This window comes from Gossypium hirsutum, chromosome A02 (assembly GCF_007990345.1).
Source record: "Gossypium hirsutum isolate 1008001.06 chromosome A02, Gossypium_hirsutum_v2.1, whole genome shotgun sequence".
Lineage (NCBI taxonomy): Eukaryota > Viridiplantae > Streptophyta > Magnoliopsida > Malvales > Malvaceae > Gossypium > Gossypium hirsutum.
In genome coordinates, this window is record NC_053425.1 from 38800874 (window position 1) to 38872962 (window position 72089).

At 36.2% G+C, this 72089-nt stretch overlaps 2 protein-coding genes and 1 non-coding gene across 3 annotated transcripts; 1 reads left to right on the forward strand and 2 right to left on the reverse strand.

The window, feature by feature from the left end:
* Positions 1-7717: 7717 nt before the first annotated feature.
* Positions 7718-40280, reverse strand: LOC121211199 (uncharacterized). Its single transcript, XM_041083709.1, has 6 exons — positions 40146-40280; positions 40051-40069; positions 38846-39132; positions 38570-38695; positions 8134-8356; positions 7718-8025 (listed from the first exon to the last, which is right to left on the reverse strand). Exons 1-6 carry the CDS (start codon positions 40278-40280, stop codon positions 7718-7720), a joined length of 1098 nt encoding a protein of 365 aa, XP_040939643.1.
* Positions 40281-52097: 11817 nt separating this feature from the next.
* Positions 52098-52460, forward strand: LOC107941734 (verprolin). Its single transcript, XM_016875326.1, has one exon. The coding sequence runs from the start codon at positions 52098-52100 to the stop codon at positions 52458-52460; it is 363 nt and encodes a 120-aa protein (XP_016730815.1).
* An 18525-nt stretch (positions 52461-70985) lies between these two features.
* LOC121217562 (small nucleolar RNA R71) lies at positions 70986-71092 on the reverse strand. Its single transcript, XR_005913669.1, has one exon. It is a non-coding gene; the product is annotated as a small nucleolar RNA R71 (small nucleolar RNA).
* Positions 71093-72089: the final 997 nt, after the last annotated feature.

Consider the following 72089-nt stretch of genomic DNA (forward strand, 5'->3'; position numbering starts at 1 on the left):
AGTTACGATGTCTGAAAGTCCCGTATGAACCTTAGGAATAGTTAGGATACGTATGTCATGACATAGGATTCCGATATATGTGTGCAAGTAAGACCATGGCATCGATATGTGACTTCGATATATGTTTACGAGTAAGACCCTGTCTGGGACAGCAGCATCGTTTTGTGGCTATATGTAAGACCACGTCTGGGACGTTTGCATTGTACGACTTATGTGATTATCCAAGTGTCCTATCCAATTCTAAATGGTTCATCGGGCAAAGATAAGTCGGGTCTGAGTATGTAAATCAAGCTAAATGGCCAGTTATGAGTTAGTTCGATATTTATTAAAAACAAGGTAAGTGTATTCAGCCTATTGCACTTTATTGTATGAGTTTTAATTTTATATGTGTGTGCTTATGAGTATTCAGTCAAATGGTTAATAAATGTACATGAGATTATATTTCGAACTATGAGTTTGTATATTTATGAGTATGTGAGCTTGGTGCCTAATGAATGTTCGGCCTTGAAGGTTAAATAATGACTTGATAATGTTGGCTATATAAGCATGTGGATAAAGTGATAATATAATTGTTTACAAGTGCATATGATTATATGTATGTAACATGAATACACAAATGTTTGGATTTAAATGTGAACTGATGTAATAATCTTGTCTAATATAGTTAAGTTGAATAAGTTATTGAGCTGTTTATTTGCTTATGACTTACTAAGCTTTGATAGCTTACTCTCTATGTTATGTTTACTTTGTTTTATAGATTTTGAAGTCAAGCTACAAGCTCGGGAACTGTCAACCAAGCTCATCACACTATCTACCGTTTTGGTACCTTATTTGCTAAACTTAAATTATGGCATTTATAGGTTGGTTATGTTTTGAAAGGTTGGATTCATTTTGGTTGTGTATAAAGCCATGCGAAAATGGCTAAATCCTTGTGTTTGAAGTTAGTTATATTGCCTATGGTTTGTGTGAGTTTTAGTTAGAATGTTGTGTGCCTAAAATGCATGGTATTGTGGTAGCATCATATACTTTAAATGATGATGAATATAAATATCTTTAAGTAGGTTTGGATATGGTATAAATATAATGACCGTACATATATATATATAGACAAATTCAATGGTTTTGATTATGATTTGTATACTTTAAGTCATGTAAAAATGGCTTTATCTCTAAGCTTGAGCTTAGTCACGCTTGGACATGATTTAATCTATTTTTATTAAAATGTTATACGTTTAAAATTATAAGCTATATGTGCTGAATAATATAAGTTTGATTCGGTTGGTTGGTGTTGAAAATTGAAATGTGTAGTAGGTTTTGTAACAAGCATTACTTGGAGATTATGTTCTCTGACTGTGTATGCGTGTGGTGTGTATGGATAGATAAATAGGTTCGAACATTTCTTTAGTTGGTGTACATGAACTTGTTGTTTTAACATGTGAATATTCGAATGATGCATATTACTATATTTCGGCTATAATATGAAAAGGTGAGAGTAGTTTATTCGATTGATAAGTAGGTCTAATGAGATATGGAATTTAGTTAATGTATATGTTGATTTATGATTTTAGCATTTACATTTATGTGACCATGTATATGATGTACCTCCTTTAATTTAAACGTGTAATTAAATTTTTAAAAGAAACCATTTGATAAATTAAGTTGATAGTAGAAACCATATCAAATTAATTTGGTTGCTTTTATGCAATTTGAGACATGATAATTATCATGAGAATTGAGGGTATATAAAATTGTTATTTATGTCTTGAATGACAAATATTTTCTTGTTAATAACTTGGATGTATTTATTTAGATATATGAGCTTAACATGATATGTTTAAGCAATAAGGATTCAGTAGTAAACCAAATATGATATAACTCTTTATGCTTAATGTGATTATGATTCATGAAATGTATATACATTCATATATAATCATTCGGTAAGTTTGCTTATGACATTTTTGTTAAAGATCGAATCACCATGTAAATTGTTTTTAATTAGTTGAAGTTGTACGTGTCTAATACTTTATTATTTATATGTTTTATTTATATTTATATGGTTAATATTTGAGCTATTATGAATATATTCAGAATTGTACTTTAGTTTAGTAATGCTCTACAACCCATTCCAACGACAGATACGGGTTAAGGGTGTTACATTTTATTAGTATTAGAGCTATGGTTTAGTCGGTTCTAAGACTACGTAGCGTGTGTGAGTTTAGCTATACATGCCAAAATTATATAATGTGATAGTGTGATGACTTCTGACATTTGAAATGTGTTTTCATATAGTAAATGGATCCCGACAGAGCTGTAGCTTATGATGTCAAGAGTATAGCGGCTACTTCTGCGCAAGGGACAGCGCAGGCTGATTCTCGACCGACTTCGAGTAATCTAGAAAGTGAGGCAAAACAAGCCTTCTACCAAACGATGAATGATTGGTTCACTCAATATATCCGGACTAATCTAGCTGCACAATAACCTCCACCCCCGATTAATCCATCTTCCGTGCCTGTTGTACCTCAAGTAAGTGATCTGTTGCGAATGAATAGACCATTGGTAAAATTAGAAAACATGGAGCTGAAGAGTTTAAAGCTACGGATGAGGATGATACTGAGCAGGCTGAGTTCTAGCTTGATAATACCATTCGTGTGTTTGATGAGCTATCCTGTACCCCAGATGAGTGTTTTAAATGTGCCATATCTTTACTTCAAGACACAGCATATCACTGGTGGAATACCCTAGTATCAGTAGTTTTGAGAGAGTAGGTGACATGGGAATTCTTTCAGACTGAGTTTCATAAGAAATATATCAGTAAAAGATTTATTGATTAGAAGCGTAAAGAATTTCTGGAGCTGAAACAAGGACGGATGATAGTGACGGAGTATGAGCGGAAATTCGTGAGACTCAGCCGGTATGCCCGAGAGTGTGTTTCTACTAAATCCATAATGTGTAAAAGATTTGAAGATGGGCTGAATGAAGATATCAAACTGTTAGTTGGCATACTTGAGATAAAAGAGTTTGTGGTACTTGTTGAGCGAGCCTGCAAAGCTAAAGAGCTCAAAAAAGAGAAAAGAAAAGCTGACTTTGAAGCTAAAGATGTATGCAAAAGAACATCCAGTAAGTCATTCCAGTCGGCATCAAAGAAGTTCTGAGAAGATTTTAGTCGTTCTAAAGCCACTTCAGGTTACTCCAGACAGGATCAGAATAGACCACCAGTAAGCTCGAGAGCTACCTCAGTAGCGAGTGTGGGTAATGTCAAATCAAATCAACCTGAGTGTAAGCACTGTGTTAAATGACATCCCGGTAGTTGTAGATTACATGATTGGGCTTGTTTTAAATATGGGTCGACAGATCATTATATTCGAGACTGCCCAATCTTAGCTGAGGAAAATCCAGTGCAGAATACGAGATCGGGTAACACTGCAGCTCGAGGTAGACCACCCAAAAATGCTAGAAATACGAGTGGCAGTCAGAGAGGGACTAAAGATACGATAATCAGATCTGAGCCTTGTGCACCTGCCAGAGCCTATGCTATACGTGCACGAGAGGAGGCTTCATTCCTAGATGTCATTACTAGTACATTCACTCTTTATGATACTAATGTAATTGCATTGATTGGTCCTAGTTCTACTCATTATTATGTATGTGAGATATTAATATTCAGTAAGACTCTGCCTGTTGAGTCTACTGAGTTTGTGATTAGAGTGTCAAACCCCTTGGGCCGGTGTGTTATGGTTGATAAGGTGTGTAAGAATTTTCCTTTAATGGTTCGAGATATGTGCTTTCTGGCTGATTTGATGTTGCTGCCATTTGATGAGTTCGACTTAATTTTGGGTATGGATTGGCTGACTTTGCATGATGCTGTTGTGAACTGCAAAAGAAAGACCATTGATCTGCGGAGCTAGAATGATGAAGTCATTCGGATTGAATCTAGTGATTTGTGTGGTTTACCAGTAGTGATTTCTTCGATGCTAGCTCAGAAATATGTGAGAAAAGGGTGTGAAGCTTACTTTGCCTATGTGCTCAACAGTAAAGCGACTGAAAGAAACATTGAAACAGTACAGCTGTGTACGAGTATCCAGATGTGTTTCTTGAAGAATTACCGAGTTTGCCACCTATTCAAGAAGTAGAGTTTGGTATTGAGTTAATGTCTGGGACAACTCTGATATCTATAGCACCGTACAGAATGGCACCTACAGAATTAAAAGAATTGAAAGCTCAATTGCAAGAATTGACAGATAGAGGTTTCGTGTGACCGAGTGTCTCTCCATGGGGTGCACCTGTGTTGTTTGTGTAAAAGAAAGATGGAACTATGAGAATGCGCATCAATTACAGATAGCTTAATAAGGTGACTATAAAGAATAAGTATCTGTTACCACGGATTGATGATCTATTTGATCAACTGAAAGGGGCTACAATATTTTTGAAGATAGATTTGAGATCAGGCTACTACTAGTTGTGAGTTAAAAATTCAGATGTGCCAAAGACTGCCTTCAGAACAAGGTACAGACACTATGAGTTTTTGGTTATGCCTTTCAGACTCACTAATGCACCTGCTGTTTTCATGGATTTGATGAATCGGATCTTCAGACCGTATCTGGACTGGTTTGTGGTTGTGTTTATAGATGACATTTTGATCTACACTCGTGATGAAGCTAAACATGCTGAACATTTGAGACTTGTGTTGCAAACCTTGAGAGATAAGCAGTTGTATGAAAAATTCAGTAAATGTGAGTTCTGGTTAAGTGAAGTCAGTTTTCTGGGTTATGTGGTATCAGCATCGGGTATTCGGGTTGATCCGAGCAAAATTTTAGCTATACTAGATTGGAAACCTCCGAAGAAAGTTTCTGAAGTCTAAAGCTTTCTAGGACTTGCTGGTTATTATAGACGGTTCGTGAAAGGTTTCTCTATGATTGCAGCCCCGATGACAAAGCTATTGCAAAAAGATGTCAAGTTTGAGTAGTCAGAGAAGTGCCAGAAAAGCTTCGATCAGTTGAAAGCCCTTTTGATAGAAGCTCTAGTGCTAGTTCAACCAGAATTGGGTAAAGAATTTGTTATTTATAGTGATGCATCAATAAATGGTTTGGGCTGTGTTCTGATGCAAGAAGGCAGAGTGATAGCTTATGCCTCGAGATAGTTGAAGTCACATGAAAAGAATTATCTGACACACGGTCTGGAATTGGAAGCCATTGTGTTTGAATTGAAAATTTGGCGTCACTATCTGTTTTGTGAGAAATGTCATGTTTATTCTGATCATAAAAGCCTGAAATACTTGATGACTCAGAAATATCTGAATTTGAGATAACGCCGATGGTTAGAATTGCTAAAAGACTACGAGCTTATGATTGACTATCACCTAGGAAAGGCTAGCGTTGTTGCCGATGCTTTAAGCCGGAAGTCATTGTTTGCTTTATGTGCAATGAATACGCATATGGCCATGTCTGAGGATGGTTCGATAGTAGCTGAATTGAAATTTAGACTGTTATTTGTTCAACAAATATGTGATGCCCAAAAGGTTGATAATGAATTGATTGCAAAACGAGGTCAATGTGAGACAGATGCTGATTCAGAATTCAGAGTTGATGCTGATGACTGTTTGAGATTCAGAGACCAAATATGTGTCCCGAGGAATTCAGAGTTGATTCAGATGATTTTGAATGAAGCTCATAGTAGTCGGTTATTTGTTCACCCAGGTAGTACAAAGATGTATAATGATCTGAAGCAACTTTACTGGGGGCATGGTATGAAACAAAACATCTCTGACTTTGTTGTAAGATGTTTAGTCTGTCAACAAGTAAAAGCTGAACATCGGGTGCCTTCAGGACTACTACAGCCTATCATGATACCTGAGTGGAAGTAGGATAGAGTCACGATGGATTTTGATGCGTCGTTGAGAGCACCAACAATATCCTATTCCCTGTAAAATAATAAAAATAACAGTAAAGGGGAAGTAGGGTCGAATCCTCAAGGATCAGATTGTATGAATGCTCGTTTCTTGAAATCCTGGACAATTTCTTGGCCAAGAAAACCTGCGTTCCTGAAAAATAAAAAAAAATAGAATTAGGAATCTGGAAAAATAAAAACAGAATTTAACGTGAATTGAAATTGAGGAATTAAATAAATTGCAAAAATTAAAATGAGGAGTATAAAAATAAATATAGTTGGGTAAAGAGAAAGTTTCTTATGTGGCAAGATTCCAGCCTCTGGTTGTCTCGTTCTGCCTTGGGTTCAATCCTTGGCTTTTAAGTAACCCTTCTCAACTCAAGTAAGCCAGTTATAGTGGAAGAGGACGCCTACGACCACCAGCTCCAAAGATTAGACTTACTATTTTTAGGGAACCTGACTCTAGCCAGTAATCTATGCTAGATCAACGCTTCTCAATGGCGAATCCAACGCCATTTTGTCTCTTTGGCTCGCCAACCTCTGACACAGTAAGTTAATGAACCGACTATGCAATCCTTCCAAAACATACAAAGCGGTCGCCTTTCATATGCTGAAAAGCTTACTTCTTAATGGCCATGGATAGAAGAGTCAGCCCGTAATGCGGAGAAATGATGAATTCTTGGCGAGAAGGCTAAGTACAGATTCTAGGCCTCAAGAACCTTTTTTGGGGAATATTGACAACTTTCGGTTAGATGGGTTTTAGTGGCTCATGATAATGGTGGAAAAGAAAATAAATATAAAAATGGAAAATGAAGTTTTATTGAAAAAAAATATGAAGAAACAAAAGCCTAGACTTTCAGGGGGAGAGTGTTTACAGAAAAAGATGAACCCCAAATAAAGTCACTTTACCCCCTATTTATAGTGCTAGGGAGATAGTCTAATTTAACTTAAATACAAAAAGATAGTCTAAAGAGATAAATACAAAAAGATAACTAAAATAAAATCCTAAAATTAAATAATCCTAATGATTATCTTAATATTAATTATCCTAATAAAATGGAGTCTTATAAAATAAAATCTTTTCTTTTTGCGTTTTTAGTCCTTGTGTCTTCTATGCTCGCACTTTTGGCACAATCTTTTTCCTGTGTCGCATATCAGCCCATTGTGTCTCCAAATTCGCACTTTTGTCCCTTAATTTTGCTTTTGCCTCCAAATCAGTCCCTAAAAGATAAAAATAAATAAATAGCTCAAATTAGTAGGATCAAGCGTAGAAAAAACACATGATTAATACATAAAAATATGTTATTCTAGAGCATTATCAAATTCCCCCTACTTAGCCCATGCTTGCCCTCAAGTATGGTTCCTGTCCATTGTGAAAATTAGATCCTGCCATGAAAGAAATACTACTCCACAGTTTTATAAAAATTAGTCAAAATGCATACGAAAAATAAAGAGAACCCTTAGCTTGATTTAAGTAAAATTTGAAAAAGTGTTCTAATTTTCACACAAAAATTAAAATCGATTTTGGATTATTTCATGAAAAATTAGGTAAATTACCAAACCTATCGAGACACCCTTTTTTTTCCTTTTAGTCCCCAAATTTTATTAATGCATCTTCTTTTTTTTAAATATAATGTAATTTCAATTTTTATTTATTTACTTTCACTTAGGAATATACTGTACCTTTTGACGCGAAGAGAGATGATAACCCAAGCACCCCACCCCGGTTACTCAGCCCAGCACATTCCTAATTTTTACTATTCCTAGGAACATATCGTCTTATTAACTGATCTGAACGGTGTTTCCACAAGTATGGGTCGTCCCAAATGTAATATCAAGCTTCTCGTCTAAGTTTGTCCTTCACAGAACGTGCTAACTCAGTGGGTAACGAATTTGTGGTTAAAAGGTTAACTATATCTGCATACCATGGATAGTGAGCCTCGGTCAAAAGTAAGCTTTCATCAGGGAACTCATCCTTGATAGGAACATCATCAAATGGAGTTTTTATTCTACCCAAGTGGTCAGCCACCAGGTTTTCACACCCCTTCTTGTCACAAATCTCGATGTCAAATTCTTGGAGCAGTAGAATCCATCTAATGAGCCTTGGTTTCGCATCCTTCTTTGCGATCAAGTACCTAAAAGCTGCATGGTCAGAAAAAATAATTACCGTAGATCCCAGTAAATATGATTGAAATTTATCTAAAGCAAATACAATAGCTAAAAGTTCTTTTTCTGTGGTGGTATAATTGCTTTGTGCAGCGTCTAAGGTTTTGGAGGCATAGTAGATGACATGAGGCTCTTTGGATATCTTTTGTCCTAGTACGGCTTCCACGCTCTGTTCGCTTGCATCGCACATAATTTCAAAGGGGTAGTTCCAATCTGGTGCTTGTACTACAGGAGCGGTTACCAACTTTTGCTTGAGTGTATAAAAACCCTCCTTGCATTGTGGGCTGAACTCAAATTTCTTATCTTTCTGCACCAATTCGCACAATGGTTCAGCTATTTTTGAGAAATTCTTTATAAAACACCTGTAAAATCTTACATGACCAAGAAAAGAACAAATTTTCCTTACAGTGGAGGGATATGGAAAAGAATTAATAATGTCAATTTTGGCCTTATCGACCTCAATTCCCTTGGCAGAAACTATATGACCTAGAATCAAACCTTTGTTTACCATAAAATGACATTTTTCATAGTTCAAGATAAGATTAAATTCTATGCACCTGTTCAAAATTATCGTGAGATTTTCAAGGCATTCAGTAAAATAGTTCCCATACATGGTAAAATCATCCATAAAACCTTCAATAATTTTTTCCACATATTCAAAAAATATACTCATCATGCATCTCTGGAAGGTAGCTGGTGCGTTGCAAAGTCCAAATGGCATCCTCCTGTACAAAAATGTGCCGAAAGGGCATGTAAAAATGGTATTTTCCTAGTCGTCTGGCGCAACAGGGATTTTGAAGAATCCTGAATATCCATCAAGACAACAAAAATGAGTTTTACCAGCTAAACATTCAAGCATTTGATTTATAAAAGAAAGAGGGAAATGATCTTTTCTAGTATAAGTGTTCAACTTCATGTAATCGATGCAGACACGCCACCTGTTTTGCACTCGGACCGGTACTGAGTCCCTCTCATCATTTTTCTTCACTGTCATGCCCATTTTCTTGGGCGCGACTTGTATCGGAATTACCCATCTTGTAATATTCTGATTTTCGGCCTAGTCGGAATAGTGGTTTCGTGACCACAAAATCCGAGATAGAAATAATTATTTTATGATTATTTTAAGGTCTATGATATGATTGCATGATTGTGTGAAAATTTAGTGAAGAAATTTTATGCATAAAGTGCTTAAATTAAAATTAGGGACTAAATCGAATAATTTGCAAAACTTGGATTCTAGAAGTTTCTAGTATGAAATTGTTTTGAAATATTAATTAGGAGGTCTTAAATAGAAATTTTACCAATTTCTAAGTCTATGGACAAAAATTGGACATGGATGGAATTTTTGGAAAGTTTAGTAGTAAGGGCATTTTGGTCATTTAGGGGTAAAATGAATTAAAATACAAAATTAAAAGCCAATTTTGCTCATCTTCAACCCCATGGCCGAATGTAGCAAGGAGAAACCATGGCTAGGGTTTTTCAAGCTTCCAAGCTCGATTGTAAGTCCGTTCTAGCCTCGTTTTTAATGATTTTTACGTTTTTGGAGTCCCGGTAGCTCGATTTAGCTTATGCTAGCAATAATTCAACCTAGGGTTCATATTTGGAAAAATACCCATAGGTGAAATTTGTGTATTTTGGTGTTTTATGATATAGTATGAGGTTTTAAATTATGTTAGACAACTTGTACTACTCGGTTTTAAGCGAAAACGAGCAAAAGGGCTTAATCGGTAAAAATACCTAATAGTCATAAGTACATGTTAGAGTGAGAATTTGATGTTGACATAGAAGGGAAAAATGATCAGCATGTCATAAAACATAAGAAAATAGGCTGAAGTTTAATTTACGAGCTTTGGGGCAAAAGTGTAAATATGCAAAAGTTTAGGGGCAAAATTGTAATTTTTCCAAAATATGATTTTGGGTCAATTTGAATAATGTGAGTCCTAATTAGACTATATTTTAAATGATAGAGCAAGGAAAACTGAAATTCGAGCTAAAATGGGGAAAATACCAAGTTGTGGACGAAATGGTAAAAGTAGCCATTTTCGCATACAAGGTAAGTTCATATGTAAATGTTGGTGACATAGTTATTATTTTAAATGTTTTAATGTTATTTAAATGATATGATAGTTATTATGAAATATTATACTGTGATAATTGTTTGTTAATATGTCAAATTATGTGATATACTTGGAAAATGTGAAATACTACCGAGTATCGGTAACGGCATTCCGTAGAAGATGGTTGAGACAAATGATTGGGAAAAAGGTCTCGTTGAATCTTAGGAATGGATTAGGATACAAGTGACATATCACTGGGATATTTGGGCATCCGAACTCGTTGAGTTGAGTCCGAGTTCACTTATGGATGCGAATGTCCGAACTCGTTGAGTTGAGTCCGAGTTCGAGAGATGTAACTAGGCATCCGAGCTCATTGAGTTGAGTCCGTGTTCGGTTATGGGCGGGTTACATGGTAGCTTGGCTACAAATGTGGCACTTATGTGCAAACTTTCCATGTATCCGAATTATATTTCGATGTGTTCAACGGGTAAAGTTCTACTGAAATGGAGGAATACTCAAGATGAAAGGGACGTATTGGTAAGTGTTGTGAAATGGGTACTTTGAACAGGTATGTACTTAACCCTCGGGTTGAAAAATCGATATAACAACAATATGGTAAGATGATAAATGAAAATGTGATATGAATGTCTTAGTGATGATTATGCAAATGATGTTTTATTTTTGCTTATATGGTTATGTTACTTGCTATTTGCATGTGAACTTATTAAGCATTTATGCTTACTCCCTCCTTTTCATTCCTTGTAGTTTTGACAAGCCAGCTCGGAAATCGGGAACGGTCGGAGGCTCGCTCACACTATCCGTATACCATCTTGGCATAATGGCTTGTATATTTTGAGTATGGCATGTATAGCATTATAATCATTTTGTATATATAGTCTTATGATATGGTTATTGAGTGGTATGGAAATGCTTGGTAATGATTAGCCATTGGAATGGCTAATCATGATCATATTTGGTGTTATGTATGTCAAATTACTAGCTAATCCATGGAAAATCATGAAATAGGTAAAATTTATCATAAAATAGATTCAGACAGCAGTAGTGACGTGAATTTGAAAAATCACTAAAAATAGTATAAATGGAATAAATAATGAATAAGTTATGGAATCAAAGCTTGATGAGTCTATTTTCATATGGAAGAAGGGAAACAGGTATATGAGCTATATTTTATGAGATGTTTAAATTTTTGTGAAACAGGGCCAAAGCGATTTCTGGATCCCCTATTCTAACTTTGGAAATTCACCATAAATTTTACAAAGATAATTAGAAGTCATTCTTTATATGTACAGATTTCTTATTGAGTCTAGTTTTATTAGAGACAAACGGCATAGTCATTGAAGCTCTGTACAAGGAGATATCTGATTCGTAATACACAGAGGTCAGAGTAGTCGACCCCTAAAATAGGGGAGAATTTAACTAATAAACTGTACTAATTGGCCAGACCAAAAATTCTAGAAAACAATTACTAGATAGATATATAAGTCTAGTTTCAGGAAAAATTTACAGAATTGGATTTTGAGTTTTGGAACTCGAGATATGATTTTTACAGCGACTGTGATGCAGTTAGTCAGCTTGTCTGGAAATTTTAAAATGAATTGTATGAGCTGTTTAAGTAATGAATTAAGTCCGTTAACACCTCGTGTTCGACTCCGGCAACGGTCTCGGGTACGGGGCGTTACATTTAGTGGTATCAGAGCAGGTTTAGTCGGTTCTCGGACGAACCTAGCATGTGTAAAAGTTTAGCTATACATGCCACTGATCTGTGATAGTGTGATGTCTTTTGACGCGTATGAGTACCGTCTTATTTAGACAGGGTACTCTCCAACCGAGCTGCGCCTACCATGTTCAATGTTATATGAAGGTATTTGAGTAAAATTATGATTATGATAAGTCTCGTTTCAGAAAAGTATGAATAAAAGTTTTTGATACATATGTGATAAATATTCATATTTGCTTAATGCTCATATGATGTAGTGTATGTGGCTTACTTGATAAGATGAACGGAATAAATAGAAAGTAGTAGAGGTATGAATAAAGGTCATAATATTATAATACGAGTGAAAATGTCCTTGTCTTGATTTGGACGTCGAATGTTGATAAATGTTAATGATATATAATTTTTATGAGATAAAGGATTATAATGAAATGAACTTATCTATGTTAATTAAATTGTTGGATTGAATTATATGATTGTAATTGTGACACCCCTAATTTGACCCTAGTCGAAAAGTGGTTTCGGGACCACGAAACCGAGTCATAAAAATAATTAACAGTCATATTCGATACTTATTATATGTGAATATGAATGTGTGGAAGTTTCATACTTTAATTTTATCATTTGTATGCAAAATTATTAAATAGGACTTGTATGAGAAAATTTAGAAATGTGCTAGGCAAATGCTAAAGTGGCCTATTAATATATGTTGGAAAGTGCTTGTACTTGCATGTCAAATTAGCCAAACTATAGGTAGTGGCCGGCCATGCTACAAATTATATAATCAAATATGAATTTTCTATTAACTTTAATTAGCTAGATGCCATATTATCATGGGTGAATGTAATAAAATAAAGAAAGAATAATTAAAGGAAGGAAATGGGTGAAAGAAACAAAGTCTTCATCCATGTTTCTTCCTAGCCGATTCTAAAGGAAGCAAAGAACAACCATTCGGTGATCTTGAACTCAAAAATAAGGTGAGTAGTTCATGCTAATTCTTGAAATTTTAGTATATTTTGACTTAGTTCTTAAGTTCCTTGCTTAACCCATGACAAAATTTTGAGTTGGGTAATGTCTTAAGCTTTCGGCCATAGTAGAAATTAAGGGGTTAGATTGTTGTTTTTTTTTTTGTGTGGTTATTTGAAGTTTAACTAGTTAATACTTAAGTGTTAGTATTTGTACTGAAATAGATGAATGTGAAATTGTTGAGTTACTTGAACAATTCGGCTTTGTAATTTATTTTTTTAGTATAGACCTTGAGTAATGCTAGACATAGATTTTGGTTTTCATAGTGCTTATATGAGTTTAATTAATTCAATTTTGATAATATAATGATAGCTTAAGATAAACAACATTCGGTTATGAATTTTTGTGTTAAATCGAAAATGGATGCTAGTTGAGCTATGAACAATTACTTAATAACGAAGAGAATATAAGCTCAATGCTAAAGTAGCATTCAACCTCGGAGTAAGTTAAATTAGTAGGAAAATAAATTTTGAGATGGAAAATTATGTGTTTGACTAAAGAAAAGAAATCGTTGAAGAGTGTTTGTGAACATGGTAAGTGAATTCGGTTAGTGAGCAAATGAAATAAAAAAATCTGGAATTTGATTTTTGTTTTGGGTATGTATGACCAAATATATTCAGCCACATAAATAATATAATTACATGATGTTATATTATGATTATTGAGCTTATGTATGTGGGTGCATGTATATCCAGTAATATAATGACATTTGGCTTTGATAGTCGATTGATAAGTTATTACTTTAATTACAAGAGCATTTGGTGAAAGTAACATTTGTGTATGAACATATATTAGTTATGAAATCGGTAGGTTTAAGACTAATTGTGGTAATGATAATATATTAAAATGAGATGGATATTTGATTACCGAATGTGAATAATAAGTAAACACTATTGATCAAAATATTAAACATCTCTATCTATATTTATTTAGCTCAGGAGCAAGTGGGGTCAAAGTTGGATAAGGGAAAGGAAAAAGTGATCGAATAGCTGTTGAAGTCATTCGACAACGTCCGAGGTAAGTTCTTAAGTAATTGAGTTTGATTCCTTTGTAAGTTTAAGTTTAAAATGGGATGAATATGAATTATGTATATACGTTAAGGTCAATGACTTTTCTAAATGATGGCATATATGATATTATGTTTTAAATATGTGAATGAGAACTTTACAGAGTAAATTGTATAAATCTGCTAGGGACAGTAGCAGTAGCGTGTTTTGGAAAAATTACCATAAATTGTGGGAGTTGAGTTAAAGGCTGAATAAATTATGTAATTAAAGCTTGATGCGTCTAGTTTCGTATAAAAGAAATCGTGTAAGTAAAGGGGTTGCCGATAATGAGATTTTCAAAGTTGTGTGAGACAGAGTTAGAATGGCTCCGAAATCCCCTGTTCAGTATTTGGAAAATCATTATAAATCTTAAAAAATTGATTATAAGATAAAATTATATGCTTAGACTCCTTAATGAGTCTAGTTTCAAACAAAATAAACAAAAACATATTTTGAATTCTGTACAATGAGAAATTAAATTCTTAGTGAAGAGTAGTCAGAGTAGTCAAGCAGTAAAATAGGGGAAACTTTAAGAAAAATATGGTATTGATTGGCCATACCAAAAATTCTAAAACTTTTGTGAATAGAGGATATACGAGTCTATTTTCACGGAAAATTAACGGCACATAATTTGGAATTTCGTAGCCCTAGTTACAAATAATTTAACGACTGTTGCTCAGGAAAAACAGCTCGTAGAGAATTTGTGGTTATGTTGTAAACATGGATAAAACTTGTTTTAGTTACTCATAAGCTATTGATTAAACCCATACGTGAATTCTAAATTGTGATGTTATAAAATGATATAGGAGTGTTAGATGGATCTTTGATATTAAAATTTGTGAAATTGTAAGTTTATAAGTGTTCGAATATGAAATGATAGTATGGCTTGAAATTGAATTATTCATTGGAAAATGATAGATGTAGATTCAGCCAAGACAAAGTGAAAGTATATGTGGTATGTGAAGTATATTTGGATAATTGTTATGTGAATACAAGAAAATTTATAATTTGATTTAGGATTTAATGTGATGAATGTGAACATGCACATATGTGATAAGGCCGAATGGCCAATGTGATGAATGTGAACATGCACATATGTGATAAGGCCGAATGGCCAATGTGACGAATGTGAACATGCACATATGTGATAAGGCCGAATGGCCAATGTGATAAATGTGAACATGCACATATGTGATAAGGCCGAATGGCCAATGTGACGAATGTGAACATGCATATGTGTGATAAGGCCGAATGGCCAATGTGATGAATGTGAACATGCACATATGTGATAAGGTCGAATGGCCAATGTGATGAATGTGAACATGCACATATGTGATAAGGCCGAATGGCCAATGTGATAAATGTGAACATGCATATGTGTGATAAGGCCGAATGGCCAATGTGATGAATGTGAACATGCACATATGTGATAAGGCCGAATGGCCAATGTGATGAACATGGAAGTGTATATATGTGGTAAAGCCGAATGGCTAATGCGAACTGCGTATGAGATGGATATGTGGTAAAGCCAAATGGCTAATGTGAGATATGTATGAGATGTGTATATATATATTGTGGCCAAATGACAAACGGCGGAAGGTGTGTTTTATTAGATATTTGATGAGGTAAATGAATTACAAATATGATAGTCGATGTGAATGTTGTAACATGTGAATAAATATGTATGAAACTCTATGATGTAAACCCGAGATTAAAGACCAGATGACCATATGTGGTGACTATGTCTGGGTTAAGACCCGCTGACTTCATGTGGAGATTTCATCTGAGCTAAAGGTCTCGCCGATAATCCGAGTAGAGTTTAAATCTATAAGACTTCGCAATAAGAATTGTTTATAAATATATTCAATGCGAAAGGTTAAACAGGTATGTACTCCAAGTTTATATATGAGCTTGATTTGAACTAAATCATAAGGCAGTTATGTGATGCATACGTGAGCAATCTATGAGACTATTCTTATGATTATGTGACATTGGATCAGTGTGAGAGGTTATGTGAAGTTACACAATATATCTATGTCACATGAGCCCACTTTTATGTGAAGGTTTATTTGCCTATTGTATATGATGAGATGTGCATATTCGGTAAGGGGATAGTATGCCCGAAGGAAGAGTGAAATAAAAATACGAACAACTATGTTATAATTTGATTATTATCTGTTGACACTGCTTAAAACTTACTAAGCATTGTAATGCTTACTCCGTTTACTTTGTTTTCTCTGTTTTATAGATCTCATTTGGAAGCTACAGGCTCGGGGATCGTCAGCAACTAGTCACACTATCACTATCCACTGCTTGTTACTGTTATGTTTTGAATTATTTATGGCATGTATAGAATAGACTAGTGGTGGAAGAATATTTTGGTTAATGTATATAAGCCATGCGAAAATGGCATCTTTTGAATGTTTACTTAGAGAACCTTAAATTTTATCCCTGGTTGTGCTTAGTACTTATTTAAATGAATGGTCTTTATTTCAAGAAAAAGTTCAAAATTTTACGGTTCTGACATGAGTTACAAGTCCGGTAATGCCCCTTACCTATTCCGGAGACAGTCACGGGATAGGGGTGTTACATTTTATTGGTATCAGAGCTATGGTTTAGTCGATTCTAGGACTAACATAGCACGCGTGAGTCTATTTATACATGCCATAAAGTGATAAAATGATAGTGTGATGATTTTTGACTATTAAAATGTGTTTGTTGTATTGTAATGAATTTTGATCCCGATCGAGCTGTAGCAAGCTTCTGACTATGAGAATTTGTGATATAACTTCACTTGGATATGCTTAAATTATTAAGTTGATCAGGTACGTATCATGTACTCGTATTTGAATTTTGCTTTGGATTGAATTATAAGGGTATAAGTGATGCAATTTTGAAAGAGTGTTACGACTATAAATGTGATCTTTGTATGTGGCTATGGAACTGAAAGTTGAATGGTCGATAAGCGTGTTGTGTTTGTATTCAAGTAATGTAAATGATATACTAATGTGTATTGATATATATGTATATGTACATGAGGATTGAGAATTATATATCCGGGCTAAGTCCCGAAGAGCATTCGTGCTGGTGTTATATCCGGGCTAAGTCTCGAAGAGCATTCGTGCTGGTGTTATATCCGGGCTAAGTCTCGAAGAGCATTCGTGCTAGTGATATATCCGGGCTAAGTCCCGAAGAGCATTCGTGCTAGTGAAATATCCGGGTTAAGTCCCGAAGAGCATACGTGCTGGTGTTATATCCAGGCTAAGTCTCAAGGAGCATTCGTGCTAGAGTTATATCCGGGCTAAGTCCCGAAGAGCATACGTGCTGGTGTTATATCCGGGCTAAGTCTCGAAGAGCATTCGTGCTGGAGTTATTTCAGGGTTAAGTCCCGAACAGCATTCGTACTAGTTTTATATCCGGGCTAAGTCCCGAAGAGCATTCATACTGGTGATGTGTATTCGGGCCTTTGTGCCTAGTAGGCTTCGTGCTGGTAATTTGAACAAAGTTTAAGTGTTCATTACTATACGAATTCAAAGTTAAATGAAAGGATATGTTTAAAAGTGTACATACATGATGTTTATAAACTTGGTTAAGTCATTTCAATGTGTAACAACAAATGAATAGGGGCACTATGTGTGCAAATGATTAGAGGCACTGAGAGTGCAAGTTCTTCAACCGAGCACTATGCGTGCGAGATCGGTCAGTAGACATTAAGCGAGTAAAACAAGATTCATGTAAGACCTCATATGGAACGAAGGCATTGATTTAAGATGGTGGATATGTTGTTAAGAAATAAATTCATGTTATAAATGTGTTATGGATTTAGTTTAGGGGATGCTTGGTATATGAAGTCATATGTGCTATTGCTAAATGACCCTTATTTTTGTTAATCATGTTCAAGAAATTATTTCGATTAAGTTCGACATTTGAAAATCTGTAAGAATTTTTGATGAATGCTGATTATTTTGGATATATGGGTTATGTGCTAAAATAAATCCCATGCCGGTATACTATATGAGGCTTTATGCCAAATCGATTGTATACGGGTATCGTTAACGGTGATTGAATGTGCTAAATGAATTCAATGTTCAGGTATGTGGAAGTTGATTTTCTGTTGGAAATAGGTTAAGTTGAATAGTGAGATATGATGGAGCTATAAAGGATATTTATTGGGATGTTCGAGTATATGTGTACTTTCGGTCAGGTTACAGCTTATACATGAATGAAAATGTGGGTTGCAAATATGTGGGTTGATGATGTGAATTATACATGTTAATATGTGCTTAATATGTCTTTGAAATGCATTTCTGAATTAAATTAAGTGATTATTGCTTATGAAATCAAGAAAATGAGATATATGTGCATACTTGTAGAAATGTTTATGTAATTGTTTTAAGATAAGAAAATGATTTTATAGATCGATGCGAAATCAGTAATGAATTACAATTGCTATCGATGAGCTAATGTTTATATGGATATAATTCAATAAGAGGACGTTATCCTAAACTGTGCATCAGTAGAAATTTTCGGGGACGAAAATCCCTAAAAGGGGGGGAGAGTTGTGACACCCCTAATTTGACCCTAGTCGGAAAGTGGTTTCGGGACCACGAAACTGAGTCATAAAAATAATTAACAGTCATATTCGATACTTATTATATGTGAATATGAATGTGTGGAAGTTTCATACTTTAATTTTATCATTTGTATGCGAAATTATTAAATAGGACTTGTATGAGAAAATTTAGAAATGTGCTAGGCAAATGCTAAAGTGGCCTATTAATATATGTTGGAAAGTGCTTGTACTTGCATGTCAAATTAGCCAAACTATAGGTAGTGGCCGGCCATGCTACAAATTATATAATCAAATATGAATTTTCTATTAACTTTAATTAGCTAGATGCCATATTATCATGGGTGAATGTAATAAAATAAAGAAAGAATAATTAAAGGAAGGAAATGGGTGAAAGGAACAAAGTCTTCATCCATGTTTCTTCCTAGCCGATTCTAAAGGAAGCAAAGAACAACCATTCGGTGATCTTGAACTCAAAAATAAGGTGAGTAGTTCATGCTAATTCTTGAAATTTTAGTATATTTTGAGTTAGTTCTTAAGTTCCTTGCTTAACCCATGACAAAATTTTGAGTTGGGTAATTTCTTAAGCTTTCGGCCATAGTAGAAATTAAGGGGTTAGATTGTTGTTTTTTTTTTGTGTGTGTGGTTATTTGAAGTTTAACTAGTTAATACTTAAGTGTTAGAATTTGTACATGAAATAGACGAATGTGAAATTGTTGAGTTACTTGAACAATTCGGCTTTGTAATTTATTTTTTTAGTATAGACCTTGAGTAATGCTAGACATAGATTTTGGTTTTGATAGTGCTTGTATGAGTTTAATTAATTCAATTTTGATAATACAATGATAGCTTAAGATAAACAACATTCGATTATGAATTTTTGTGTTAAATCGAAAATGGATGCTAGTTGAGCTATGAACAATTACTTAATAACGAAGAGAATATAAGCTTAATGCTAAAGTAGCATTCAACCTCGGAGTAAGTTAAATTAGTAGGAAAATAAATTTTGAGATGGAAAATTATGTGTTTGACTAAAGAAAAGAAATCGTTGAAGAGTGTTTGTGAACATGGTAAGTGAATTCGGTTAGTGAGCAAATGAAATAAAAAATTTGGAATTTGATTTTTGTTTTGGGTATGTATGACCAAGTATATTCGGCCACATAAATAATATAATTACATGATGTTATATTATGATTATTGAGCTTATGTATGTGGGTGCATGTATATCCAGTAATATAATGACATTTGGCTTTGATAGTCGATTGATAAGTTATTACTTTAATTACAAGAGCATTTGGTGAAAGTAACATTTGTGTATGAACATATATTAGTTATGAAATCGGTAGGTTTAAGACTAATTGTGGTAATGATAATATATTAAAATGAGATGGATATTTGATTACCGAATGTGAATAATAAGTAAACACTATTGATCAAAATATTAAACATCTCTATCTCTATTTATTTAGCTCAGGAGCAAGTGGGGTCAAAGTTGGATAAGGGAAAGGAAAAAGTGATCGAATAGTTGTTGAAGTCGTTCGACAACGTCCGAGGTAAGTTCTTAAGTAATTGAGTTTGATTCCTTTGTAAGTTTAAGTTTAAAATGGGATGAATATGAATTATGTATATACGTTAAGGTCAATGACTTTTCTAAATGATGGCATATATGATATTATGTTTTAAATATGTGAATGAGAACTTTACAGAGTAAATTGTATAAATCTGCTAAGGACAGTAGCAGTAGCGTGTTTTGGAAAAATTACCATAAATTGTGGGAGTTGAGTTAAAGGCTGAATAAATTATGTAATTAAAGCTTGATGCGTCTAGTTTCGTATAAAAGAAATCGTGTAAGTAAAGGGGTTGCCGATAATGAGATTTTCAAAGTTGTGTGAGACAGAGTCAGAATGGCTCCGAAATCCCCTGTTCAGTATTTGGAAAATAATTATAAATCTTAAAAAATTGATTATAAGATAAAATTATATGCTTAGACTCCTTAATGAGTCTAGTTTCAAACAAAATAAACAAAAACATATTTTGAATTCTGTACAATGAGAAATTAAATTCTTAGTGAAGAGTAGTCAGAGTAGTCAAGCAGTAAAATAGGGGAAACTTTAAGAAAAATCTGGTATTGATTGGCCATACCAAAAATTCTGAAAATTTTGTGGATAGAGGATATACGAGTCTATTTTCATGGAAAATTAACGGCACATAATTTGGAATTTTGTAGCCCTAGTTACAAATAATTTAACGACTGTTGCTCAGGAAAAACAGCTCGTAGAGAATTTGTGGTTATGTTGTAAACATGGATAAAACTTGTTTTAGTTGCTCATAAGCTATTGATTAAACCCATACGTGAATTCTAAATTGTGATGTTATAAAATGATATATGAGTGTTAGATGGATCTTTTATATTAAAATTTGTGAAATTGTAAGTTTATAAGTGTTCGAATATGAAATGATAGTATGGCTTGAAATTGAATTATTCATTGGAAAATGATAGATGTAGATTCAGCCAAGACAAAGTGAAAGTATATGTGGTATGTGAAGTATATTTGGATAATTGTGATGTGAATACATGAAATTTATATTCTGATTTAGGATTTAATGTGATGAATGTGAACATGCACATATGTGATAAGGCCGAATGGCCAATGTGATGAATGTGAACATGCTCATATGTGATAAGGCCGAATGGCCAATGTGACGAATGTGAACATGCACATATGTGATAAGGCCGAATGGCCAATGTGATAAATGTGAACATGCACATATGTGATAAGGCCTAATGGCCAATGTGACGAATGTGAACATGCATATGTGTGATAAGGTCGAATGGCCAATGTGATGAATGTGAACATGCACATATGTGATAAGGCCGAATGGCCAATGTGATGAATGTGAACATGCACATATGTGATAAGGCCGAATGGCCAATGTGATAAATGTGAACATGCATATGTGTGATAAGGCCAAATGGCCAATGTGATGAACGTGGAAGTGTATATATGTGGTAAAGCCGAATGGCTAATGCGAAATGCGTATGAGATGGTTATGTGGTAAAGCCAAATGGCTAATGTGAGATATGTATGAGATGTGTATATATATATATTGTGGCCAAATGACAAACGGCGGAAGGTGTGTTTTATTAGATATTTGATGAGGTAAATGAATTACAAATATGATAGTCGATGTGAATGTTGTAACATGTGAATAAATATGTATGAAACTCTATGATGTAAACCCGGGATTAAAGACCAGATGACCATATGTGGTGACTATGTCTGGGTTAAGACCCGCTGACTTCGTGTGGAGATTTCATCTGAGCTAAAGGTCTCGCCGATAATCCGAGTAGAGTTTAAAGCTATAAGACTTCGCAATAAGAATTGTTTATAAATATATTCAATGCGAAAGGTTAAACAGGTATGTACTCCAAGTTTATATGTGAGCTTGATTTGAACTAAATCATAAGGCAGTTATGTGATGCATACGTGAGCAATCTATGAGACTATTCTTATGATTATGTGACATCGGATCAGTGTGAGAGGTTATGTGAAATTACACAATATATCTATGCCACATGAGCCCACTTTTATGTGAAAGTCTATCTGCCTATTGTATATGATGAGATGTGCATATTCGGCAAGGGGATAGTATGCCCGAAGGAAGAGTGAAATAAAAATACGAACAACTATGTTATAATTTGATTATTATCTGTTGACACTGCTTAAAACTTACTAAGCATTGTAATGCTTACTCCGTTTACTTTGTTTCCTCTGTTTTATAGATCTCATTTGGAAGCTACAGGCTCGAGGATCGTCAGCAACTAGTCACACTATCACTATCCACTGCTTGTTACTGTTATGTTTTGAATTATTTATGGCATGTATAGAATGGACTAGTGGCGGAAGAATATTTTGGTTAATGTATATAAGCCATGCGAAAATGGCATCTTTTGAATGTTTACTTAGAGAACCTTAAATTTTAAATGAATGATCTTTTTTTCAAGAAAAAGTTCAAAATTTTACGGTTCTGACATGAGTTACAAGTCCGGTAATGCCCCTTACCTATTCCGGCGACGGTCACGGGATAGGGGTGTTACAGTAATGATATGTACATGATGATGCACGAAATGAAAGTTGTGATTGTGATGCAAATATCTATGTTTGTTTGGCCTTATATAATGTCATGAGCATGAATTAATTTAATTAAATTAATGGATAAGTAAAGCTGTCTAGAAAACATAGAATGTATGCATAAGTATATTGTCTAAATAGGACAATAGGAAAATTGGTGTAAGTCAACATGAATGAATGACAAGATTTTCATAATGTTACTATGATGATGGAAGTTGTGTCATATGTGTATGTATAAGAAAGTCGAGTCAGAGGTCCTACAACCCCTCCCCCTTACCGAAGTGGTACTCATAATGGAATTTCATGAGATTTGTATTGAATAAGTTTCTGGTTGAGAACCCAAAGACTACAGTGATAGAATAATTATAAGTATGATTAGAGATTGAAAATGAGCTGATAAGTAAAGTCAGAGCCAGTAAAGTATCAGATTGACGTAAAAATTATTGGAGTTATGCACTGTCCCAGTTAGAAAAGGAATTCTCCTTGGTAAACCGAATTACTCAGGTGCAAGGTCGAGAAAAGTGTAAATCGAAATTTATTCAGAACTGGCCTTCTTTAGTGAATGGTTTAATATGAAATTTGTGACGGCAGAACTAGTTGGGGAAATGATAATTGAAATGTGAACTATCTGAGTGTGACAGTTATGACTGGACAGATTTAGCAGTCTCTTTTGAGATGTTCTATGTGTTTACCCGTTCTCAGAAATATTTCTATGGCTATTGATCTTCTGAAGAAATTCTTGTTATATGGGAATGTCTTCTAATTCTGGTATTGGATGAAAGCATTGGTAGTCTGATTGGTTTATAATTTATATTGCTCTATTTCATCGGGTATTCTATTTCATTTCGTCTGATAAGAATTGATGAGAGAATACGTATGATATTATGATTCTGTTTCTTCTACTTGATGCTTCATCTGATATATATGTATGGGAAGATATATTGATCTTGTTATATTTGATTTCAGTGGGATTAAATGATGTTTTCTTCTGGACTTTCTTTCTTTGAAGAATTATCGGGGTATTCCGTATTTTCTCTATGAGTTTGGTTTTCGATTCTCCGGCATAGTATCGTATCTTGGGTTTCTTTATCCTGGATCTCTTTATTCTGGATTTCTTTATTCCGGGTTTCTCTATCTTGGATTTCTTTATTCGGTTTTCTTGTTATCTTTGTTCCATAATTTGTCAATTACGACTCATGTTCGAAGTGCATTCTTCAGCTCGTGATAATCATGTCAAATATGACTATACTTCTAATTTGATCTTGGTAATGTGGTGATTTTAGTATTGGCATTTTTTCTAATTTCTGTGTAAGGATTTGACATCAGTAAATGCATAGGTGATAAAAGCGTGAGTTTCAGTCGGTATGGTAAATTATTTATTTGAAAGATTTCATGTGACAATTATGTCAGGATTATTTTTCCCAAGTGTGATAATAGAATTCCATTTTGTACGTATAAAAGAGTAAATAGTTTGAACGAGAAGTGTATATTTATTAGAAAGAGTTGAATATTAGTTTAAGTCACTACGAATGATAAGGTTTCCATCTTGTGAAAGCTGAAAAGTTTATTACATGTTGACAGAGTTCGGATAGATGAGAATATTGGTAACCGAAGCGTCTGAACTAGACTAGTCTACATTGAGCAAAGACTTCCTGACTTTCAGTAATGTACTGTTGTATGAATTGTGATGTGTTTCAAGACAGTGAGGTAATGTGATAGTTTAGAGCATTCGATGTTACATAAAATCGGAGTTGTTAAAGAGGTTAAAGCCGAGCATTGGGATCTATCAAAATTATCCTTGTCAGTGTTGATATTGGGATGGAAATGAGAAGGATTATTCTTGAGGCCATATCAGAATTATTTCCATAGCGGAAAGAGGAAAATGTGATGTATCCTATTGTTAAATGTTTGGCGAGATCTATAAATCATATCTATATTGAATGAATTCCTACTTATCAGATTCATGGAATTTCAGGTCTCTTTGATTGTTGGATTTCTTGGAATTCCGGTCTCCATTAAATCAAGTTGAGATCCGGGTTTTATGTCATGATATCATGGGAAACTGAGAAGGGTTGAAAATTTAAGAACAGTTGAGAGTTGAGACTGTAAGCTTTTAGATCATATGAGAAATTGAAGAGGTGTATTGGAGGTACAGTCTAAGTGCAAGTTCTTTGGCACCGAATATGAGATTAAAAGTGAAGACCACTTTTCTGGTAAGATTTTCGGGGACGAAAATCCCTGAAAGGGGGGAGAGTTGTAATATCCTGATTTTGGGCCTAGTCGGAATAGTGGTTTCGTGACCATAAAATCCGAGATAGAAATAATTATTTTATGATTATTTTAAGGTCTATAATATGATTGCATGATTGTGTGAAAATTTAGTGAAGAAATTTTATGCATAAAGTGCTTAAATTGAAATTAGGGACTAAATTGAATAATTTGCAAAACTTGCATTCTAGAAGTTTCTAGTATGAAATTGTTTTGAAATATTAATTAGGAGGTCTTAAATAGAAATTTTACCAATTTCTAAGTCTATGGACAAAAATTGGACATGGATGGAATTTTTGGAAAGTTTAGTAGTAAGGGCATTTTGGTCATTTAGGGGTAAAATGAATTAAAATACAAAATTAAAAGCCAATTTTGCTCATCTTCAACCCCATGGCCGAATGCAGCAAGGAGAAACCATGGATAGGGTTTTTCAAGCTTCCAAGCTCGATTGTAAGTCCGTTCTAGCCTCGTTTTTAATGATTTTTACGTTTTTGGAGTCCCGGTATGTAACACCCCGAACCCGAGACCGACACCGGAGTCGGACACGAGATGTTAACAAACTTTGAAAAATTTTTCCAGACACTGCCCAGTCTGAGTACTAGTCGCTTCAAAAATCATATCTTGAGTTTCACAACTCAAAAATCAGTTTTGTGATTTTTCACTGAAACTAGACTCATGTCCCCACCTATGGATTTTTTTCTAGAATTTTTGGTCGGGCCAATTAGTACAGTTTATTAGTCAAAGTCTCCCATGTTACAGGGGTCGACTACACTGACCTTTTCCCATTACGACTGGGATATCTCTCTGCACAGAGCTTTAATACTGATGCCGTTTGTTTCTATGGAAACTAGACTCAGAGAGGAATCCATACATATATGGTATGACCCCTAATTATCTCTGGTCAATTTATAGTGAATTTCCAAAGGCGGAACAGTGAATCCAGAAACTGTTCTGGCCCTGTTCCACAAGAACCCGAATATCTCTTTCTGTACTGTTCCTATAATTGTTTCGTTACTTCCATATGAAAGTAGATTCATCAAGGTTCGATTACATAATTTATTCACTATTTAATTCCACTCCTACGAATTCTTGTGATTTTTCCAATCCACACCACTGCTGCTATCAGCTTCTGTTTTCAAAGTGAACCTTACCTAATTTGGGGTTTCATGGACCAACTAGGGCCTTGTCATACATAAGCCCACATATGATCATACTTAGCCATTCTAGTGGCTGATCATTTGCTCAACACTTCCATTCCAACATAGTTACATCATGAAACCATCTATACATTCATAAATACGAATGGTCTAATGCCATACTCCACTTCTACAAGCCATTTTCGCATGGCTGTACACTTATACATTTCATAAAGTACTCGAAAGACCACAATGGGTAGTCCTATACATGCCATAACAAAATTCAACCAAAATAGTACCCAAAAGAGCCTTTGATAGTGTGGGCGACTTCGACTTCAAGATCCCGAGTCCGATAGCTGGAGAACCAAAAATCTATAAAACAGAGGAGCAATGTAACGAGTAAGCAATTTATGCTTAGTAAGTTTGAGCAAGGAATTCCAGCATGCACAAAGAATAGCACACATTTAGCTAAACGGAATATTTCATAATACGCAATTTACCGATATCAAACTTGCTTCACAACATTAACAACCCTTATGTACATACACAATAAACTAACTTGGCCGAAGGCCGGTAGCTCGTTTATCAACTGAGCGAACATTTATTTGTAAGGGCTCGATTAAATTCAACACATACGTAACATATCCCCATATTGGGATGTTTTTCGAGTATTCGCTGGAATTTTACAGCAAGCTCATTCATTACCAAATCACGTACCTTCGGGATTTAACCGGATATAGCTCCTCGTTCAAATGCCTTCGGGACATAGCCCGGTTTTAGTAACTCACACAATGCCTTCGGGACATAACCCGGATTTAACAACTCGCACGAATGCCTTCGGGACTTAACCCGGATTTAATAACTCGCACGAATGCCTTCGGGACTTAACCCGGATTTAGTATCTCGCACAAAGGCCTTCGGATCTTAATCCGGATATATTCACTTAGCACAAAGCCTTCGGGACTTAGCCCGGACAGCATTCAATTAATCATGCACATCTAACAATAATTCATAGCACATTCATATTTCATTTTCGTTTACGAAACTCAAACACAAGGCACATATTGTCCTTGCACATTCGGCTCAATAGCCACACATAGAGCATGATTTAATCACATCGAAATTTAAGCTCTCTTACTCAAGAACTTACCTCGGGTGTTATCGAACGATTCCGCTAGCTATTCAACCACTTTTTCCTTCCCTTTATCGGTTTTATTTCCCCTTTGCTCTTGAGCTTAATCAAACAAATAAATTGATTTCATCATTTTAGGCATCAAAAGATGAACACAAGGCACTTAGCCCATATTTATACATTAGACATTAAAGTCTCATACATGCAAAAATCATGCATCAACACAACATATTAGCTAATTTCTTGCCCTTGGCCGAATATGCATGTCCATTTTTGGGGTCGATTTCAACACTTAATACACACATGTACACACTAGTAAAGCATCCTCCCCCTTTTCATCAATTTAACACATGCATTGCTCATTAACATGCAAAGTTACATTCGGCCTTAGCACACATCTTGCTAGCCGATTCTTCTCCATTTAGCAACCAATGCACATATGTGCTCACACAACAAAAAAAATGCTAAAAAGGAGGTTCAAGAATCATCAAGCCATCATTACATGCATCATTAACAAGCTTCATATTTTGCATGCAATGGCATTAACACAACCTCCACCTAGGCCGAATCTTAACTCATCCTCATGCCTCATCACCACAACATCAAACATCAACCAAGAATGATTCATCCATGGTCAAGTGCCATTTCCATCACATAGCAAGATTTAGACCATGGGTTAGGTAGAACTCAAGCTAATAACTAAAACATGCATGCCTCTCATGGAACATCATCAAACATACCTTAGCCTAGCTACATGCATGGCCGAATCTCTTCACCTTTCTTCTTCTTTCCTCCTTAAAATTTTTGGCCAAGGATAAACCAAAGGATGAGAAAATTTTTCTTTGTTTTTCTTTCTAGTTTTTGGCAAGCATGAAGATGAGAAAAGGATGAACAAAATTCCCCCTTTCTCTTGTTTAGCTCACGGCAATGGGGGGACAAACACCACACACACATTTTTTTTTCTTTTGTTTTCCATTTCTTTATTACCCATACTCCTTATTTTATTCTTCCACTAACAAAACATGTTTCATGACATGTTTTGCCCATCCTTCCTTGTCATGGCCGGCCACTACTCATTAGGGGGGGAAATTTGACATGCAAGTCCCCCCCTTTGTCCACATGCACTAATAGGTCCTCACACATTGACCTATCACATTTTAGAATTTTCTCACATAAGTCCTATTGACTAAATTCACATGAAATCAACCAAATTGAAGCTTGAAATTTTCACACATTCATAATTACATATTCTACACAATAAGTATCACATTCAAACATTTCGGTGACTCGGTTTAGCGGTCCCGAAACCACTTCCCGACTAGGGTCAACTTTGGGCTGTCACAACTCTCCCCCACTTAAGAAATTTTCGTCCCCGAAAATCTTACCGGTAAATAGGTTTGGGTATCGTTCTTTCATCGAGCTTTCGGTCTCCCAAGTTGCTTCCTCGATCCCGTGTTTGAGCCATAACACCTTTACTAGCGGAACTCTTTTGTTTCGCAACTCCTTCACTTCACGAGCTAGGATACGCATCGGTTCTTCTTCATAGCTCATGTCGACTTGAATTTCAACCTCTGATGGGCTAATTATATGCGATGGATCAGATCGATAGCGTCGAAGCATCGAAACATGAAAGACGTCATGAATCTTTTCAAGCTCCGGGGGCAAAATCAATCTATACGCAACCGGACCAACTCGTTCGGAGATTTTGTACGGCCCAATGAATCTTGGGCTCAACTTGCCCTTACGGCCAAACCTGAGTATCTTTTTCCAAGGTGAAACCTTAAGGAACACTTTGTCTCCCACCTGATACTCGATGTCTTTTCGTTTCAAATCTGCGTACGATTTCTGACGATCCGTGGCTACCTTCAAACTTTCACGGATTACCTTTACTTTCTGTTCAGCATCTCTAATCAAATCAACTCCGAAAATTTTGCTTTCACCGAGCTCGGTCCAAAACAATGGTGTACGGCATTTACGATCGTACAAAGCCTCGTAAGGTGCCATCTTAATACTTGATTGAAAACTATTGTTGTAAGCGAATTCAATCAAAGGTAAATACCGTTCCCATGAACTACTGAACTCGAGGATGCAACATCTCAACATATCCTCAAGTATCTGAATTATCCTCTCGGATTGACCATCGGTTTGGGGGTGAAAAGCAGTGCTAAAATGCAGCTTGGTACCCAGAGCTTCTTGCAATTTCTTCCAAAATCGTGAGGTGAATCTTGGATCTCTATCCGACACGATGGAAACAGGTACCCCGTGTAATCTCACAATTTGATAAACGTACAATTCAGCTAGTTTCTCCAATGAAAAATCCGTACGTACGGGGATGAAATGAGCCGACTTAGTCAGTCTATCAACAATAACCCATATCGCATCCTTCTTACTTGCTGACAAGGGCAGTCCGGACACAAAGACCATTGTGACTCGATCCCATTTCCACTCGGGTATCATGATCGGCTGGAGTAATCCTGAAAGCACTTGATGTTCCGCTTTCACTTGTTGACATATTAAACATCTCGAAACAAAGTCGGAGATGTCCCGTTTCATACCATGCCACCAAAATTGACGTTTCAAATCGTTGTACATTTTCGTACTCCCCGGGTGAATTGACATTCGGCAACAATGGGCTTCGTTCAGAATCATCGAAATGAGTTCCGAATTCCTTGGAACACACAAACGATTTCTGATCCTCAAACAATCATCATCATCAATTTGAAACTCCGATTCCTCGTTCGGAAAACACTTAGCCCGTTTTGCAACCAATTCATCATCGACTTTCTGAGCTTCACGAATTTGGTGAGTCAATAATGGTTTAGCTTTTAATTCAGCTACTAACACACTGTCTGGTAGAACAGACAAATGCACATTCATCGCTCGTAAAGCAAACAATGACTTCCGGCTTAAGGCGTCCGCAACCACGTTAGCCTTTCCCGGGTGGTAATCAATGACAAGCTCGTAATCTTTCAACAACTCAAGCCAACGTCTTTGTCGCAGATTCAAGTCTCGTTGAGTCATCAAATATTTGAGACTTTTGTGATCCGAAAATACATGGCACTTCTCACCAAACAGATAATGTCGCCATATTTTTAAAGCAAACACGATGGCAGCTAGTTCGAGATCATGGGTCGGATAATTCCTCTCGTGTGGCTTCAATTGTCTCGACGCATAGGCCACGACTCGACCTTCTTGCATCAATACGCGACCCAACCCAAGTAGGGATGCGTCACTATAAATGACAAACTCTTTACCTGATTCGGGTTGCACCAAAATTGGAGCTTCAGTCAAATGAGTTTTCAGTTGGTTGAAACTTTTCTGACATTTCTCCGTCCACTCGAACTTAACATCCTTTTGAAGTAGCTTCGTCATTGGTGTGGCTATCATCGAGAAACCTTTCACAAATCGTCGGTAATAACCGGCGAGCCCCAAAAAGCTCCGAACTTCAGTAATATTTCTCGGAGGTTTCCAGTCAAGTATGGCTGAAATTTTGTTCGGGTCAACTCGAATACCCGACGCGGATACCACATGACCCAAGAAGCTAACCTCTCTTAACCAGAACTCGCACTTACTGAACTTAGCATATAACTGCTTATCCCGCAAAATTTGCAGCACTAGCCTCAGATGCCCAGCATGTTCGGTCTCATCTCTTGAATAGACCAAAATGTCATCAATGAACACAACTACGAACTGATCCAAATACGGTCTGAAGATCCGATTCATCAAATCCATAAATACCGCAGGGGCATTAGTGAGCCCAAACGGCATCACTAAGAATTCGTAGTGACCATATCTCGTTCTGAAGGCAGTTTTGGGAATATCTGGATCTCGAATTCGCAACTGATAATAGCCCGATCTCAAATCTATTTTTGAGAACACTGAGGCTCCCTTCAGTTGGTCGAACAAATCATCGATGCACGGCAACGGATATTTGTTCTTTATCGTCACTTTATTCAGCTGACGATAGTCAATGCACAACCTCATGGTTCCGTCCTTCTTTTTCACGAACAATACTGGTGCACCCCAAGGTGAGAAACTTGGTCGAGCGAAACCTCTATCCGTCAGTTCTTGCAACTGAGCTTTCAACTCCTTTAACTCAGTTGGTGCCATACGATACGGAGCTATCGAAATCGGCGTAGTCCCAGGTACAAGCTCAATACCACACTCTACCTCCCGAACAGGTGGTAAACCCGGTAATTCTTCCGGAAAAACATCCGGGTATTCACAAACCACCGACACAGATTCGAGTTTCTTTTCTAATTCTTTGTCATCAAGCACATATGCAAGGTATGCTTCGCACCCCCTTTTTTTTTACATATTTCTGTGCCAACATTGCTGATATTACAGCTGGCATCCCCTCCAAGTCCGCAGACTCAATTCGGACTACTTCGTTATTTGCGCACCTCAAATCAATAGTCTTGCTCTTGCAATTCACAATCGCATCATGCGCGGTCAACCAATCCAACCGGTAATAACATCAGGCGAAGAAGCATCCTCGCGGGCACGTATAGCATAAGCTCTAGCAGGCGCACGGGCTTCGGATCTGGTTATATCATCTCTAGATCCTCTCTGACCACCACCAGCATTGCCCATATTTCCAGATGGTCTACCTCGAGCAGTGGTAGCACCCGGTCTCCCACTCTGATTTGCATTCTGTCCCGACAACCTCGGGCAATCTTTAATGAAGTGGTCCACTGATCCGCATTTGTAACAGGAGCGGTCAGGAAATCTACAACTCCCCGAATGCCATTTACCGCAATATCGGCATTTCGTCCTGTCTCGACGTTCATTCCCAACACTGGCGACCGAAGTGCCTCGTGTACCCACAGGGGGTCGATCACGATCTCGTCCAAAAAGGCCCGAAGTGCCTCTAAACTGGCCCGCATCATCTCGAAATCTCTTCGATGTCTGTTGAAGAGACCTCCCCGAGGATGTTTTACGAAACTCTCCAGTTCCCTCATCAACTCTTTGCTTTTCTTTTCTAAGCTCTTCGGCTTTACAAGCTCGTTCAACAAGTACCACGAACTCTTGTATTTCAAGAACGCCAACGAACATTTTTATATCTTCATTCAGCCCATCCTCGAAGCGTTTACACATAACAGCTTCGGACGAAACACATTCCCGAGCGTATTTGCTAAGTCTAACAAATTTTCGCTCGTAATCAGTAACCGACATGGAGCCTTGCTTAAGCTCAAGAAATTCCTTCCGTTTTTGATCAACAAATCTCTGACTGATATACTTTTTCCGAAACTCAGTTTGGAAAAACTCCCAAGTTACTTGCTCTCGGGGCACAATAGAAGTCAGAGTACTCCACCAATAGTAGGCAGAATCACGTAGCAAGGAGATAGCACACTTTAGGCATTCATCGGGTGTACAAGATAGCTCATCGAGTACCCGGATAGTGTTGTCCAGCCAAAATTCAGCTTGCTCGGCATCATCGCTATCCATAGCCTTAAATTCAGTAGCCCCATGTTTTCGGATTCTGTCAACTGGGGCTTATGTGACCTTATTTGGTCCGTTACCGGCGGTATTGTAGGTGCGGGGGTAGTATTTGTTCGGGAATGGAGGTTGTGGAACAGCCATATTAGTTCGAATGTATTGGTTAAACCAATCATTCATCACGCTATAGAATGCTTGTCTAGCTTCATCATTCTGATTACTAGCATTAGGTTGAGAGTTTGCCGGCACTGTCCCTTGTGCGGGAGCAGGCGCTACACTCTCAAGATCATCAGCTACCTCTCGGTCACGATCGGGATCCATTACTATAAATAAACACATTTACAATTGTCGGAAATCACCACACTATCAAGTAATCACATAAAATGGCATGTATAGCTAGACCCAAAACATTACGGTAGTCCTAGAATCGACTAAACCGTAGCTCTGATACCAATAAAATGTAACACCCCGAACCCGAGACCGACACCGGAGTCGGACACGAGATGTTAACAAACTTTGAAAAATTTTTCCAGACACTGCCCAGTCTGAGTACTAGTCGCTTCAAAAATCATATCTTGAGTTTCACAACTCAAAAATCAGTTTTGTGATTTTTCACTGAAACTAGACTCATGTCCCCACCTATGGATTTTTTTCTAGAATTTTTGGTCGGGCCAATTAGTACAGTTTATTAGTCAAAGTCTCCCATGTTACAGGGGTCGACTACACTGACCTTTTCCCATTACGACTGGGATATCTCTCTGCACAGAGCTTTAATACTGATGCCGTTTGTTTCTATGGAAACTAGACTCAGAGAGGAATCCATACATATATGGTATGACCCCTAATTATCTCTGGTCAATTTATAGTGAATTTCCAAAGGCGGAACAGTGAATCCAGAAACTGTTCTGGCCCTGTTCCACAAGAACCCGAATATCTCTTTCTGTACTGTTCCTATAATTGTTTCGTTACTTCCATATGAAAGTAGATTCATCAAGGTTCGATTACATAATTTATTCACTATTTAATTCCACTCCTACGAATTCTTGTGATTTTTCCAATCCACACCACTGCTGCTATCAGCTTCTGTTTTCAAAGTGAACCTTACCTAATTTGGGGTTTCATGGACCAACTAGGGCCTTGTCATACATAAGCCCACATATGATCATACTTAGCCATTCTAGTGGCTGATCATTTGCTCAACACTTCCATTCCAACATAGTTACATCATGAAACCATCTATACATTCATAAATACGAATGGTCTAATGCCATACTCCACTTCTACAAGCCATTTTCGCATGGCTGTACACTTATACATTTCATAAAGTACTCGAAAGACCACAATGGGTAGTCCTATACATGCCATAACAAAATTCAACCAAAATAGTACCCAAAAGAGCCTTTGATAGTGTGGGCGACTTCGACTTCAAGATCCCGAGTCCGATAGCTGGAGAACCAAAAATCTATAAAACAGAGGAGCAATGTAACGAGTAAGCAATTTATGCTTAGTAAGTTTGAGCAAGGAATTCCAGCATGCACAAAGAATAGCACACATTTAGCTAAACGGAATATTTCATAATACGCAATTTACCGATATCAAACTTGCTTCACAACATTAACAACCCTTATGTACATACACAATAAACTAACTTGGCCGAAGGCCGGTAGCTCGTTTATCAACTGAGCGAACATTTATTTGTAAGGGCTCGATTAAATTCAACACATACGTAACATATCCCCATATTGGGATGTTTTTCGAGTATTCGCTGGAATTTTACAGCAAGCTCATTCATTACCAAATCACGTACCTTCGGGATTTAACCGGATATAGCTCCTCGTTCAAATGCCTTCGGGACATAGCCCGGTTTTAGTAACTCACACAATGCCTTCGGGACATAACCCGGATTTAACAACTCGCACGAATGCCTTCGGGACTTAACCCGGATTTAATAACTCGCACGAATGCCTTCGGGACTTAACCCGGATTTAGTATCTCGCACAAAGGCCTTCGGATCTTAATCCGGATATATTCACTTAGCACAAAGCCTTCGGGACTTAGCCCGGACAGCATTCAATTAATCATGCACATCTAACAATAATTCATAGCACATTCATATTTCATTTTCGTTTACGAAACTCAAACACAAGGCACATATTGTCCTTGCACATTCGGCTCAATAGCCACACATAGAGCATGATTTAATCACATCGAAATTTAAGCTCTCTTACTCAAGAACTTACCTCGGGTGTTATCGAACGATTCCGCTAGCTATTCAACCACTTTTTCCTTCCCTTTATCGATTTTATTTCCCCTTTGCTCTTGAGCTTAATCAAACAAATAAATTGATTTCATCATTTTAGGCATCAAAAGATGAACACAAGGCACTTAGCCCATATTTATACATTAGACATTAAAGTCTCATACATGCAAAAATCATGCATCAACACAACATATTAGCTAATTTCTTGCCCTTGGCCGAATATGCATGTCCATTTTTGGGGTCGATTTCAACACTTAATACACACATGTACACACTAGTAAAGCATCCTCCCCTTTTCATCAATTTAACACATGCATTGCTCATTAACATGCAAAGTTACATTCGGCCTTAGCACACATCTTGCTAGCCGATTCTTCTCCATTTAGCAACCAATGCACATATGTGCTCACACAACAAAAAAAATGCTAAAAAGGAGGTTCAAGAATCATCAAGCCATCATTACATGCATCATTAACAAGCTTCATATTTTGCATGCAATGGCATTAACACAACCTCCACCTAGGCCGAATCTTAACTCATCCTCATGCCTCATCACCACAACATCAAACATCAACCAAGAATGATTCATCCATGGTCAAGTGCCATTTCCATCACATAGCAAGATTTAGACCATGGGTTAGGTAGAACTCAAGCTAATAACTAAAACATGCATGCCTCTCATGGAACATCATCAAACATACCTTAGCCTAGCTACATGCATGGCCGAATCTCTTCACCTTTCTTCTTCTTTCCTCCTTAAAATTTTTGGCCAAGGATAAACCAAAGGATGAGAAAATTTTTCTTTGTTTTTCTTTCTAGTTTTTGGCAAGCATGAAGATGAGAAAAGGATGAACAAAATTCCCCCTTTCTCTTGTTTAGCTCACGGCAATGGGGGGACAAACACCACACACACATTTTTTTTTCTTTTGTTTTCCATTTCTTTATTACCCATACTCCTTATTTTATTCTTCCACTAACAAAACATGTTTCATGACATGTTTTGCCCATCCTTCCTTGTCATGGCCGGCCACTACTCATTAGGGGGGGAAATTTGACATGCAAGTCCCCCCTTTGTCCACATGCACTAATAGGTCCTCACACATTGACCTATCACATTTTAGAATTTTCTCACATAAGTCCTATTGACTAAATTCACATGAAATCAACCAAATTGAAGCTTGAAATTTTCACACATTCATAATTACATATTCTACACAATAAGTATCACATTCAAACATTTCGGTGACTCGGTTTAGCGGTCCCGAAACCACTTCCCGACTAGGGTCAACTTTGGGCTGTCACACGGTAGCTCGATTTAGCTTATGCTAGCAATAATTCAACCTAGGGTTCATATTTGGAAAAATACCCATAGGTGAAATTTGTGTATTTTGGTGTTTTATGATAGAATATGAGGTTTTAAATTATGTTAGACAACTTGTACTATTCGGTTTTAAGCGAAAACGAGCAAAAGGGCTTAATCGGTAAAAATACCTAATAGTCATAAGTACATGTTAGAGTGAGAATTTGATGTTGACATAGAAGGGAAAAATGATCATCATGTCAAAAAACATAAGAAAATAGGCTAAAGTTTAATTTACGAGCTTTGGGGTAAAAGTGTAAATATGCAAAAGTTTAGGGGCAAAATTGTAATTTTTCAAAAATATGATTTTGGGTCAATTTGAATAATTTGAGTCCTAATTAGACTATATTTTAAATGATAGAGAAACGAAAAATGAAATTCGAGCTAAAATGGGGAAAATACCAAGTTGTGGACGAAATGGTAAAAGTAGCCATTTTCGCATACGAGGTAAGTTCATATGTAAATGTTGGTGACATAGTTATTATTTTAAATGTTTTAATGTTATTTAAATGATATGATAGGTATTATGAAATATTATACTGTGATAATTGTTTGTTAATATGTCAAATTATGTGATATACTTGGAAAATGTGAAATACTACCGAGTATCGGTAACGGCATTCCGTAGAAGATGGTTGAGACACATGATTGGGAAAAATGTCCCGTTGAACCTTAGGAATGGATTAGGATACAAGTGACATATCACTGGGATATTTGGGCATCCGAACTCGTTGAGTTGAGTTCGAGTTCACTTATGGATGCGAATGTCCGAACTCGTTGAGTTGAGTCCGAGTTCGAGAGATGTAACTAGGCGTCCGAGCTCGTTGAGTTGAGTCCGAGTTCACTTATGGATACGAACGCCCGAGCTTATTGAGTTGAGTCTGAGTTCGCTTATGGACGGGTTACATGGTAGCTTGGCTACATATGTGACACTTATGTGCAAACTTTCCATGTATCCGAATTATATTTCGATGTGTTCAACGGGTAAAGTTCTACTGAAATGGAGGAATACTCATGATGAAAGGGACGTATTGGTAAGTGTTGTGAAATGGGTACTTTGAACAGGTATGTACTTAACCCTCGGGTTGAAAAATCGATATAACAACAATATGGTAAGATGATAAATGAAAATGTGATATGAATGTCTTGGTGATGATTATGCAAATGATGTTTTATGTTTGCTTATATGGTTATGTTACTTGCTATTTGCATGTGAACTTATTAAGCATTTATGCTTACTCCCTCCTTTTCATTCCTTGTAGTTTTGACAAGCCAGCTCGGAAGTCGGGAATTGTCGGAGGCTTGCTCACACTATCCGTATACCATCTTGGCATAATGGCTTGTATATTTTGAGTGTGGCATGTATAGCATTATAATCATTTTGTATATATGGTCTTATGATATGGTTATTGAGTGGTATGGAAATGCTTGGTAATGATTAGCCATTGGAATGGCTAATCATGATCATATTTGGTGTTATGTATGTCAAATTACTAGCTAATCCATGGAAAACCATGAAATAGGTAAAATGTACCATAAAATAGATTCAGACAGCAGTAGTGACGTGAATTTGAAAAATCACTAAAAATAGTAGAAATGGAATTAAATAATGAATAAGTTATGGAATCGAAGCTTGATGAGTCTATTTTCATATGGAAGAAGCGAAACAGGTATATGAGCTATATTTTATGAGATGTTTAAATTTTTATGAAACAGGGCCTGAGCGATTTCTGGATCCCCTGTTCTGACTTTGGAAATTCACCATAAATTTTACAAAGAAAATTAGAAGTCATTCTTTATATTTACAGATTCATTATTGAGTTTAGTAATACACAGAGGTCAGAGTAGTCGAACCCTGAAACAGGGGAGATTTTAACTAATAAACTGTACTAATTGGCCCAACCAAAAATTCTAGAAAACAATTAATAGATAGATATATGAGTGTAGTTTCAGGAAACATTTACGGAATTGGATTTCGAGTTTCGAAACTCGAGATATGATTTTTAAAGTGACTGTGATGCAGTTAGTTAGCTTGTCTAGAAATTTTAAAATGAATTGTATGAGCTGTTTAAGTAATGAATTAAGTCCGTTAACACCTCGTGTTCGACTCCGGCAATGGTCTCGGGTACGGGGCGTTACACATCTACTGTCAGAAATGGGAAAGATTATGTCAACATCCAGCAACTTAATTATTTCCTTTTTTACCACCTCCATCATATTCAGGTTTAAAAGTCTTTGTGCCTCTCTCCTTGGTTTCGTGTTCTCCTCCAAGTAAATCTTATGGGTGCATGTCAAAGGGCTTATCCCTCTTAAGTCGGCAGTGGTCCAGCCAATCACCTCCTTATAACTTTTTAGTACCTGGATCAAACTTTCTTCTTCAGGTTTAGAGAGTTTATTTGAAATTATAATGGGTAAGGTATTACCTGTTCCCAAAAATGCATACTTAAGATGTTCAAGAAGCGGTTTCAATTCCAACTCTGAGGCCTACACAACAGAGGGTAAAAGTTTAGTGTCTGATGGAGATAATAATGCATTAACAAATTCATAATCATTAGATAAAAATTTAGATTTGTCTTAATAAATCGACTCAAAAGTCTCTTCTACTAATGAGTCAATTATGTCGACAGGATTTACGCTCAAAATTTCACTTGGATGACTAATGGCGTTATAAACATTAAACTTCACGATCTCCCCATCAAATTTCATCGTAAAAGTTCCGCTTCGAACGTCGATCTTAGTGCTAGTGGTACTAAGTAAAGGTCGGCCCAACAGGAGGTCCGAAGATCCAGTAGTGTTATCCTCCTCCATCTTTATCACATAAAAATCTGCAGGGAAAATAAGTTCGTTAACTTTTATCAGTACGTCCTCAAGGACTCCTTCGAGGTGCACAATAGACCTGTCTGCCAACTGAATTATAACACCTGTTTTTTGTCAGAAAACCCGCATTAAGTGATTCATAAATAGAATAAAGCATAACATTTATGGAGGCCCCTAAATCACACATGGCCTTCTTGATCCCCAAATGGCCTATTTTGCATGGTATAATGAACATACCCTTATCTTTACATTTTGCCGGCATTTTTCATTGTAACACTACGGATGCATTATCACCAACACTTACCTTTTCATTACCTGTTAGTTTTCATTTGTTGGTGCAAAGCTCTTTAAGTAACTTGGCATACTGCAGAATCTCTCTGATGGCATCCAACAGTGTTAGATTGATCTCGACATTCCTGAATGTTTCGAGGATTTCCTTGTCTTCCTTACTTTTTTGACACTGATTTAATCGTCTTGGGAATGAAGGTTAGATTTTCGGCAGTGGAGGTTTCGCTTGGACCTATTCGTCATCTTCGAGTTTTTCCTAGGCGATTTCTTGGCCAAGATTTTTGCCAGGAATTGGTTATAGTACCTTTCCACTTCACAACATCACTGCATTAGCATTTTGCCTCGGGTTTGGTTCTATTTGTGATGGCAGCTTCCCTTGAGAACTCATCTTCTCAATTGATGTGGACAATTCTCTTATAGATGTTTTAGTTTTCTGTTGAAAATCAAGCATGTTAGTCGCTAATTTATTGACCAAAGTTTCTAGAGAATTACCTGAATCTCGTGGCTATTGTGGAACTCGGTTCTGGTATGATTGGTTGTATTGTGGGTTGGCCCCATAACTTAAGTTAGGGTGATCCCTCCATCCTGGGTTATAGGTATTAGCATAAGGGTCATATCGCCTTTGTGGTGGCCTATGAAAATTTCCCACAGCATCTAAATGAGCCATAGTATCATCATTCAAACTAGGACATGCATCGGTTGTATGTTCAGGGGTAGCACATATTCCACATAACCGGGCTGTCTTTGCTTTTTCTGCAGCAAGAGAATTCAAAATATTAGCAATTCTATCAACTTTATCTTCTAAGGTTGAATTACTTAGCTGATGAACCCTTCTAGGGGGTTCAGGGTTGGCTCGGAATTGCTGAGAATTTGCAGCCACCGTGGAGATTAAGTCTCTTGCTTGTTGTGGAGTCATGTTGACTAACGCTCCTCCACTCGCGGCATCTACCATATTCATCTCCATGGGTTTCAGGCCTTCATAAAAGTACTGGAGCAAAGACTGTTCCGTTATACCGTGTTGTGGGAAACTTGCACACAACTTCTTAAATTGCTCTCAATAGTTGTACAGAGTATCTACGTCTTTTTGCCTTATGCCCACGATTTCTCTTCTTAACTCGACTGTATGCGACGTTGGAAAAAACTTGTTGAGAAATAAATGAGACAGATCAGCCCAAGTCGTTACAGATCCAAGAGGTAAATAGAATAACCATTCCCTAGCAGAATCTGCTAAGGAAAAAGGAAAGCGCGCAGTTTAATTTGATCCTCAGTTACCCCCTGAGGTTTCATACTAAGGCAAACCATATGGAATTCTTTCAAATGCTTGTGGGGATTTTCATTTTGTAACCCCCAAAAATTTGGTAGTAGCTGGATCAAGCCTGACTTTAATTCAAAATTAGTATCCATAGTAGGATACGCGATGCATAGTGGTGGTTGTTCTATCGGTGCTTCAGCCAGTTGCCGAATTATCTGAGCTATAGTTTGAGGTGCTAAATTAGTGTTTTCATCAACCCTAGTGTTAAGCACTTCTTCTGAGGAATCGACTTCTACTTTTGCACCTTCAAAGGTTTGAGTAGGGTTTCTATTAACCCTAGACTCTGCTTCGTCGTCGATTCTGATTTTTGGCAGTCGATTACTTTGAGTCCCAACCACCGCTGACTGCTTTTTTCTTAGCTTTGTTTCCTTGCGATTGGCTCTCGCAGTCTTTTCAATCTCCAAATCAAACGCAAGAGTTCCTGGAGCAGATCTAGTCATAAGAAACAAAAAAAAGATTAGTACATTACCGATCCCCGGCAACAGCACCAAAATTTGATGCGTCATTGAGAGAACCAAAAATATCCTACTCCTTGTAAAATAGTAAAAATAACAGTAAAGGGGAAGTAGGGTCGAATCCTTAGGGATCGGATTGTACGAATGCTCATTTCTTGAAATCCTGGACAATTTCTTGGCCAAGAAAACCTGCGTTCCTGAAAAATAAATAAAATAGAATTAAAAATCTGGAAAAATAAAAACAGAATTTAAAGTGAATTGAAATTGCGAAGTTAAATAAATTGCAGAAATTAAAATGAGGAGTATAAAAATAAATAGAGTTGGGTAAAGAGAAAGTTTCTTATGTGGCAAGATTCCAGTCTCCGGTTGTCTTGTTCCGCCTTGGGTTCAATCCTTGGCTTTTAAGTAACCCTTCTCAACTCAAGTAAGCCAGTTATAGTGGAAGAGAATGCCTACGACCACCAGCTCCAAAGATTAGACTTACGATTTTTAGGGAACCTGACTCTAGCCAATAATCTATGCTAGATCAACGCTTCTCAATGGTGAATCCCATGCCATTTTGTCTCTTTAGCTCGCCAACCTCTGACGCAGTAAGTTAACGAACCGATTGTTTAATCCTTCCAAAACATACAAAGCGGCCGCCTTTGCATATGTTGAAAAGCTTACTTCTTAAGGGCCATGGACAGAAGTGTCAGCCCGTAATGCGGAGAAACGATGAATACCTGGCGAGAAGGCTAAGTACGGATTCTAGGCCTCAAGAACCCTTTTTGGGGGATATTGACAACTTTCGGCTAGATGGGTTTTAGTGGCTCATGATAATGGTGGAAAAGAAAATAAGTATAAAAATGGAAAAGGGAGTTTTATTGAAAGAAAATATGAAGAAACAAAAGCCTAGACTTTCAGGGGGGAGTGTTTATAGAAAAAAGATGAACCCCAAATAGAGTCACTTCACCCCCTATTTATAGTGCTAGGGAGATAGTCTAATTTAACTTAAATTCTAAAGAGATAAATACAAAAAGATAATTAAAATAAAATCCTAAAATTAAATAATCCTAATAATTATCTTAACATTAATTATCCTAATAAAATGGAGTCTTATAAAATAAAATCTCTTCTTTTTGCGTTTTTAGTCCTTGTGTCTTCCATGCTCGTACTTTTGGCACAATCTTTTTCCTGTGTCGCATATCAGCCCATTGTATCTCCAAATTCGCACTTTTGTCCCTTAATTTTGCTTTTGCCTCTAAATCAGTCCCTAAAAGATAAAAAGAAATAAATAGCTCAAATTAGTAGGATCAAGCCCGGAATAAACACATGATTAATACATAAAAATACGTTATTCTAAAGCATCATCAATTTTGTATCTAGTTTACCGTTGACACTGAGCAGGAAAGATGCAATCTGGGTTGTTGTTGATAGATTGACTAAATCGACTCATTTTGTTCTGATACGTATGGACTACTCACTAGATAAGCTTGCTGAATTATATGTCTCCCAGATTGTAAGATTATATGGTGTGCCTATATCCATTGTTTCGGATAGAGATCCGAGTTTTACATCGCAGTTTTGGAAGAAACTGCAAGATGCACTAGGTACGAAATTACATTTCAGTACTGCTTTCCATTCGCAAACAGATGGCCAGTATGAGCAAATCATTCAGATACTTGAGGATATGTTGAGATGTTGCATTCTCGAGTTTGAAGGTACGTGGGAACGATATCTACCTCTGATTGAATTTGCGTATAATAATAGGTATCAACCGAGTATAAAAATGGCACCTTATGAGGCTTTGTATGGTCAAAAATGTCGCACACCATTATATTGGACTGAACTCAGTAAAAATAAGATACATGGGGTTGACTTGATTAGAGAAACTGAACAGAAAGTGAAAGTGATCTGTGAAAGTTTGAAAGCAACGTCAGATCATCAGAAATCTTATGCGGACTTGAAACGTAAAGATATAGAGTTTCAGATCAGAGACAAAGTCTTCTTGAAAGTCTCACTGTGGAAGAAATTACTCAGATTCAATCGTAAAGGCAAATTGAGTCCGAGGTTTATTGGGTCGTATGGGGTTATAGAGCTTATCGGGCCAGTTCCTTACAGACTACTGTTGCTACCTGAGTTAGAAAATATCTATAATGTATTCCACGTTTCGATGCTTCGGAGGTATTGATCTGATCCTTCTCATGTGATTAGTCCGTCTGAGATTGAAATTCAGTCTGATATGATCTACGAAGAAAACCGATTCGCATTTTGACTCGAGAGGTTAAAGAGTTGTGGAATAAGAAGATTCCGTTAGTTAAAGCATTGTGGCATAAGCATGGAGTTGAGGAAGCAACATGGGAGGGAGAGTTGTAATAGCCCGATTTAGACCCTAATCGAAATAGTGGTTTCGGGACCACGAATCCGAGTTGGAAAAATATTTTAAAATTATTTTCTGTGTTTATTTAGTATGAATTTATATCTGCAAAATTTCTGTGATTTAATTTTATCGTTTAGGTGTCCAATTAAATAAAAGGACTTAATCGCGTAAAATGAAAATTTAGTGGTTATTTCTAAAAGGGGTTGAATTGTTAGTGGCTTTTTAAATTGAAGCCTTAAAATGGTAAGTAGGCCATAATTAATGTTGGTGGACGGTAGTGGCCATAGTTTATAATAGTTATATGTTATAATAATAAGGTTATATAGGTAATTTAGTTAATAAACTTATATTTAATAAAACCAAAGTAAAAAACACATGTTTTTTCATTTGTTCATCCACCGAAACTTAAGAAAGAAAAAAAAAAGAAAAAAATCTAGGGTTCGGCCTATTTGGAGCTCAATTAAGGTTCATTTTCTTGTCGATTTTTGATAATTTCTACGTTTCTGAGATCGTTGCTTAGTAATCTTCAAAACCCAAGCTTTGATTTTTTTTATTTTGATTATGTTTTGAGTTGTGTCATTGTTGATAGCTTGTGATTTTTGTTGTTTGATGATGAAAAATGAAAGATATGTTTTAGATTAACATAGTTTGTATTGGAGTTTTTGATGATTTTGAGTAATTAGGACTTAATTGCAAAAATAATAATTTGAGGGACTAAAATGTGAAATTTATTAAATATATGGACTTGTATAAGCATGGGTAAGATTTGGCCAAACATGAGTGTTTTGAAATTTTGTGCATTTTGTGTTTTGTGCAATAGGGACTAAATTGTAAAAATCGTAAATGTCAGGGGTAAAGTGGTAACTTGTCTATTTATGTGTTTTTGGACTAAATTGAATGTAAATATATTTGGATGAGCTTAATTTGAATATGTTTAGATCAAGAACCAAAGAAATCGGATTTGGACCGGGGAAAAACAAAAGTTGTTAAATGTAAATATTATATACTATTTTTTAATGTAAAAATATACATAAGCTATAGCCGAATATACTTAAGCTTGATTATCACATTTCCGAATTGGTTTTGACCGAGTTATGACGTCCGAAAGTCCTGTATGAACCTTAGGAATAGTTAGGATACGTATGTCATGACATAGGATTCCGATGTGTGTGTGTGAGTAAGACCATGGCATCGATATGTGACTTCGATATGTGTTTACAAGTAAGACCCTGTCTGGGACACCGGCGTCGTTTTGTGGCTACATGTAAGACCACGTCTGGGACATTGGCATTGTACGACTTATGTGATTATCCGAGTGTCCTATCCAATTCTGAATGGTTCATTGGGCAAAGATAAGTCGAGTTCGAGTATGTAAATCGATCTAAATGGCCAAGTATGAGTTAGTTCGATATTTATTAAAAACAAGGTAAGTGTATTCGGCCTATTGCACTTTATTGTATGAGTTTTAATTTTATATGTGTGTGCTTATGAGTATTCGGTCAAATGATTAACAAATGTACATGAGATTATATTTCGAACTATGAGTTTATATATTTATGAGTATGTGAGCTTGGTGCCTAATGAATGTTCGGCCTTGAAGGTTAAATAATGACTTGTTAATGTTGGCTATATAAGCATGTGGATAAAGTGATAATATAATTGTTTACAAGTGCATATGATTATATGTATGTAACATGAATACACAAATGTTTGGATTTAAATGCGACCTGATGTAATAATCTTGTCTAATATAGTTAAGTTGAATAAGTTATTGAATTGTTTATTTGCTTATGACTTACTAAGCTTTGATAGTTTACTCTTTATGTTATGTTTACTTTGTTTTATAGATTTTGAAGCCAAGCTACAAGCTCGGGAACTGTCAGCCAAGCTCATCACACTATCTATTATTTTGGTACCTTATTTGCTAAACGTAAATTATGGCATGTATAGGTTGGTTATGTTTTGAAAGGTTGGATTCATTTTGGTTGTATATAAAGCCATGCAAAAATGGCTAAATCCTTGTGTTTAAAGTTAGTTATATTGCCTATGGTTTGTGTAAGTTTTAGTTAGAATGTTGTGTGCCTAAAATGCAAGGTATTGTGGTAGCATCATATACTTTAAATGATGATGAATATAAATATCTTTAAGTAGGTTTGGATATGGTATAAATATAATGACCGTACATATATATATATAGACAAATTCGATGGTTTTGATTATGATTTTGTATACTTTAAGTCATGTAAAAATGGCTTTATCTCTACGCTTGTACTTAGTCATGCTTGGACATGATTTAATCTATTTTTGATTAAAATGTTATACATTTAAAATTATAAGCTATATGTGCTGAACAATATATGTTTGATTCGGTTGGTTGGTGTTGAAAATTGAAATGTGTAGTAGGTTTTGTAACAAGCACTACTTGGAGATTATGTTCTCTGGCTGTGTATGTGTGTGGTGTGTAAGGATAGATAAATAGGTTCGAACATTTCTTTAGTTGGTGTACATGAACTTGCTGTTTTAACATGTGAATATTCAAATGATGCATATTACTATATTTTGGCTATAATATGAAAATGTGATAGTAGTTTATTCAGTTGATAAGTAGGTCTAATGAGATGTGGAATTTAGTTAATGTATATGTGATTTATGATTTTAGCCCTTACATTTATGTGACCATGTATATGATGTACCTCCTTTAATTTAAACGTGTAATTAATTTTTTAAAAGAAACCATTTGATAAATTAAGTTGATAGCCGAAACCATATCAAATTAATTTGGTTGCTTTTATGCAATTTGAGACATGATAATTATCATGAGAATTGAGGGTATATAAAATCGTTATTTATGTCTTGAATGACAAATATTTGCTTGTAAATAACTTGGATGTATTTATTTAGATATGTGAGCTTAAAGAAGCAATAATGATTCGACAGTAAATTAAATATGATATAACTATTTATGCTTAAGGTGATTATGACTCATGAAATGTATATACATTCATATATAATCAGTCAGTAAGTTTGCATATGACATTTATGTTAAAGATCGAATCACCATGTAAATTGTTTTTAATTAGTTGAAGTTGTACGTGTCTAATATTTTATTACTTATATGTTTTATTTATATTTATATGGCTAATATTTGAGCTATTATGAATATATTCAGAATTGTACTTTAGTTTAGTAATTCTCTACAATCCATTCCGGTGACGGATACGGGTTAAGGGTGTTACACCACTCACTTGAAATTTCTAATATATGTTTCATTATTCCAATGGTAGTGACTTGATAGTGTGATGCTGTCTCCAACGATCTCCATCCCCGAGGTAACCTGACAAAGCTAAAAGAAATGGAAATGAGACGGTAAGCTTTATAGCTTAGTAAGACCGTAAGAAAATAATAAGCAATTTATCAATATGCTTCCACCAATTCTTACAACATGATCTCAAGGTAATACTATCATAATTGCCTCTTTACTTATGTTTTGGTCAAGCTGTTTTTTCGAGTTAGAGTCACTAAATTACTTATATCTAGAGTTAAGGGACTCCAAATTAAGATCTACAAATTTTACCAGAAACTAGACTCATATATATTCTTACCATAAAATATTCAGAATTTTTTTATCCAATTAGTATAGTTTATTGTTATAAGTCACTCTTATTCTGCTGCTTGACAACTTCCACCTTTCCTTACTAAAAATTAATTAACTCCTCACACGGGATTCGAATGAGGTTCCCATTTGTTTCCTTTAAAAATATACTCATTAAGGATTCTAATAATATAAATTTTAACCCATAATTATTTTTTTACAATTTTTAATGATTTTCCAAAATCAGGACAGGGGATTTCAAAATCATTCTAACTATGTCTCACAACAATTTAAATATTTCATATTATGAAACTCTTTTGCTTACACTATTTCTTTTATGTGAAACTAGACTCATTAAGTCTTAATTTAATATTTTATTCAGCCTTTAACTTAATTTACACAATTTTTGGTGGATTTTCAAATTCGGACTACGGCTGCTGTCCAAAACTATTTTATTGTAAATGATACTAAGTTTATCACACCTTATTAATTCATTTTCACCACATTGGTAAAGATACATATTTATACATCAAAATTATAGCCCTACAATCACAAGGCTATCACAAAATCATTCTCATAGGCATGAATTACCTATTTACATCTTCACCAAATGTGCATCATAAACCGAAATTATTTTTCATGAGCTTGGCATACATACCTGTGTTACTCTACATGCTCATATTCATTCCTTACTAATCATACAACATGAATTGAATTCACATCTTATCAATTTCATGTAAGTATCTGTACCACTCACCACATGGTCATAAGCTCTTTCTTTTCATTATAAATCATAAATCTTCCATTGAACCATTTGAAATACTACAGGATATTCTTTAGCCCCAAACATGGGATAAGATGCCGACACCATGTCCCAGACATGGTCTTACATTGGCTAACACATCAAAGTCGATGCCATGTCCCAGATAGGTCTTACATTGACTTTCATATATCGAGGCCGATGCCGTGTCCCAGACAGGTATTACACTGGCTCTCATCTATCGGTGTCGATACCATGTCCCAAACAGGTCTTACACTGACACACAACAAGCTGACGCCATGTCCTAGACAGGTCTTACACTAGCTTGTATATCTCGAGGTCGATGCATGTCCCAGACATGTCTTACACTAGCTCTCGTCTCAATGTCGATGCATGTCCCAGACATGTCTTATACTGGCTCTCATAATATGGTCGATGCATGTCCCAAACATGTCTTACACTAACACAGATATCACCCAATGTCATGGTATGAATAATCAAGTCTATTCCAAATGTTCAACCGGAAGTCTTTGTTACATTAATTCTCATAATTCACATTCTCATCACAACGCAACAATTCATGCTGAACTAATGATATAATACGTGATAACATTTAATTTGCATTATTTACGTACAACTTACTCGTTCCAATGGAATATCATATTCCATCGAATTTCCAAGCATTCAATCAACACATAAATGTTATTAACAATTTGGCATCACTTTCTCATATACAATATTATCGACATAAAATTTAATACAATCATAGCAAGATAGATTTTCAAGTATATTAACAATAGCATGGATATCATGCTTATTTAATCACACGGATTTACCTCGAATGCAATTTCGGTTAATTATGTCATTTTAGTCCAGAACCTCGTACTTTCCAATTTAAGCCCGAATATCGTTTCCTTGATCTAAAATGATGAAATTCACTCATTTAATCACTAAATAAATTTAGACAATCAAAAATTCACATTTTTGGCAAAATAACCATTTTGCCCCTAAACTTTCACAAAATGACCATTTTACCCCTAGGCTCAAAAATTGATTTTTAACAAATTTCTTCATGTCTTAAGCCTATCCGAACCCTTTTTGCTCTTATAGCAACCCAAAATTTCCATTATTTCACGACATTACTATCTATTTTACAATTACCTCAAACTAATCCTTTTTAGGTGTTTTTCATGAACACCACTTCACAAAAGTTGTTTATTAAACAAATACGATTCATTTTCTTCCATAAAATTTTAGCAATTATCATAGATGCTCTCATGCTAAAACCCTAGGCTTTCATCCATTTTGCAAAATAGCCCCCCTTTAGTTAGCTCATGCTACAAGAGTCCCAAAAACACAAAAAAGAACAAAAATGATCATCAAAATCACTTGCAAGGGATGGAAGTTGCTGAAATTTTGAACTCTCAAAACCCCTATTTCGCTGGTATTTTCGGTGGAGGAAAGGAAGAAAGATGAAAATATGACATCCCTTTTCTTTTTGTTTTATCTTTAGTCAAAATTAAGCTACTAACTACACCTAACTTTGACTTTTCTACTCCTATTTGTCTCTATGGCCCGCCAAGCCTATAAAATGGGTCTATTTTCACTTTAAACACCCGCAATTATGGTTCTCTAGCAATTTAACATATTTAGCTAGCAAATCACAACTTTTGCCCTTTATGCAATTTAGTCCTTTTTCGAAATTAAGCATGAAATCGCTAAAATTATTTCACCAAAATTTTTATGCACTCATATGATCATGCTATAACACATAAAATAACATTAAAATAATTTCTCCAACCCCGAAATAGAGGTTCTGAAACCATTGTTTCGACTAGGCCCAAAATTCGGCTGTTACATGTAGTGTGAGTGCGGTATTGATAGATGATGTTTGACAAGCCTTATTGGTGGCTTATTTTGTAACCTATCTACCTTGATGATCTGTACTGTTTGTGATCTAGGAAACCTTTGGCTAAAAGGATTTTGTTTTTGTATGGAACTCATTAAGTTAATTTTGAACTTACTCTGTTTCCTCGTTTCTTTTCCGGTGTTTTAGGTCTTTTGTGCTCATGAAGGGACTCAGCCAGATTGTCACTGTATTTGTTAGATTTGCTTTGTTTTTCCTGTAACATGTACTGGTAAAGAATGAGGTGGATGAATATGGAAGCGGATCGTAAAGTTTGTTCAAGTTGTGGATTTGACTTAGGGCTTTAAACATTCAAAAAGATACTTGGATTTTGATACAACCTGAAACGAAATCATGTCCAAGTCAGACAAAACAATTAAAATAAATAATTAAGATAATTAAAATAGAATAATAAATCTATGATTAGAACAATAAGGAAGAAAATAGAGAAGATAGATGAAAAGATAGAACATGGTATGTAGAAGTCCTAAGAAGCCTTGGAAACACGAAGAATCCACAACCAACTTCAAGCGAATCTAATTTTACCTCCAAGAAAGAAAACTTGGCAATAAAAAGTTTAAAGATAATCCTTACAATCTAAATTTTTTTTAAAACTCTTGTAAAAGAAACTTAAGAGAAATTCTTGAAAAGAAAAACTCAAAGAGAATTCATTAACTCAAAAGAGAAGTTAAATAATAATCAATTCTCTGATTTGTGTATAATGCAAAGACTTATATACAAGCTAGCTAAATAAATCTAAATAAAACTCTTAAATATATTAGAATTCTAATTAATTTAAACAAGTAGTTTTAAACTAAACTTTATTGTTGATGTAAAACTCCTAAATAACTTAAACAACTTAATAATTATTAAAAATTCAGAATAATAACATAATAAAATAATAAAAGCAGATAAATACAATATTGGGCTTATATATAATAAAAATGAAGCTTAAAACTCAAACCCAATATGATTTAAACTTGAATTAAAAGCCCAAAGCTCGTAATTCTTGTCATAATCCTGTATAGAAATTTTGCTCGTGCATTCTTCACTAAAATGATCATAACTTGAGCTCCCAAACTCAAAATCGAGTGATTTAAAATGTGTTTTGAAGATAATAGATAATATTCAAACGCCATGCAGATATTTCAACCTAGAAATTCCAAGATCCCATCTAAAAGGTCATCGAAAGTTTGTTGATTTTCCAAGCTTGAAAATTGACAGCTCCAATGAATAGAATTTAATAAATTTCAGCCCATCTAAACATGTATCATGTACATATCAGACAACTCTTAGATTTGTTCGTTTCATGTTTAAATTTGGTTATTACCAAACTTATTTCCCTTATGTTTTGTAAGATAGATGTTCTGGTATCACGCCATATTTCAAATCATATTGCGAAAGACTCTTGCATTTATATTTTATTTCGCTGAAAGACAAAGTAAAGTATAATATATGTATTCGCCAAATATCAATAGAATTGTGTGCCATTTTCTCCTCTTTTATTACTTAACATGCCGAGAACTTCAAAATTCATTCTTGAAATAGTCATTGCAAACTATTTTCATTTCATTTGATTATAATTCGAATTCGTTGCTCGCCTAGCGTTCTTTGAGGCTTTTGGCTGCTACTCCTTTTTCGGTAAAACTTATTATATAAAATCTTAAAGTACTATTTTCGCGAGTTAATTTGTCTTTTCTGTAATACCACAATTCGTCGACCAACCCATCAGACTTGAATTGTTACAAAAATCAACTAAAATAGCATTAAATTAGAGATAGAAATGTCATTAAAAGCAAAATTAAGATACCAAACATGTAAATATTTCTAAGCTATATTATGCTATACTTTATTATACTTTATAATTTAATTTAATAATGATTAAACCAAATTTGGAATTAATTAAAATTTTATATTTTTAATTGAGAATCATAGAATAGAAAAAAGATTATAAAAATAAATTAATAAAATAAAATAATATGTTGGGTGGCATTGGCCATTAAATAGGATGTGACCAAGGCACAAAAAAGTAGTCCAATTTAAGGGAAGCTCCACACCCCAAAATTATCACAGTGGGAATCCGCATACAATTGCATGTTAGACAGATGTCCAGATTTTCCAACTTTTGCTTTTGTCTGTTTCAGAGATCAAAATCAGATAGAGCGGTTAATGGCAATGGCACTCTTTTCAATCCTTTTTTTCTTGATGCATTGAAAATCTGAGAAACCGCTCTTGCGGCACTCTCCTCTATAACCCTCCGAAGCTTACGGCTGTCTGGCACGATCATCAAGGGAAGATCATTACATATCACAGCATTCATTCAATTCAAAGGCAATCTTTCGCTATATAAAAACAATAGTGGTTGCCTCCCGACTTTGAACATGTTTAGTTGCAGTCATGGTTCATAAAATAAGTCTAAATATGTTCTTAAGCCTCATTCTTATTTTTGCTCTGGTCGTCCTGAGCGATGCAGCTCGCCCTCGTCATCTCGGAAATGAAAATGGAATAATGTCAAAGGAGAAGATGGCTTTGGGAAAGGAAGAGGAAGCTAAAAGCAACTTTAGGGAGATGAAAAACTTGCCACCTTTTCCCTTTCCTTTTCCGGACATGCCATTTGCACCACCAGTTCAATTTCCGCCATTTCCATTTCCACTTCCACCACCCTTCGAGGTTCCAAGCGTTCCCAGTTTTCCTTTCGCTCCTTTCACTTTTCCTCCCATCCCATACTTTTCACCCCCTCCTCTTCCTCTTCATCCATAGTTACGTAATTAAGCTTCCAAAACTTTCTAGCTAAAAACCTAGTTATCCCAGCTCCTTAGTTTATGACGTTTTACAATGTATCTCTAATATTTAATCGAGTGTTCTGCTACTTCAGCTGTTTAGTGTTGTAACCGTTCCTTGCCAGTGTAATTTATTAACTAATAAAGGGTTTGTCATGCAAAATGACATGAATCAAATTAGTGTATCTTTATTATTTTTTAAAATTTAACGAGATAGAGATCGAGACAGAATCAGGCATTGATTTCACTGAAGAGAGGAAGATTCAGTGTCTTGCATGTTAATCTGCGGTTAAAATATTCCACAGTTTTTATACTCTTTCATAAACTCTTCAATTTAGTTTCCAACTTCAAAATTTTGGTTTAACTTTTAATACTATTAATTCCGATTAATTATGTGTGAATATTTTTTTATTTAAAACGTCATATTAGATTATTTTTTATATAAAATGTTACATTAGTAATTTTTTATAAAAAATTGAAAGCTTTAACCACAATCTATTTATTAATGAAATCAGAAATTTAAAATAAAAAAAATTAAGTTTTTGAGAAGTACATAAACTTGGCATATATTTTGACTTAATGTGCTTGCTTGTTAATTCCATCGTTGGCCAAGAAAATGGCATATAACGGAAACTTTTCTTTTCAGAGTACATACTATTTGTAATCAAATTTTGTAAGCGGAGTCCACGGTCCATGTTTTCGCATATTATTGTAACAATATTGAATTTTTCAAAATAATTTTTAGATATTATCGCTGAATTTAATTTTTTTAAATTTTTTTTACGACGTTTGTCATTGTTAGTTTTAAATTTTATTAGTTTCTCATGTCTCAATTAATTATTTTAATTAAGAATAATTAAAATAAATAAGATAGTACTTACCAAGTTAATTTTTAATTTAATTGTAAGTGGTAATTTAATTAATCTATCATAATTAAATATATAATTAATGTTGTTATTTATAATTAATGTTCTACTAATTTTTTCAATTCAATACTCTATCAAAAAAAATTATAAATATATAATTGATATGAATTTATCTATTAATTTTATAGTTTAAATGAGGGCGCCAAATCCATTAAGCAGATCAAAACGTATATTAATCAGATCAAAACGTATAATGAATTTAAAATTTTATTTTCGTAAATTAAATTTGTAAATATAAAATAAAATATTTATAAATTTATTAAAAATATATATTAAAATTTAGTTAAATAATTTAATAAAAAATAATTAATTAAAACTTAGTGATTAAATTGAAAAAAAATTAGTTACTATCAAATTTTAATTAATAAAAGCCTTAAGGAGTGACATAAAGGCCTAAATGATTAATAAACTATTTTTTTCATTCGATTGGTGGATAAAAATGATTATGCCATTTATTTGAATTAATAATTAAAATAATATAATAAAATTTTAATTGGCCTAATTAATTAAGATTAGTAAAGGTTAACTATAATATATATGCTAAATCAAGTGGAAAGAAATAGAAAACTAAATATCATCTTCTTTCACCGTATCCATTAAAGGAAAAAGAAAGAAAATTCAAGTTTAATTGTTAACTTTGTTACATTAGGGATTAAATTGAATAAATATAAAATCTATCATAAAATTATGTTAGATATAGAAAATAAGGTCCATAATGAGAATATGTAAAATCATATTTTAATCTAAAGCTAGGAATCAGTAGTCATGCTTGTCCGAGTTTAGGGATTATATTAAATAAAATGTAAAATATGTTTGACTTTATGTTGGATGTAAATTGGATGGAATTGATAAATTTTTTTTATTTGTCGTATGATTGTACATAGCTAATGACGACACTAAGCTATCAAGAGGGAAAGGAAAAACAAGAGTCGCTGGCGAGTGATATGAGATAATTGCGGGTTGGTGATGATTTGGGATAGAAATATTTCTTTGCATACACTTGTTTATTGAATGATTAATCATCGAGGTGAGTATATCATTGTTGTATGAATTGACTTTTTATGATTTTTATTGAATGTCGTGATAATAGAATAGATTGAATAAAATGGAAAGTAAATGCGAATTTATGAATCATGGTTTGCAATATCTAAATGGATTGCATCATGTTATATGGTATGAGTTAATTGTGGGTTGGTGATGGTTTGAGATGTGATTCTAAAATTGAATGTTAAATTATATATATATATATATATGAATTGGATTAAATTGAAATGAAATGAGATAAATGGTTGTCATGTGATAGAATAGTGTAAAAGGTACAGAAATGCAAATGTTATCGAACACAAGGTATGATAGGTGAATAAGAATGAATACAGGAATGATAATGCATATATGTATAAATGTTGCCCGTGTGAACTTAGTAAAAAGCTAAGATACGATTGGTATGTCAATAGGGTCGTATGTGCGCTTGTACAATGATTATTATAGGTTATAATAAGATCTAGTATTTGTTGTAGATTCTTAGGGTAATACAATAAGATCTAGCCTTGTTGCAGATTCTCAGGGGAAATATAATGAGATTTAGCCTTGTTGAAGGTTCTTAGGTAATATAATAAGATCCAACCCTTGTCGTGGATTCTCAATCAATATATAACATAGCATAGATGGGTAACTTCATGCAATTTCAACTTGGATGAGAAACTTAGTTCACTTGTGTATCCAAGTCTGTTTTACTAGGGTTCTTTCGAGCAAAACATTATAAATGAAATCAAAAACTTGGAAACGGAAAGAAATAGATTGACAATAGAATATGGTAATCAACTGAATTTGTAACACCCTCTAATTCAGTGGTTTGATCGACTAATGACAGTGTTACAAAAGATTTGGGAACAAAACACAATACATTAAAAAATAAAAAGGAGTTTCGATGAAAGCCGTGAACTAAAATAGCAAGCATGCTTAGCATGCCGCTTGGAGGATTCTAATTTGAAGGAAAAAACCAAAACAAAAATCAAGAGTGCGTAACATATAATATTAAAAATAGAAACTTAAGATTGGCGAATGCCACTATAAGTTAGTTTATACAAAATACAGTTTGCAAATAGCATTAGATTCAAAGAATACAACATATTTTAACATAAAAGTGTTTCGACCATACGCTAACCCGATATATAAATGTTACAAAATATAAAATGCATGACTTACAATTGAAGCCGCTTTCTAGCTGAGTCTTCAATAGTCTATAACACCTATAATTCCTAAAAATGGGAGACAATAGACTAGTTATGTTCAAATTGAACTTAGAGAGTTCCAAGAATAAACAACCACCTTTCTAACAAGGTTTCAAGGAAATGAAACCAACATAGAGTAATTAAAATATCGACTTCACCATACAATTTACAAACGAATGCAACATTACAATTGTGTGCAATCCATTGGCGGATACATACCGCAAATCCAATTAGCGGATACATACCGCAAATCCAAATAGTTTAAAATCAGACACTATTCGCTCCATGTATAATTCATAGGTGAATACAAGACATATTAACCATAGTTTATATGTGGATTCTTATCCTAACTAAGTACAGTTCACATGCAAGACTTTATGTAATAAACACATACTATGCATGGACAGTTCATGGACCCTTCCTTGTGCTAGCTTCTGATCCATTCAATGTTCCGAAGAGCTACAGTTCCATCATCACAATACTGCTCCATAGAGCCAGTATTCCATTTATCCAACCGAAACTCTTCAAATCCTTATTTTTAATTCGAACACCATGTGTTCCCCCACAAGGCTAGGGTCATTCACCAATCTTTGTTTACATTAACATGCTTTACTGGAGGCAAATCACATATAATTTCAATATCTTCATATATTTCTCCCAAAATCATCACATATCCACAATTTACCTCCATTACCCCTTTCCACCATTCTAGATACGTAGCTTGTCGCCAAGGAAGGAATATCCACTTTAATCACATATGCACATTCATTCAAGTTTCATATATATAACTTGCTATCATAGAAAAATACACATGCAACTGTCGCGTGTGAAACAATATGCGAATGTGCAAGTGTACACGTCAAATCAAGTAAAAAAGTAGTAAGTAAGATCGTCTCCACAGGGATCGGTTATGATTAATTTGGTTAAGTTATCACTATGAATGACATGAATCAGGCTATGGCAAAAGAAAACAAAATAACAAATTTTGTAAAGGATAATCAGGTATGTAATATTAAAATCAGATAACTAACTTAAAATGCTGTGGGAAAGTAACGAGACAAAGTTGAGAGGAAAACACTATTGAATGTAAAGGTTGGAGTTACTCAGATTAGACCCTTATACCCTTATAACACAATAATTCCATGGAAAAGTTTTAACCAGTCTACTATTTAGAATCTATAATAATCTGCTTCTTTGGAGAGTCAGACTTCAAGCTACCATTCTTAAGGCTTTGTATGTCTACAAGCTTCAAGGATGATACCCAATATTATTTTTTTCTTACTCTGTACAGAGAGCAACTCTATGTCTAGAGTGCTACAAATATTCTTTTGAGTACTCGTCTGAATCATTCGACCACAATCCAACTAATCTAACCTTTTCAGAATTAAATTAAGTTTGTGAACATACCATACATCCATCTATGTCTAGAGACTGTAAGCATGCATTCAAAAATAATGCAAATCGAATGAAACGGTAGATCTAGTCAAGATATTGCTTGATTATTAATGGAAATAAAGATTCATCAAGTAATTCCAACCTAATGAGATTAGCTCATGGGTTAAAAATCAACATCTAAAATAAAGGTATCATTCAACAACATCATTTAATAGTTAAAAATCCCTATAAATTAATCAAGATAATGATGGAAGAACTTTAGAGAGCTTTGGCCAAATCAACTCCCAACTCTAGTGCTGCAATATGGTGTAAGACCTAGGGTTGAATGCTTCGTCCCCTTCCTTATGTCTCTACTTTGTGCTTTAGCTGCTACCCTCTTTTTTTGCTTCAGATTTTTTACATGAGTTTTGTTGGAGAAGAAGAACCGCTACTTCATTCTCGTGTAAATCCACCATCTGTATAATTTTCCTCTCTTTCCTCTTTTATAAGGTAGGTCCCCTCTCTCAGCACACACTTTTCTCCCTCTTTTTCATGTGGATTTATTTGGTATGTATCTAGCTAGCTGAGAGTGATAAGGACTGAGTGTTGCATCAACATCTTCCTGGAATTTCCATGGTATTTATGCTAGGAATTTGTCCAACCTTTTGCCATGACAATACTTCACCCGTCCATTTCTCTTCTTCCTGCCTACACTTGCTACAAACGCAAACAATTCCTTTCCTTTTACCAAAAAAAGTAACATATAGTGATAAACTGTAAATTATACATATTTTTACCCTATGTTTAATGCATTTTATAGATGATTTCTTATTAGAATTGGTGAATTCGATGCTCCTAATGTTTTAATTTCATGTTTTGTACTCAGGAGAGCACCAAGAGTCAAAAGAAGCCAAAAATGAGCCAAAAAGGGACAAAACGGACCAAATCGAGAGGATGACACGGCCTAAGCCTTGCCACACAGGTAGCTCATACGTCAGTGTCTTTCGAGGGTGTTGACCAAGGCTTTCACGATTCACACGGCCTAGCCATTGACCCACACGGCTGTGTGCAATTTAATGGATCAAACATGGCTTGGCAATCACGTCACACGGCCGTGTCCCACGGTCGTGTCCCACGGGCGTGTCCCTGCCGAGTCCAATTTAAGTCCAATTCGAAAAAGGTCACTTTTTAAGGTTTCTAGGCATTCCAAAGCCTATAAATACGCACTAGAAGAGGAGGAAATGGGAGACGGAGAAGGGGATAAGGAATTACCCCAAGGAAGCCGATTGATCCATCTTAGAAGCTGGATTCATCATCAAGACTGAAGATGTGACAGCCCAAAGTTGACCCTAGTCGGGAAGTGGTTTCGGGACCGCTAAACCGAGTCACCGAAATGTTTGAATGTGATACTTATTGTCTAGAATATGTAATTATGAATGTGTGAAAATTTCAAGCTTCAATTTGGTTGATTTCATGTGAATTTAGTCAATAGGACTTATGTGAGAAAATTCTAAAATGTGATAGGTCAATGTGTGAGGACCTATTAGTGCATGTGGACAAAGGGGGGACTTGCATGTCAAATTCCCCCTACTAGTAGTGGCCGGCCATGACAAGCATGGTAGACCAAGTTTGATGGCCAAGACATGTCATAGACATGTTTTGTTGGTGCATCATGGGTGGAAAAAAATAAAATAATAGGCATGGAAATTAAATAATGAAAAGGAGTATGATGATTACACAAAAAAAAAATGTGTGTAGTTGATTCTTTCCCCCCCATTGCCGTGAGCTAAAGAAAAGAGAGGAGAAGATCTTTGTTCATCCTTTTCTCACCTTCATTTAGCCTAAATTAGAAAGAAAAACAAAGAAAAATTTCTCATCCTTTGGTTCATCCTTGGCCAAAAATTTTATGGAGGAAAGAAGAAGAAAGGTGAAGAGATTCGGCCATGCATGTAGCTAGGCTAAGGTATGTTTGATGATGTTCCATGAGATGCATGCATGTTTTAGTTGTTAGCTTGAGTTCTACCTAGCCCATGGTCTAAATCTTGCTATGTGATGGAAATGGCACTTGACCATGGATGCATCATTCTTGGTTGGTGTTTGATGTTGTGGTGATGAGGCATGAGGATGAGTTAAGATTCGGCCTAGGTGGAGGTTGTGTTAATGCCATTGCATGCAAAATATGAAGCTTGTTAATGATGCATGTGATGATGGCTTGATGATTCTTGAACCTCCTTTTTAGCATTTTTGTGTGAGCACATATGTGCATTGGTTGCTAAATGGAGAAGAATCGGCTAGCAAGATGTGTGCTAAGGCCGAATGTAACTTTGCATGTTAATGAGCAATGCATGTGTTAAATTGATGAAAAGGGGGAGGATGCTTTACTAGTGTGTATATGTGTGTATTAAGTGTTGAAATCGACCCCAAAAATAGACATGCATATTCGGCCAAGGGGAAAGAAATTAGCTAATATGTTGTGTTGATGCATGATTTTTGCATGTATGAGACTTTAATGTCTAATGTATAAATATGGGCTAAGTGCCTTGTGTTCATCTTTTTGATGCCTAAATGATGAAATCAATTTATTTGTTTAATTAAGCTCAAGAGCAAAGGGGAAATAAATCCGATAAAGGAAGGAAAAAGTGGTCGAATAGTTAACGGAATCGTTCGACAACACCCGAGGTAAGTTCTTGAGTAAGAGAGCTTAAATTACGATGTGATTAAATCATGCTCTATGTGTGGCTATTGAGCCGAATGTGCAAGGACGATATGTGCCTTGTGTTTGAGTTTCGCAAATGAAAATGAAATATGAATGTGCCATGAATTATTGTTAGATGTGCATGATTAATTGAATGCTGTCCGGGCTAAGTCCCGAAGGCTTTGTGCTAAGTGAATATATCCGGACTAAGATCCGAAGGCATTTGTGCGAGATACAAATTCCGGGTTAAGCCCCGAAGGCCTTTGTGCGAGATACTAAATCCGGGTTAAGTCCCGAAGGCATTCGTGCGAGTTATTAAATCCGGGTTATGTCCCGAAGGCATTGTGTGAGTTACTAAAACCGGGCTATGTCCCGAAGGCATTTGAACGAGGAGCTATATCCGGTTAAATTCCGAAGGTACGTGATTTGGTAATGAATGAGCTTGCTGTAAAATTCCAGCGAATACTCGAAAAACATCCCAATATGGGGATATGTTACGTATGTGTTGAATTTAATCGAGCCCTTACAAATAAATGTTCGCTCAGTTGATAAACGAGCTACCGGCCTTCGGCTAAGTTAGTCTATTGTGTATGTACATAAGGGCTGTTAATGTTGTGAAGCAAGTTTGATATCGGTAAATTGCGTATTGTGAAATATTCCGTTTAGCTAATTGTGTGTTATTCTTTGTTTATGCTGGAATTCCTTGCTCAAAACTTACTAAGCATAAATTGCTTACTCGTTACACTGCTCCTCTGTTTTATAGATTTTTGGTTCTCCAGCTATCGGACTCGGGATCTTGAAGTCGAAGTCGCCCACACTATCAAAGGCTCTTTTGGGTACTATTTTGGTTGAATTTTGATATGGCATGTATAGGACTACCCATTGTTGTTTTTCGAGTACTTTATGAAATGTATAAGTGTACAGCCATGCGAAAATGGCTTGTAGAAGTGGAGTCTGGCATTAGACCATTCGTGTTTATGAATGTATAGATGGTTTCATGATGTAACTATAGTTGGAATGGAAGTGTTGAGCAAATGATCAGCCATTGGAATGGCTAAGTATGATCATATGTGGGCATATGTATGACAAGGCCCTAGTTGGTCCATGAAACCCCGAAAATAGGTAAGGTTTACTTTGAAAACAGAGGCTGACAGCAGCAGTGGTGTGGATTGGAAAAATCACAAGAATTCGTAGGAGTGGAATTAAATAGTGAATAAATTGTGTAATCGAACCTTGATGAATCTACTTTCATATGAAAGTAACGAAACAATCATATGAACAGTACAGTAAGAGATATTCAGGTTCTTGTGGAACAGGGCCAGAACAGTTTCTGGATTCCCTGTTCCGACTTTGGAAATTCACTATAAATTGACCAGAGATAATTAGGAGTCATACCATATATGTATGGATTCCTCTCTGAGTCTATTGTCCATAGAAACAAACATCATCAGTATTGAAGCTCTGTGCAGAGAGATATCCAAGTCGTAATGGGGAAAGGTCAGTGTAGTCGACCCCTGTAACAAGGGAGACTTTGACTAATAAACTGTACTAATTGGCCCGACCAAAAATTCTAGAAAAAAATAAATAGGTGGGGACATGAGTCTAGTTTCAGGGAAAAATCACAAAACTGATTTTCGAGTTGTGAAACTCAAGATATGATTTTTGAAGCGACTAGTACTCAGACTGGGCAGTGTTTGGAAAAATTTTTCAATGTTTGTTAACATCTCGTGTCCGACTCCGGTGTCGGTCTCGGGTTCGGGGTGTTACATTAAATTGGTATCAGAGCTACAGTTTAGTCAATTCTAGGACTACTGTAATGTGTTGGGTCTAGCTATACATGCCATTTTATGTGATTACTTGATAGTGTGGTGATTTCTGACAATTGTAAATGTGTTTATAGTAATGGATCCCGATCGTGACCGAGAGGTAGCTGATGATCTTGAGAGTGTAGCGCCTGCTCCCGCACAAGGGACAGTGCCGGCAGACTCTCAACCTAATGCTAGTAATCCGGATGATGAAGCTATACAAGCATTCTATAGCGTGATGAATGATTGGTTCAACCAATACATTCGAACTAATATGGCTGTTCCACAACCTCCATTCCCGACAAATACTACCCCCGCACCTACAATACCACCGGTAACGGACCAAATAAGGTCAAATAAGCCCCCAGTTGATAGAATCCAAAAACATGGGGCTACTGAATTTAAGGCTATGGATAGCGATGATGCCGAGCAAGCTGAATTTTGGCTGGACAACACTATCCGGGTACTCGATGAGCTATCTTGTACACCCGATGAATGCCTAAAGTGTGCTATCTCCTTGCTACGTGATTCTGCCTACTATTGGTGGAGTACTCTGACTTCTGTTGTGCCCCGAGAGCAAGTAACTTGGGAGTTTTTCCAAACTGAGTTTCGGAAAAAGTATATCAGTCAGAGATTTGTTGATCAAAAACGGAAGGAATTTCTTGAGCTTAAGCAAGGCTCCATGTCGGTTACTGATTACGAGCGAAAATTTGTTAGACTTAGCAAATACGCTCGGGAATGTGTTTCGTCCGAAGCTATTATGTGTAAACGCTTCGAGGATGGGCTGAATGAAGATATAAAAATGTTCGTTGGCGTTCTTGAAATACGAGAGTTCGTGGTACTTGTTGAACGAGCTTGTAAAGCCGAAGAGCTTAGAAAAGAAAAGCAAAGAGTTGATGAGGGAACTGGAGAGTTTCGTAAAAGATCCTCGGGAAGGTCTCTTCAACAGACATCGAAGAGATTTCGAGATGATGCGGGCCAGTTTAGAGGCACTTCGGGCCTTTTTAGACGAGATCGTGATCGACCCCCTGTGGGTACACGAGGCACTTCGGTCGCCAGTGTTGGGAATGAACGTCGAGATAGAACGAAGTGTCGATATTGCGGTAAATGGCATTCGGGGAGTTGTAGATTCCCTGACCGCTCCTGTTACAAGTGCGGATCAGTTGACCACTTCATTAAAGATTGCCCGAGGTTGTTTGAACAGAATGAAAATCAGAGTGGGAAACCGGGTGCTACCACTGCTCGAGGTAGACCATCTGGAAATACGGGCAATGCTAGTGGTGGTCAGAGAGGATCTAGAGATGATATAACCAGATCCGAAGCTCGTGCACCTGCTAGAGCTTATGCTATACGTGCCCGCGAGGATGCTTCTTCGCCTGATGTTATTACCGGTACATTCACTCTCTTTGATACTAATGTAATTGCTTTGATTGACCCCGGTTCTACTCATTCTTACATATGTGAAACCTTAGCATCCAGTAAGACTTTACCTATTGAGTCTACTGAGTTCGTAATTTGGGTGTCAAATCCCTTGGGTCATTACGTGCTTGTCGACAAAGTGTGTAAGAAATGTCCCCTGGAAATTCGAGGTTCCTGTTTTCCGGCGGACTTGATGCTTTTGCCATTTGATGAATTTGATGTTATCCTTGGTTTGGATTGGTTGACCACGCATGATGCGATTGTGAATTGCAAGAGCAAGACTATTGATTTGAGGTGCGCAAATAACGAAGTAGTCCGAATTGAGTCTGCGGACTTGGAGGGAATGCCAGCTGTAATATCAGCAATGTTGGCACAGAAATATGTAAGAAAAGGGTGCGAAGCATACCTTGCGTATGTACTTGATGACAAAGAATTAGAAAAGAAACCCGAATCTGTGCCGGTGGTTTATGAATACCCGGATGTTTTTCCGAAAGAATTACCGGGTTTACCACCTGTTCGGGAGGTAGAGTTTGGTATTGAGCTTGTACCTGGGACTACGCCGATTTCGATAGCTCCGTATCGTATGGTACCAACCGAGTTAAAGGAGTTGAAAGCTCAGTTGCAAGAACTGACGGATAGAGGTTTCGCTCGACCAAGTTTCTCACCTTGGGGTGCACCAGTATTGTTCGTGAAAAGAAGGACGGAACCATGAGGTTGTGCATTGACTATCGTCAGCTGAATAAAGTGACGATAAAGAATAAATATCCGTTGCCGCGCATCGATGATTTGTTCGACCAACTGAAGGGAGCCTCAGTGTTCTCAAAATAGATTTGAGATCGGGCTATTATCAGTTGCGAATTCGAGATTCAGATATTCCTAAAACTGCCTTCAGAACGAGATATGGTCACTACGAATTCTTAGTGATGCCGTTTGGGCTCACTAATGCCCCTGTAGTATTTATGGATTTGATGAATCGGATCTTCAGACCATATTTGGATCGGTTCGTAGTTGTGTTCATTGATGACATTTTGGTCTATTCAAGAGATGAGACCGAACATGCTGAGCATCTGAGGCTAGTGCTGCAAATTTTGCGGGATAAGCAGTTATATGCTAAGTTCAGTAAGTGTGAGTTCTGGTTAAGAGAAGTTAGCTTCTTGGGTCATGTGGTATCCGCGTCGGGTATTCGAGTTGACCCAAACAAAATTTCAGCCATACTTGACTGGAAACCTCCGAGAAATATTACTGAAGTTCGGAGCTTTTTGGGGCTCGCCGGTTATTACCGACGATTTGTGAAAGGTTTCTCGATGATAGCCACACCAATGACGAAGCTACTTCAAAAGGATGTTAAGTTCGAGTGGACGGAGAAATGTCAGAAAAGTTTCGACCAACTGAAAACTCATTTGACTGAAGCTCCAATTTTGGTGCAACCCGAATCAGGTAAAGAGTTTGTCATTTATAGTGACGCATCCCTACTTGGGTTGGGTTGCGTATTGATGCAAGAAGGTCGAGTCGTGGCCTATGCGTCGAGACAATTGAAGCCACACGAGAGGAATTATCCGACCCATGATCTCGAACTAGCCGCCATCGTATTTGCTTTGAAAATATGGCGACATCATTTGTTTGGTGAGAAGTGCCATGTATTTTCGGATCACAAAAGTCTCAAATATTTGATGACTCAACGAGACTTGAATCTGCGACAAAGACGTTGGCTTGAGTTGTTGAAAGATTACGAGCTTGTCTTTGATTACCACCCGGGAAAGGCTAACGTGGTTGCGGACGCCTTAAGCCGGAAGTCATTGTTTGCTTTACGAGCGATGAACGTGCATTTGTCTGTTCTACCAGACAATGTGTTAGTAGCTGAATTAAAAGCTAAACCATTATTGACTCACCAAATTCGTGAAGCTCAGAAAGTCGATGATGAATTGGTTGCAAAACGGGCTAAGTGTTTTCTGAACGAGGAATCGGAGTTTCAAATTGATGATGATGATTGTTTGAGGTTCAGAAATCGTTTGTGTGTTCCAAGGAATTCGGAACTCATTTCGATGATTCTGAACGAAGCCCATTGTAGCCGAATGTCAATTCACCCGGGGAGTACGAAAATGTACAACGATTTGAAACGTCAATTTTGGTGGCATGGTATGAAACGGGACATCTCCGACTTTGTTTCGAGATGTTTAATATGTCAACAAGTGAAAGCGGAACATCAAGTGCCTTCAGGATTACTCCAGCCGATCATGATACCCGAGTGGAAATGGGATCGAGTCACAATGGACTTTGTGTCCGGACTGCCCTTGTCAGCAAGTAAGAAGGATGCGATATGGGTTATTGTTGATAGACTGACTAAGTCGGCTCATTTCATCCCCGTACGTACGGATTTTTCATTGGATAAACTAGCTGAATTGTACGTTTATCAAATTGTGAGATTACACGGGGTACCTGTTTCTATCATGTCGGATAGAGATCCGAGATTCACCTCACGATTTTGGAAGAAATTGCAAGAAGCTCTGGGTACCAAGCTGCATTTTAGCACTGCTTTTCACCCCCAAACCGATGGTCAATCCGAGCGGATAATTCAGATACTTGAGGATATGTTGAGATGTTGCATCCTCGAGTTCAGTAGTTCATGGGAACGGTATTTACCTTTGATTGAATTCGCTTACAACAATAGTTTTCAATCAAGTATTAAGATGGCACCTTACGAGGCTTTGTACGGTCGTAAATGCCGTACACCATTGTTTTGGACCGAGCTCGGTGAAAGTAAAATTTTCGGAGTTGATTTGATTAAAGATGCTGAACAGAAAGTAAAGGTAATCCGTGAAAGTCTGAAGATAGCCACGGATCGTCAGAAGTCGTACGCAGATTTGAAACGAAAAGACATCGAGTATCAGGTGGGAGACAAAGTGTTCCTTAAGGTTTCACCTTGGAAAAAGATACTCAGGTTCGGCCGTAAGGGCAAGTTGAGCCCAAGATTCATTGGGCCGTACGAAATCTCCGAACGAGTTGGTCCGGTTGCGTATAGATTGATTTTGCCCCCGGAGCTTGAAAAGATTCATGACGTCTTTCATGTTTCGATGCTTCGACGCTATCGATCTGATCCATCGCATATAATTAGCCCATCAGAGGTTGAAATTCAAGTCGACATGAGCTATGAAGAAGAACCGATGCGTATCCTAGCTCGTGAAGTGAAGGAGTTGCGAAACAAAAGAGTTTCGCTAGTAAAGGTGTTATGGCTCAAACACGGGATCGAGGAAGCTACTTGGGAGACCGAGAGCTCGATGAAAGAACGATACCCAAACCTATTTACCGGTAAGATTTTCGGGGACGAAAATTTCTTAAGTGGGGGAGAGTTGTGACAGCCCAAAGTTGACCCTAGTCGGGAAGTGGTTTCGGGACCGCTAAACCGAGTCACCGAAATGTTTGAATGCGATACTTATTGTCTAGAATATGTAATTATGAATGTGTGAAAATTTCAAGCTTCAATTTGGTTGATTTCATGTGAATTTAGTCAATAGGACTTATGTGAGAAAATTCTAAAATGTGATAGGTCAATGTGTGAGGACCTATTAGTGCATGTGGACAAAGGGGGGACTTGCATGTCAAATTCCCCCCTACTAGTAGTGGCCGGCCATGACAAGCATGGTAGACCAAGTTTGATGGCCAAGACATGTCATAGACATGTTTTGTTGGTGCATCATGGGTGGAAAAAAATAAAATAATAGGCATGGAAATTAAATAATGAAAAGGAGTATGATGATTACACAAAAAAAAAAGTGTGTAGTTGATTCTTTTCCCCCCCCATTGCCGTGAGCTAAAGAAAAGAGAGGAGAAGATCTTTGTTCATCCTTTTCTCACCTTCATTTAGCCTAAATTAGAAAGAAAAACAAAGAAAAAATTTCTCATCCTTTGGTTCATCCTTGGCCAAAAATTTTATGGAGGAAAGAAGAAGAAAGGTGAAGAGATTCGGCCATGCATGTAGCTAGGCTAAGGTATGTTTGATGATGTTCCATGAGATGCATGCATGTTTTAGTTGTTAGCTTGAGTTCTACCTAGCCCATGGTCTAAATCTTGCTATGTGATGGAAATGGCACTTGACCATGGATGCATCATTCTTGGTTGGTGTTTGATGTTGTGGTGATGAGGCATGAGGATGAGTTAAGATTCGGCCTAGGTGGAGGTTGTGTTAATGCCATTGCATGCAAAATATGAAGCTTGTTAATGATGCATGTGATGATGGCTTGATGATTCTTGAACCTCCTTTTTAGCATTTTTGTGTGAGCACATATGTGCATTGGTTGCTAAATGGAGAAGAATCGGCTAGCAAGATGTGTGCTAAGGCCGAATGTAACTTTGCATGTTAATGAGCAATGCATGTGTTAAATTGATGAAAAGGGGAGGATGCTTTACTAGTGTGTATATGTGTGTATTAAGTGTTGAAATCGACCCCAAAAATAGACATGCATATTCGGCCAAGGGGAAAGAAATTAGCTAATATGTTGTGTTGATGCATGATTTTTGCATGTATGAGACTTTAATGTCTAATGTATAAATATGGGCTAAGTGCCTTGTGTTCATCTTTTTGATGCCTAAATGATGAAATCAATTTATTTGTTTAATTAAGCTCAAGAGCAAAGGGGAAATAAATCCGATAAAGGGAAGGAAAAAGTGGTCGAATAGTTAGCGGAATCGTTCGACAACACCCGAGGTAAGTTCTTGAGTAAGAGAGCTTAAATTACGATGTGATTAAATCATGCTCTATGTGTGGCTATTGAGCCGAATGTGCAAGGACGATATGTGCCTTGTGTTTGAGTTTCGCAAATGAAAATAAAATATGAATGTGCCATGAATTATTGTTAGATGTGCATGATTAATTGAATGCTGTCCGGGCTAAGTCCCGAAGGCTTTGTGCTAAGTGAATATATCCGGACTAAGATCCGAAGGCATTTGTGCGAGATACAAATTCCGGGTTAAGCCCCGAAGGCCTTTGTGCGAGATACTAAATCCGGGTTAAGTCCCGAAGGCATTCGTGCGAGTTATTAAATCCGGGTTATGTCCCGAAGGCATTGTGTGAGTTACTAAAACCGGGCTATGTCCCGAAGGCATTTGAACGAGGAGCTATATCCGGTTAAATTCCGAAGGTACGTGATTTGGTAATGAATGAGCTTGCTGTAAAATTCCAGCGAATACTCGAAAAACATCCCAATATGGGGATATGTTACGTATGTGTTGAATTTAATCGAGCCCTTACAAATAAATGTTCGCTCAGTTGATAAACGAGCTACCGGCCTTCGGCTAAGTTAGTCTATTGTGTATGTACATAAGGGTTGTTAATGTTGTGAAGCAAGTTTGATATCGGTAAATTGCGTATTGTGAAATATTCCGTTTAGCTAATTGTGTGTTATTCTTTGTTTATGCTGGAATTCCTTGCTCAAAACTTACTAAGCATAAATTGCTTACTCGTTACACTGCTCCTCTGTTTTATAGATTTTTGGTTCTCCAGCTATCGGACTCGGGATCTTGAAGTCGAAGTCGCCCACACTATCAAAGGCTCTTTTGGGTACTATTTTGGTTGAATTTTGATATGGCATGTATAGGACTACCCATTGTTGTTTTTCGAGTACTTTATGAAATGTATAAGTGTACAGCCATGCGAAAATGGCTTGTAGAAGTGGAGTCTGGCATTAGACCATTCGTGTTTATGAATGTATAGATGGTTTCATGATGTAACTATAGTTGGAATGGAAGTGTTGAGCAAATGATCAGCCATTGGAATGGCTAAGTATGATCATATGTGGGCATATGTATGACAAGGCCCTAGTTGGTCCATGAAACCCCGAAAATAGGTAAGGTTTACTTTGAAAACAGAGGCTGACAGCAGCAGTGGTGTGGATTGGAAAAATCACAAGAATTCGTAGGAGTGGAATTAAATAGTGAATAAATTGTGTAATCGAACCTTGATGAATCTACTTTCATATGAAAGTAACGAAACAATCATATGAACAGTACAGTAAGAGATATTCAGGTTCTTGTGGAACAGGGCCAGAACAGTTTCTGGATTCCCTGTTCCGACTTTGGAAATTCACTATAAATTGACCAGAGATAATTAGGAGTCATACCATATATGTATGGATTCCTCTCTGAGTCTAGTTTCCATAGAAACAAACGACATCAGTATTGAAGCTCTGTACAGAGAGATTTCCAAGTCGTAATGGGAAAAGGTCAGTGTAGTCGACCCCTGTAACAAGGGAGACTTTGACTAATAAACTGTACTAATTGGCCCGACCAAAAATTCTAGAAAAAAATACATAGGTGGGGACATGAGTTTAGTTTCAGGGAAAAATCACAAAACTGATTTTCGAGTTGTGAAACTCAAGATATGATTTTTGAAGCGACTAGTACTCAGACTGGGCAGTGTCTGGAAAAATTTTTCAATGTTTGTTAACATCTCGTGTCCGACTCCGGTGTCGGTCTCGGGTTCGGGGTGTTACAGAAGATCTCTCCTCAATTTCCCTTCAGGAGTTTTGGGTTTTCTTTATGTTTTGTATTCTTTATTCTTCTGAGATGTTTTCTTATTTAGTTATGAACTAAATCCCCTAAATACCTAAAGGGAATGAAACCTAAGACGAATCTTGTTATTATTTTCTAAATCGTATGATAAATATTTAACTTGTTCTTAATGATGTTTTCTTAATTCTTGTTTTGATATCCCAGGATACTTATTCAAGACATGCTCTTATTCAGAGGAGGAATAGACCTTGTCTAAGAGTACTTTTGTCATAATTAAGTGGAGTTGATTGCGGGCCTAAAAATAGGGTGACAAGATTTTGCCGGATTAGGGTGAAACCTAATAAGGGGATCCATAGAGTGAGTTAATGCAACCCTAGAGTGTTAATTAGAAAAAGTCTTAGTTATTCAATTTAGGAATTAGACGTTATTAATCTTGAATAGGGAAATAACATAACTTAGGGATCTCTACGGAACAAGTTAAATGAATAAATCGTCCGATTCGGAGCCAGAATAACAAGTAAAGTCTAGGTGGATTTTTCCTTAGGTATTGTCTCAAGTCAATCGATTTTCCCAAAAGCAATTCCCCAATTCTTTTCTTTGTGCATTCTTAGTTTAGATAATTAGTTAATTAAAACAAATAAAGCCCCTTTTATTTTCAGGCTAGATAATAAAAAGATAGTTATTACTAGTACTTTTGGTTCCCTTGGGTACGATATCCCGGTCTTGCCATTACTATACTATTGTTCGATAGGTGCGCTTACCTTTTGGTCGTGATAATAGTTAGTTTAGGTTTAATCTTCATTATAAATATTTATTACTTATTACGAATCACGCGATCAAGTTTTTGGCACAATTTTCGGGGATTCAAAATATTAAGAACGCTAAATTTTTATTATTTTAGCCATTTATTTTTCTCTCAATTTAAATTTAGTTTATTATTATTATTTATTAATTTACTTTTTTTTCTCTTGGCAGGTTTTTATAGTTTATGACTAGAAGAAACCCGTACTTTTTGACGAAGAAATCGGTTGCACAGTTCGTAGAAATCTAAGAGAAATAAGGCGTAGCTTACGATACACAGAGAACGAGCGAGAAGACAATACTCGACCCCTAACCGACGAGATGGCTGAGAACCAAGGCAATCAGCTACCTCCCGCAGTTGCGGCTAATCAAAATCCTACTCTACGTACTATATATGATTATGCTAAACCTTCTTTAACAGGAATTGAATCTAGCATAGTTAGACTTGCTGTAGCTGCAAATACTTTTGAACTAAAACCTAACACTATTCAGATGATACAACAATTCGTTTAGTTTGATGGTTTGCAGGATGAAGATCCCAACGCTCACTTAGCGAACTTTCTAGAATTTTGCAATATATTTAAAACCAATAGCATTTCTGATGATGGCATACGTCTTCGGTTGTTTCCCTTTTCACTGAGAAACAAAGCTAAACAGTGATTGAACTCATTGCCACGAGGGTCTATCACTACTTGGGAACAAATGACCGAGAAATTTTTACTAAAATATTTTCAGCCGGCTAAAACGGCTAAATTACGTAATGATATCTCTTCTTTTGTGCAGATGAATATAGAAAAACTTTACGATGCATGTGAGAGATATAAGGACTTACTGAGAAGGTGCCCTCACAATGGGTTACTATTTTGGCTTCAAGTACAAACATTCCACAATGGTCTGAATCCCTCGACTCAGCAAATGGTTGACGCAGCTGCTGGCGGAACCATCAACGATAAAACACCGGAAGATGCCTATGAATTTTTAGAGGAGATGTCACTGAATAACTATCAATGGCAAGTCATGAGGATAAAGCCAATGAAAACAGCCAGTGTTTATAACATCGATTCAGTCACAATGCTCTCTAATCAGGTAGAACTTCTCAATAAAAAGATTGACGGTTTACTTGGTTCTACGTAGGTTCATCCAGTAATGAGGTGTGACTCAAGTGGCGGAGGTGTGCATATAGAATACCAATCCTTCAATCCTACAATTGAAGAAGAACAAGTCAACTATAAGGGTAACAATAACTTCAGATCTCAAAATAACCCTTACAGTAATACTTATAATACAGGTTGAAAGAACCACCCAAATTTCTCCTAGGGTGGTCAAGGGAATCAAAAGTCACAAAATCCTCAAGGTTTTCAATAGCCACCTTATCAACAAGAGAAGAAACCGAACCTTGAGGAGATGCTCTCAAAATTCATATCAGTGTTAGAAACCCGTTTCCAAAATACCGAGACAACACTTAAAAATCAACAAGCATCGATCCAAGAACTCAAAACTCAGATAAGCCAGCTTTCCAAACTAATCTCGGAAAGACCACCAGGAAATTTATTTAGTAATACAAAATTAAGAGAGCGTGTCAAAGCGGTTACACTAAGGAGTGAGAAAGTGTCAGCGGAATCTGAAAAGAAGTTAGTGTGACATCCCTAATTAGACCCTAGTCGGAATGTGGTTTCGGGACCACAAAACCGAGTCACAAAAATTCATTTTAATTTTTGTTGTATATATTTATGTGTGATAGTGTATGTAGGAAAAATTAAAAGTTTCAATTTAGTCTTAGGAATGTAAATTTTTCTTGAAATGACTTACTTGAAAAATTTAGAAAAGATGGTAGGTAATTCGTAAGGATCCAAA

Bases quoted from the DNA above. Each gene is read 5' to 3' on its own strand.
- LOC121211199 (XM_041083709.1), bottom strand. From the start codon at position 40,280: ATGGAGATGAATATGGTAGATGCCGCGAGTGGAGGAGCGTTAGTCAAC. The intron at 38,696-38,845 runs GTAAATCCTGTC...TCTGTTGTGTAG, and splicing joins ATCCAAGTGAAATTTTGAGC to GCCTCAGAGTTGGAATTGAA. The intron at 8,357-38,569 runs GTACTAAAAAGT...GAATTGGTGCAG, and splicing joins AAGAAGAAAGTTTGATCCAG to AAAGATAAGAAATTTGAGTT.
- LOC107941734 (XM_016875326.1), top strand. From the start codon at position 52,098: ATGGTTCATAAAATAAGTCTAAATATGTTCTTAAGCCTCATTCTTATT.